The sequence below is a fragment of the Pristiophorus japonicus genome, chromosome 19, assembly GCF_044704955.1.
Source record: "Pristiophorus japonicus isolate sPriJap1 chromosome 19, sPriJap1.hap1, whole genome shotgun sequence".
Taxonomy (NCBI): domain Eukaryota; kingdom Metazoa; phylum Chordata; class Chondrichthyes; family Pristiophoridae; genus Pristiophorus; species Pristiophorus japonicus.
In genome coordinates, this window is record NC_091995.1 from 93100324 (window position 1) to 93167736 (window position 67413).

Consider the following 67413-nt stretch of genomic DNA (forward strand, 5'->3'; position numbering starts at 1 on the left):
GTTTATTAATGTATAACAATAAACCGAAGTGAATCATGAAGCAATGCCTGGAGGACTTCGATCTCTCAGGCAGACTAATCTTCTCAAAGGTTCTGCTCATGAAGACTGGCATCAATTCCCGCTTCACTTTGGTTCACTCTTGTATATTGCTAGATTTTGTTGTGCAATGGGCTAAACGGCTCATTAATCATCTCTGGAAAGACTGCTCCTACATGCAGATCGATTGCCGATTGCATTATCTGTTGGGTTGATTAGATCTAGAACTATAGACTCGCACAGCACAGCAGGCATTTGGCCCATCGTGCCTGTCCACGAATCTAAGATTATCATATTCAAGCTTGGCCCTTCTGGCAGCTCTTTAACGGCTGCTGGTGCCCGATGAGGTGATTTCTTTTCCCTGAACAGGTAGTAGGGGCATCAGGTATAGGTGACACAGGGCACTGGTACATGGGAAAAGGAAGAAAGACTTGCATTTATATAGCGCCTTTCATGACCATCGGACGTCTCAAAACGCTTTACAGCCAATGAAGTATTTTTGGAGTGTAATCACGGTTGTAATATGAGAAAAATGGCAGCCAATTTGTGCACAGCAAGCTCCCACAAACAGCAATGTGATAATGACCAGATAACCTGTTTTTGTTATGTTGATTGAGGGATAAATATTGGCCCCAGGACATTGCGGCTAACTCCCCTGCTCTTCTTCAAAATAGTGCCTTTTACACCCACCTGAGACAGCAGACGGGGCCTCTGTTTAACGTCTCGTCTGAAAGACAGCACCTCCAACAGTGCGACACTCCCTCACCGACAGTGCGGCGCTCCCTCAGTACCGCCCCTCCGACAGTGCGGCGCTCCATCAGTACCGCCCCTCCGACAGTGCAGCACTCCCTCAGTACCATCCCTCCGACAGTGCAGCACTCCCTCAGTACCGCCCCTCCGACAGTGCGGCACTCCCTCAGTACCACCCCTCCGACAGTGCAGCACTCCCTCAGTACTGCCCCTCCGACAGTGCAGCACTCCCTCAGTACTGCCCCTCCGACAGTGCGGCGCTCCCTCAGCACTGCCCCTCCGACAGTGCGGCGCTCCCTCAGCACTACACTGGGAGTGCCAGTCTAGATTTATGTGCTCAAGTTCCTGGAGTGGGACTTGAACGCACAACATTTTGATTCCGAGGCGAGGGTGCTGCCCACTGAGCCACAGCTGACACAGGGCACCAGGCAGTGAAGTTAGTGGATTTTTTTTGTTGTAATGAGCGACATGCCCTGAGTGCCAGAAAACAATTGACATGAGCACGCCTTACATTATCCATCGTGCTAAGTTCACTTGAGTACAAGGAGTGCAAATGGTATGTTAGCTTTTATTACAAAGGGATTATAGTACAAGAGTGAAGAATCCTTGCTACAATTATACAGGGCCCTGGGGAGACCACACCTGGAGTATTGTGTACAGTTTTGGTCTCCTTACCTAAGGAAAGACATACTTACCATAGAGGGAGTGCAACGAAGGTTCACCAGACTGATTCCTGGGATGGGGGGATTATCCTATGAGGAGAGATTGAGTAGACTAGGCTGATATTCCCTCGAGTTTAGAAGAATGAGAGGTGATCTCATTGAAACATACACAATTCTTACAGGGTTAATGCTGAGAAAATGTTTACCCTAACTGGGGAGTCTAGAACCAGGGCTCACAGTCTCAGGATAAGGGGTCGGCCATTTTGGATTGAGATGAGGGGAAATTTCTTCACTCAGAGGGTGGTGAATCTTTGGAATTCTCTGCCCCGGAGGGGTGTAGAGGCTCAGTCTTTGAGTATATTCAAGACACAGGTCGATAAATTTGGGGGAATTAAGGGATATAAGGAAAATGCGTGAAGGTGGAGTTGAGGCAGAAAATCAGCCATGATCTTATTGAATGGCGGAGCAGGCTCGAGGGGCTGAATGGCCCTTTATCGTCTGTTCTTGTGAGTGACCACAGTGCCTGACCAACACTCGCACAGAAACACGAGCGACACTGTACAGAGGGGCCAGCTCTGGCAGCATGGCATGGTGGCACCAATAATACATATTCCATCTTCTGCCCAAGAGTTGACCAGAATTGGGTACCTCTACACCAGATGCTTTGCTAGATTGCGCAATCTGTTCCAACTTGTTTGCCCTTGGGAGCGCTCCTTCACACAACAATTATTCTGTTGCATAATATTGGTGTCACAATTAGCCCTGCATCAGCGGACTGCTATATCCTGTCTAATTATTTAAAACTTAGATCAAGAATGGTCACGCCCTGCAAAACCCAATCTGCAAATCGTCAAATACGTTGCCTTCCATTCACCAAGAGATCATCCATCACAACTGGAGGACAATTGATTTGACAAGCTTATCTGTGGGGGATGGGAATATCAGGTGGTTTGTTGAGGAATCTGCACGAGATGTTCATTTATTAATAAGCTGCCCCTATCTCTTTCTCCATTGCCTCTATTTTCCTGACCGGTATTTTTCTTGACTCTTTCTATCTCAGTTTATTTCCTCTGGTAAGTGGGCTTAGACTATATAACCACTTGTTGGCTGGTGCAGATACGATACTAAGTACTGCAGGGACTAGAATACGGCCAGGGTGATCCCCTGGACTAGTGTCGATCGCCTGGATGGGTCGGAGAGGAATTTTCCCAGATTTCTTTTCCCCAATTGGCCTGGGTTTTTATTGGGTTTTTGCCTCTCCCAGGAGATCACATGGCTCCGGTTGGGGTGGAGTCTAGAATGTTTCAGTATAAGGGGTGTCGCAGTTGTGTGAGGCGGACTGGTTGGGCTGGGTGCTCTTTGCCTTTCCGTCATTGTTCAAAGATTTATATGTAACCTTCAGGGCTGCTGACCGAGGGCCGTGTGGCTCTTTGTCGGCCAGCGCGGACACGATGGGCTGGAATGGCCTCCTTCTGCGCTGGAAATTTCTCTGTTTCTCTTTCTTTCTTTTGAATTTTTTGTCTGCCTCCGTTGCTTTGGTAGTCTCTCTATCTCTGTCTCCAGTTGAGGCTAATAGCATTTAAAGGGAAGCACGTAAATTGGAGGTGATCCAAAAGTAGTCCGTGTCCTAACTCGCACCAAGTCCCGCTCGCCCATCACCCCCTGTGCTTGCTGCCCCGTGTCCTAACTTGCACCGTGTCCCGCTCACCCATCACCCCCTGTGCTCGCTGCTCCGTGTCCTAACTCGCACTGAATCCCGCTCACCCATCACCCCCTGTGCTCGCTGACCCGTGTCCTAACTCGCACCGATTCCCGCTCACCCATCACCCCTGTGCTCGCTGCTCCGTGTCCTAACTCGCACTGAGTCCCGCTCATCCATCACCTCCTGTGCTCGCTGCTCCATGTCCTAACTCGCACCAAGTCCTGCTCACCCATCACCCCCTGTGCTCGCTGACCTACATTGGCTCCCGGTTAAGCAACGCCTCGATTTCAAAATTCTCAACCTTGTTTTCAAATCCCTCCATGGCCCTCGCCCCCTCCCTATCTCTGTAATCTCCTCCAGCCCCACAATCCCCCGAGATGTCTGCGCTCCTCTAATTCTGCCCTCTTGAGCATCCCTGATTATAATCGCTCCACCATCGGTGGCCGTGCTTTCTGTTGCCTGGGCCCCAAGCTCTGGAACTCCCTCCCTAAACCTCTCCGCCTCTCTACCTCTATTTCCTCCTTCAAGACGCTCCTTAAAATCGACCTCTTTGACCAAACTTTTGGCCACCTGCGCTAATTTCTACTTATGTGGCTCAGTGTCAGATTTTTGGTTTCATAATACTGGTACAAGGTCTGAAATTGGGCAACCACGGATATCGAGACGGTGCCGGTTTTTGGATTTTGCCGGATTTCGCACCTCGCTGTTGGCGGTCCTCGCCTCCTGCCGATCCACCGATCCTCGCCACCCACGGCCCTATGGCACTGCGTTTTTTTACCATTTTTTACCAGTTTCCTCGTCCCTCGCCGCCTGATGTCGCCAGATTGGCTGCCTCAAAAAATGCCCGGTTTTTGGACAATTCCAGTTTTCGGACAGCCGGATGCGGGACGTTGTACCTATATGCCTGTGAAGCACCTTGGGACGTTTCACTACGTCAAAGGCACTATATAAATACAAGTTATTGTTGTTGAGGGAGAATGAAATGGAAGGATGTGCTGATGGGGTGAGACGAAGAGGGATGGGAGGAGGCTGGAGTGGAGCATAAACCCCGGCACGGACCAGTTGGACCGAATGGCCTGTTTCTGTGCCGTAGCCTATGTAATTCTATTTAATTCTTGCTGCTTGGCTCTATCCGGGGCCTGTGCAAGAAGTATTTTTATAATGACCGTTAAGAATACAGTGAGTGGGATACTCACCACATACAGCCTTTTCATAGCTTGTTTGAAACTGGGCTTGGAAAAGTGAGATGTTCAAAATGGATAAGAACCAATCTGTTGCATGATGTTGGTGTCAGTGCATTGAGTTCCACAAATCTTGCTCAGTTAAATACCCTTAGCTACCCAATTAGCCAAACCCGCCAAATTCCAACCTTCAAACCTTATGGGTGGATCAGGAACAGACTACTGTGATATGTGCGCGCACAAGGTCCGTGCAGCAGAGCTGGTCTCCAGTCGTCTTGGTTAACCCTTGCCACTGGATAAAGACCTACCTCTGTCAAGCCCGTGTGGTGGCTGGTGTGCAACGGCCACCCCACGTTAAAAAAATCCACCCACAGGCATCTTCCACCCTTGAGGATGGGTCCTTCATTGAAACACCTGTGAACTCATCCTTTTTTGGCGTGGAAGCCAAGTCATCCTCGTTTCGAGGGACTGCCTGTGATGACTCTAACTGAAAACCCAACTATCAGAGTCATGGCGATAACTGACTTGACATCCAATGAGCCACAGCAGGAGATTAACCATGTGATGCCACAAGAACTTTGGAAATTTGACTTGACTAAGATGAATGAAAATGGATCTCAGAAGAAGGGTACCGTTAACAAAAAACAGATGGTCCGCGTAAAATAAAACTGGCAATAATTTCAATAACTAGGCCCCAGCTGCAGTCATACGTCCCATTCTGGGCACTGCACTTTAGGAAGGATGTGAAGGCCTGCGAGAGGGGTCAGAGGTGATTTACGACAACGTTACAAGGGATGGGGAACTTCAGTTATGTGGCGAGACTGGAGAAGCTGGGATTGTTCTCTTTAGAGCAGAGAAGGTTAAGGATAGATTTAATAGGAGAGTTCAAAATCATTAAACAGTAAATAAGGAGAAACTCTTTCCAGGGGCAGGAGGGTCGGTAACCAGAGGGACACAGATTTAAGATAATCGGCAAAAGAACCAGAGGGGGAGATGGGGAGAATGTCTTTTACGCAGCGAGTTGTTGTGATCGGGAACGCGCTGCCTGAAAGGGCGGTGGGAGCAGATTCAATAGTGGCTTTCAAACAGGAATTAATACTTTAAAAGGAAAAATCTGCAGGGCGATGAGGAAAGAGCAGGGGGGAGTGGGACTGATTTCATAGCTCTTTCAGAGGAACGATGGGCTGTACAATTCTATGAATTTGAAAATGCAGCCCAGTTCAATAGGCACAGTCCCAGGGGTGAAAGGACACTATGCTGACCCACTGGTGCCAACCAACTTCCTGACTGTGTGCCTACCCTTCGGAGCTCAAATCTTTCCTGTCCAATTTTAAGAAGATAATGTCAGGGATTGTGGAACAGTGAACTCTATACCCGTCAGTTAATTGCATATTACTGAAGGACAATTGGTTGAGCTTGGATCATAAACTGAAACTATTTTCATCCTGTGCAAGTCCGGCTCTTAAATTAGGAAAAGAAACGGGCGTGCGTGATATTTTTAATTGCCCGCGCAGCCCCTTTAAAGGAGCCGCACCCAAAAAAGAAATTAAAGGGAAAGTTGCTTGGGGGAAATTCTCCGTTCCAGCTGCGAACGTGTGTGGCATCTCAGAAATAGATGAGCAAAGTAAAACAAACGGCCAAATAAAAATAAAGTGATGGTGTAGAATTAATGTTGAGTACCGGAGGGAGGGGAGTGCATCATTTCAACAGGGAACAACATTTTAATTAAAGGTTCCCTTTAATATTTAATTGTTAATTTGTGGGTTTTGGTGCCCTTAAAAAAGGGGGCATTTGATTTAAAGGTTTTACCAAAATAGTTGTAGAGCTGTTGAGTTGTGAGTGGCTTAGCCCGTCACATGATGTTCACAAGACTCAATAAAACCCCAGCCAGTTGGGTTCGGGGGATCCACGATGGGGCAGGTGGTTGTGAGCCTGGTGAATGAACCGGTAATGTGTAGTGTGATTGTTAAATGTTTTGCTAATAAACCAACTAGTTCTTAATAGCAATGTGTTGCTGTGAATTCTTAACCCACGAAGCAAATACATTTCACAGCCAATGAAGTACTTTGTGAGTGTAGTCACTGTTGTAATGTACAAAATATTTGAGTGTGATTGTATTCGTGTGTGAGCTTCGCCGGGCTGGAGTTCGACGCTATCAAGTCACCAGCAGGCGATGAAGGTGTTTACAGCAACTGGCCCTGTTTACAGAAAATCAGAACGCCACAACAAATTTTCCATAGTTTGCTTTTATTGATAAATTCCTTGAATCACACATGATGGCCCTTTACGGCCTTCTGGACTCAACATCGAGTACAAACATTTCAGAGCGTAACCTCTGCCGATCTTTGACTCCCTCCCCCTCCCCCCCTCCCCAGAGCCTCTTTCTTTCATTCTTTGTCACTCCGTGTCTCTAATGGCAGTCGGTCATTATCCTGCCATTCACACCCTATCTTGACTAATGTTTTTCTAACTCCTGGCATTACCATTTGAATTTGGGCCATCATCCCGTTTGTCTCTCTAATCTCTCCTGCCTTCCCCCCCATCACCGACCTTCCCCGTTGTTCGTTCTTCCCCTTCCCCGTTCAGTGCTTGTTAAGAATCCGTTCTTTCCGAACACTCTCCAGTTCTGACGAAGGGTCATCGACCCGAAACGTTAACTCTGCTCCCTCCCGTCACGGATGCTGCCCTGACCCGCCGAGCATTTCCGGCATTTTCTGCTTTTTATTCCCGATTCCAGCGTCCGCAGTGTTTTGCTTTTGAACTGTCGGCAATAAGGGTTTCGTTCGCTGTTTGCAAGGCTGGTGATCTCTCACAGCGTGACAGCCCACGGTGTTTACACTGCGCCCGAGCAGCCTTGCCTTTCAAAAACATACACATCGTGCTACAGCTGGGCAAAAGCAGGAGGGAGGGAACCTTTCCGACTTCTGAGTTGGAGGCCCAGCAGCCGACTGTGGGGTGCGCGCTCTCACTCTGATCAGGTAAGCGGCTTGTCATTGACGCTTTGCTTTTCCACCTTTAAGCTTTTCGGTTTAGAAATGCAGGGTGTTCCAGAGCCCAGGAATTGAGCCGGAAGGAAGTCAAGGAGGATCCGGAGAGTCCGGGTGCCCCCCTGTCCCGAAGGCATGAAGGGTGGTAAACACCAACAAGGACGGGATGGCGTGTTGTATTTTCGATGTAATTCTACGGATGGGCACGAGGCCCAAAGTGAGGTGGGGCATCAAATGGGTGCAGTCATGTCCACGGCTTCCGGTCAGGTTACGAGTGAGCAGCAAGACCATAAGAAATAGGAGCAGGAGTCGGCCATTCGGCCCCTCGAGCCTGCTCCGCCATTCAATAAGATCATGGCTGATCTGATCCTGGCCTCAACTCCACTTGCCCGCCCGCTCCCCATAACCCTTCACTCCCTTATCATTCAAAAACCTGTCTGTCTCCGCCTTGAATATATTCAATGACCCAGCCCCCACAGCTCTCTGGGGCAGAGAATTCCACAGATTCACCACCCTCTGAGAGAAGAAATTCCTCCTCCTCTCAGGTTTAAATGGGCGACCCCTTATTCTGAAACGCTGTCCCCCAGTTCTAGATTCCCCCACGAGGGGAAACATCCTCTCAGCAGCTACCCTGTCCAGCCCCCTCAGAATCTCATACGTCTCATGACGCATGCATCTCCCGGTTTGACCCATGCCCGTGGGCTGTGGAAGCTCGGTTGTTGAGTATATTCAAGACCGAGAGCGATTAATTTCTGGACACTAAGCGGAATCGATTATTACGGAAAGGACAAGAAAGTGTAGTTGGGTTCGAAGATCAGCCATGATCTTATTCGGTGGGCAGAGTGGCCTACTCCTGCTCCTATTTCTTATATGTTCTTAATCTTTGGCAAAATTTCTTCTAATGAATCACTAGCCTCAACTATTCACTCAGTCCGATTTTAGGAATTTGTACGCTCTGCTGCTAAATTCTAAAAATGAGTCAATGAAAGCATTTATATAGTGGTGACGACCCAGCAATGGTCACTGCAAACTAAACCTGGGTGAGACCACACTTGCAGCACTGCGTACAGTTCTGGTCGCCATGTTATAAAAAGGATATCGAGGCACTGGCGAGGGTGCAGAGAAGATTTACAAGGATGATACCAGAAATGCGAGGGTGTACATATCAGGAAAGGATGAACAGGCTGGGTCTCTTTTCTCTTGAGAACAGAAGGCTGAGGGGTGACCTAATAGAGGTCTTTAAAATGATGAAAGGTTTTGATAGAGTGGATACAGAGAGAGTGTTTCCACTTGTGGGGAAGAGCATAACTAGAGGCCATCAATATAAGATAGTCACCGAGAAATCCAATGGGGAATTCAGGAGAAACTTCTTTACCCAGAGAGCGGTGAGAATGTGGAACTCGCTGCCACAGGGAGGGGTTGAGGCGAATAGTATCGATGTATTTAAGGGGAGGCTAGACAAGGATGTGAGGGAGAAGGGAATAGAGGGTTATGCGTGAAAGAGTTAGATGGGGAAAGACGGGAGGGGGCTCGAGTGGAGCATAAACACCGGCATGAACTGGTTGGGCCGAATGGACAGTTTCTGTGCCGTATATCCCGTGTAAATCGTGGTAAAGATTGTGAAGTTTTCTAACAGACACCAAACGTGAGAGAATTCTAAAGCTAGTCAATATTTGTTGAGGGGGCTGGTGAATTTTGGGTGAGAAAAGGTCAGAGGTGAAGTGCCGGTGTTGCCGAGACTACTCCATGCCCAAGGAGTGCTTGTTGAACATGTACTCGGCAATGCCATTCTGGGGGGCACCGAGGCGCTCCAGGTTGGTGATGTGGTCTCCAAGTTTCTTGATGCTCTTGACTTGCTTTTCCAAAAAGTGAGTCTCCAGAAAGCCACACAACTGGAGGGAAATGAAATCAGACGCTGTTTACTGTGAATAAACATAAGAAACATAAGCAGGAGTCGGCCATTTTGCCCCTCGAGCCTGCTCCGCCATTTAATAAGATCACGGCTGATCTGATCTTAGCTACTTTGAAACTGAGATATAAAGAAGGACTTGCATTTATATAGCACCTTTCGCGACCACCAGACGCCTCAAAGTGCAGTCACTGTTGTATTGTGGGAAACGCGGCAGCTGATTTGCGCACAGCAAGCTCCCACAAACAGCAATGAGATCATCTGTTTTTGTTATGTTGATTGAGGGATAAATATTGGCCCCAGGACACCGGGGATAACTCCCCTGCTCTTCTTCCAAATAGTGCCGCGGGATCTTTTACGTCCACCTGAGAGGGCAGACAGGGCCTCGGTTTAACGTCTCTTCTGAAAGACGGCACCTCCGACAGTGCGGCGCTCCCTCAGCACTGCACTGGGAGTGTCAGCCTAGATTTTTGTGCTCAAGTCCCTGGAGTGGGGACTTGAACCCACGACCTTCTGGCCCAGAGGCGAGAGTGCTGCCCACTGAGCCACGGCTGCCACATATAGTCGAGTTGTACAACACTGTTCATGGCTCCTATTGCGAGGACGAAAGAACAAAAGAAATAGGAGCAGGAGTGGGCCATTCGGCCCCTCGAGCCTCCGCCATTCATGGCTGATCTTCGACCTCAACTCCGCTTTCCCGCTTATCCCTTGATTCCCCGAGAGTCCAAAAATCTATCGATCTCGGCCTGGAATATACTCAACGACTGAGCCTCCACAGCCCTCTGGGGCAGAGAATTCCAAAGATTCACCACCCTCTGAGTGAAGAAATTCCTCCTCATCTCAGTCCTAAATGGCCGACCCCTTATCCTGAGACTGTGTGACCCCCTGGTTCTAGACTCCCCCAGCCCGGGGGAAACATCCACCCTGCATCTACCCTGTCAAGCCCCGTAAGAAGACTTCGGTGAGATCATCTCTCATTCTTCGAAGCTACATTCTTCTTTCTTACTGGGGTTTTATTTTCCTTTTCCTCCACCCATTCGCCCCCCCCAGGCGTCTCTGGGAGCGCTCCCGGCCCGGCTCTTTAGCTCGAGTGTTTCCCACCACAGCGCCCTAAGAGAGGAGTACAACGCCTCCCTTAGCGCTGTGCACCACCCCCCCCCCTTGACCCAGGGACCCAGCTGCCCAAACTTACCCACTTGAGGCGCAAATTGTTCCCGGGCGCTAACCTTTACCGCCCCGACGCCATTACCGCCCCGAAATCATCAAAGCCGAAAATCCCGCCCTCTGAGTTTCCCCCCCCGCCCCCCACCCCCGGATACTTACATGTGGGTCAGTTCTATCCTTGGACTGTTTGTACAGCTCCAGCAGGCTTTGGTTGATGTTCTTCTCCAATTGCAGAGCACACAGCATTGCCTGCAGACCATTGTCCCAGTCGTCTTGCTCTGGTTTCTAGAGGGAATAGCGTCGCCCGGTTAGTTCGGGTCAGGATCACATACAAAGGAAGCGTGACATTCAGAGGATTCCGTGGGATCTTGCTGCACTGCCATTATTAGATCGGTCTCTCATCCCATTTTTCCAGCTATGTTTTTTTTTGGGAGGGAGGAGGGGGGGGGGGGGACAGAGGTTGAGGCGATGGGCTGCAACGCTGAGCGAATGAAGACTTTTCCACTTTGCTCATAACTGGAGACAAACATCTCAAGTTACTGTCCAATGGGAATCAGAGAGAGCACAGAGCTCAACGACAACCTGTATTTATATAGCAGCTTTAACGTAGTGAAACGTCCCAACGCGTGTGTATTATAAGACAAAGCATTTGACACTGAGCCACACAAAGAGAAATTAGGGCAGGTAACCAAAAGCTTGGACAAAGACGTAGGTTTTAAGGAGCGTTTTAAGCGAGGAAAGAGAGGTGGAGAGGTTTAGAGAGGGAGTTCCAGAGCTTGGGGCCCAGGCAACAGAAGGCACGGCCACCGATGGTGGAGCGATTATAATCAGGGATAATCAGGAGGGCAGAATTAGAGGAGCGCAGACATCTTGGGGGGGGCATTGTGGGGCTGGAGGAGATTACAGAGATAGGGAGGGGCGAGGGCCATGGAGGGATTTTAAAATAAGGATGAGAATTTTGCAATGGAGGCGTTGCTTAACCGGAAGCTAATGTTGGTCAGTGAGCACAGGGGGTGATGGGTGAGCGGGACTTGGTGCGAGTTAGGACACTGGACAGCCGAGTTTTGGATCACCTCTACTTTACGTAGGGTAGAATGTGGGAGGCCAGCCAGGAGTGCGTTGGAATAGTCAAGTTTAGAGGTAACAAAGGCATGGATGAGGGTTTCAGCAGTGGATGAGCTGAGGCAAGGGCGGAGACGGGCGATGTTGCGGAGGTGGAAATAGGCGGTCTTAGTTATGCTTAGTGGATATGAGGTCGGAAGCTCATTTCAGGGTCAAATATGACACCAAGGTTGTGAACAGTCTGGTTCAGCCTCAGACAGGAGTTGGGGAGAGGAATGGAGTCAGTGGCTGGGAAAGGGAGTTTGTGGCGGGGACCGAAAACAATGGCTTCGGTCTTCCCAGTATTCAATAGGAGAAAATTGCTGCTCATCCAGAACTGGATGTCGGACAAGCAGTCTGACAATTTAAAGACCGTGGAGAGGTCGAGAGAAGGGATAATAGAAACATAAAAACATAGAAAATAGGTTCAGGAGTAGGCCATTCGGCCCTTTGAGCCTGCACCGCCATTCAATAAGATCATGGCTGATCATTCCCTCGGTACCCCTTTCCTGCTTTCTCTCCATACCCCTTGATCTCTTTAACCGTAAGGGCCATATCTAACTCCCTCTTGAATATATCCAATGAACCGGCATCAACAACTCTCTGCAGCAGGGAATTCCACAGGTTAACAACTCTCTGAGTAAAGAAGTTTCTCCTCATCTCAGTCCTAAATGGTCTACCCCTTATCCTAAGACTATGTCCTCTGGTTCTGGACTTCCCCAACATTGGGAACATTCTTTCCGCATCTAACCTGTCCAGTCCCGTCAGAATCTTATACGTTTATGAGATCCCCTCTCATCCTTCTAAACTCCAGTGAATAAATGCCCAGTTGATGCAGTCTCTCCTCATATGTCAGTCCAGCCATCCCTGGAATCAGTCTGGTGAACCTTCGCTGCACTCCCTCAATAGCAAGAATGTCCTTCCTCAGATTAGGGGACCAAAACTGAGCACAATATTCCAGGTGAGGCTTCACCAAGGCCCTGTACAACAGCAGTAAGACCTCCCTGCTCCTATACTCAAATTCCCTCGCTATGAAAGGCCAACATGCCATTTGCCTTCTTCACCGCCTGCTGTACCTGCATGCCGACTTTCAATGACTGATGAACCATGACACCCAGGTCTCGTTGCATCTTCCCTTTTCCTAATCTGCCGCCATTCAGATAATATTCTGCCTTCGTGTTTTTGCCCCCAATGAGGCAAGCGAGTCCCAGGAGGGCAGATAAAATGCTTCAAGGACACTCTCAAAGTCTCCTTGATAAAATGCAACATCCCTGCCGACTCTCTTGGGAATCCCTGGCCCAAGACCTGCTCAAAGTGGCAGAAAAGCATCAGGGAAGGCCCCGAACATCTCGAGTCTTGTCGCCGGGGAGCACGCGGAAGCCAAGAGCAAACAGCGGAAGGAGCGCACGGCAACCCAGGCACCCCCACCCACCCGTCCCTCCAACCACTGACTGCCCCACCCTGTGACCGAGACTGTAGGTCCCGCATTGGGCTCATCAGTCACCTGAGAACTCATTATTGGTGTGGAAGCAACTCATCCCCGACTCCGAGGGACTGGCTAACGAGAAGAGTGAGGGAGAGCTGGGTGTCGTCAGCGTACGTGTGGAGACTGACGCTGTGTTTCCGGATGATACATAAGAACATAAGAATTAGGAACAGGAGTAGGCCATCTAGCCCCTCGAGCCTGCTCCGCCATTCAACAAGATCATGGCTGATCTGGCCCTGGACTCAGCTCCACTTACCCGCCCGCTCCCCGTAACCCTTAATTCCCTTACTGGTTAAAAATCTATCGATCTGTGACTTGAATACATTCAATGAGCTAGCCTCAACTGCTTCCTTGGGCAGAGAATTCCACAGATTCACAACCCTCTGGGAGAAGAAATTCCTTCTCAACTCGGTTTTAAATTGGCTCCCCCGTATTTTGAGGCTGTGCCCCCTAGTTCTAGTCTCCCCGACCAGTGGAAACAACCTCTCTGCCTCTATCTTGTCTATCCCTTTCATGATTTTAAATGTTTCTATAAGATCACCCCTCATCCTTCTGAACTCCAACGAGTAAAGACCCAGTCTACTCAATCTATCATCATAAGGTAACCCCCTCATCTCCGGAATCAGCCTCGTGAATCGTCTCTGTACCCCCTCCAAGGCTAGTATATCCTTCCTTAAGTAAGGTGACCAAAACTGCACGCAGTACTCCAGGTGCGGCCTCACCAATACCCTGTACAGTTGCAGCAGGACCTCCCTGCTTTTGTACTCCATCCCTCTCGCAATGAAGGGGCAGCATGTGACTCCGGTAATGAGACACATCAGAGACAAGGCAAAGGCAAAACAGACAGAGCGCAGGAGTTGTGTTGTATCAACATGCTTATACCCCAAACTCAGAACGGCATTCCTTCTTGTTCTGGTGCGACATTTCCTTTATCAAACTTTAATCAGATTCAGTATCGAGTACTGGCTAGAGAGCAGTTTTGTTCGAGGAGTCTCCAAAAACTGGGTATAAGACAGCGTGAGTTAATAACTAATACAAACGCAAAATACCGCGGATGCTGGAATCTGAAATAAAAACAGAAAGAGCTGGAAATCTCAGCGGGTCAGGCAGCATCTGTGGAGAGAGAAACAGAGTTAATGTTTCGGGTCGGTGACCCTGCGTCAGAGCTGGAAAAGTTTGCAATGTAACCGATTCTAGAATCAGATGTAGAACCTGTTACATCTCAAACTTTTTCCAGTTCTGACGAAGGGTCAACGACCCGAAACGTTAAACATAGAAACATAGAAATTTACAGCGTAGAAGGAGGCCATTCCGGCCCATCGTGTCCACGCCGGCTGAAAAAGAGCCGCACGGCCCTCGGTCAGCAGCCCTAAAGGTTACATATAAAACTATGAACAATGACGGAAAGGCAAAGAGCACCCAGCCCAACCAGTCCGCCTCACACAACTGCGACACCCCTTATACTGAAACATTCTACACTCCACCCCAACTGGAGCCATGGCCTACTCCTGCTCCAAATTCTTATGTTCTTATCACAGGGTAACTGGTGCCTCCCCTCAGTGTCAGCCCACTCAGGGACCGTCCCTCAATCACAACCCACTCAGGGACCGTGCCTCAATCACAGCCCACTCAGGCACCGTGCCTCAATCACAGCCCACTCAGGGACCGTGCCTCAATCACAACCCACTCAGGGACCGTGCTTCAATCACAGCCCACTCAGGGACCGTCCCTCAATCACAGCCCACTCAGGGACTGTCCCCTCAATCACAACCCACTCAGGGACCGTCCCTCAATCACAACCCACTCAGGGACCGTGCCTCAATCACAGCCCACTCAGGCACCGTGCCTCAATCACAGCCCACTCAGGGACCGTGCCTCAATCACAACACACTCAGGGACCGTGCCTCAATCACAACACACTCAGGGACCGTGCCTCAATCACAACCCACTCAGGGACCGTGCTTCAATCACAGCCCACTCAGGGACCGTCCCTCAATCACAACCCACTCAGGGACCGTGCCTCAATCACAGCCCACTCAGGCACCGTGCCTCAATCACAACCCACTCAGGGACCGTGCTTCAATCACAGCCCACTCAGGGACCGTGCCTCAATCACAACCCACTCAGGGACCGTGCCTCAATCACAACCCACTCAGGGACCGTGCCTTAATCACAACCCACTCAGGGACCGTGCCTCAATCACAGCCCACTCAGGGACCGTCCCTCAATCACAACCCACTCAGGGACCGTGCTTCAATCACAGCCCACTCAGGGACCGTCCCTCAATCACAGCCCACTCAGGGACTGTCCCCTCAATCACAGCCCACTCAGGGACCGTCCCTCAATCACAGCCCACTCAGGGACTGTCCGCTCAATCACAACCCACTCAGGGACCGTGCCTCAATCACTCTGTTTCTCTCTCTGCAGATGCTGCCTGACCCGCTGAGGTGTCCAGTATTTTCTGACTAATAAGTATTTTGCTTTCGGCAATTCTGAAACACGTAGGTGGACTCTGGAGACGACATTCGTGCTGTAACAAAAGCACATTTCCACACACTAACCTTGATATCTTGCAGCGTGATGTTGCCGCCGCGCTGATTCTGGAAATCCATCAGATTCTCAGCTTGCTCACGCTCCTTGTACGACAGCTTCTTGAAGAACTTCACAAAGTTATCCAGGGCAACATCTCCTCGGTCAAAGTAATATGACTGCAAAATAGGGAGTAGGGGGTGGGGGGGGGGGGAATTAATGGAAAATTAACGTAGTGCGTTCCCTCAGTGGGATAACCTGCTTCCCAGAATAGAAAGACATGGAGAGAGCTGTAAAGATTCATATGGTACGGGCCGTGATAGAATCCTTGTAATCTCTATGCTTGTTCAAATTCTTTCTTTTAATAATAACTAATCATAATAACAATAACTTTTATTTATATTGCACCTTTAACGTAGCAAAACGTCTCAAGGCGCTTCACAGCAGTGTTACAAGACAAACCAGACAAATTTAACCCCCAAGCCACAAAAGAAGAAATTAAGGCAGTTTTGGATGACCTCAAGTTTACGTAGAATGTGGGAGGCCAGCCAGGAGTGTGTTGGAATAGTTAAGTCTAGAGGTAACAAAGGCACGGATGAGGGTTTCAGCAGCACATAAGATGAACTGACTTAGTAAAAAAATGTTAGGTTCCCTCAGACAGCTACAAAAAAAAATTGCATTTATATAGCGCCTTTCATGATCACCGGAAGTCTCAAGGCGCTTTACAGCCAATGAAGTACTTTTGGAGTGTAGTCACTGTTGTAATGTGGGAAACGCACTATGGCGGGTAAGTGGAACTGAGTCCACGGCCAGATCAGCCATGATCTTGTTGAATGGCGGAGCAGGCTCGAGGGGCTAGATGGCCTACTCCTGCTCCTAATTCTTATGTTCTTATGTAACGCGGCAGCCAATTTGCGCACAGCAAGCTCCCACAAACAGCAATGTGATAATGACCAGATAATCTGTTTTTGCTATGTTGATTGAGGGACAGACACTAGGGAGAACTCCCCTGCTCTTCTTCGAAATAGTGCCATGGGATCTTTTACATCTCATCGAAAGACGGCACCTCCGACAGTGCAGCACTCCCTCAGCTGGGAGTGTCAGCCCAAGAAAAAGTGCTATTTTCGATCGGGAATATTTCAGTAATGTCTTGGTTTGATGGCCAGCTAATGAATAAAACATCGAATCACAGAACGGTTACAGCACAGAAGGAGGCCATTTGGCCCGTCGAGCCCGTGCCGGCTCTCTGCAAGAGCACCTCAGCCAGTCCCACTCCCCCCGCTCTTTCCCCGTAGCCCTGCAATTGGGCTCTTGTCCAATTCTCTTAGATTGAAACAGCAATGATTATCGAGCTTTTGGAGTGGGTAATGAAACAGAAATGTTTCTGCTGCCACTGGTCGAGAGACGCTCCCCCCGTCAGATTCAATCAATTGTTCCCATCTTACAAACGCACACCCATCCCGAATCATTTCATATGAAAAGCAGTCAACCAAAAAGAGTTTGACATCCATTTCATTACTGGCAAGGCATTCTCCTTCAGGTGTGACAGGATGAACATGAGTGGAATTTAAAACAATGTAAAGACATGGTCCTAAGTGCACAACTAATCACCTGAAACTTTGGCGATAGTTTCGACTACTTTAGGAGTGAGCTGCGGAGACAGTGATAAAGGAGAAAAGTTTGTTCGTAAAGTAAAGTTGCTGTAAGCAGAAGAAGATGTGGGTTGATTATTTCAGGCAGTGTTTAATGTCTCATCCAAAAGACGGCACCTCTGACAGTGCGGCGCTCCCTCAACTATTTTGTTGCAAAGTTTCATACAAGTGCCCCCTGATTAAAGGGGGGAGGGGGGCACTAAAACTCTACAGACTTAAACAAATTGAACTTGAGACAGTAAACTTAAATCAAATTAACATTTGGTTGCCGGGGGTGATGATGCACTCCAGTCCCTCCGGCGCCCACCTCTCGCGGAAGGCCGCGAGCGTACCGGTGGACACCGCGTGCTCCATCTCCAGGGACACCCCTGGCCCGGATGTAACTGCGGAAGAGAGGCAGGCACGGCGGTCCCTCAGCACTGCACCGGGAGCGTCCGCCTAGACTTATGTGCTCAAGCCTCTAGGGTGGGGTCTCGCACCCACAACCTTCTGACTCGGAGGCTACGGCTGGCACTGATAAAAAGTTTCTTCCGAAAATAAAGTTGTTACAAGCAGAACAAGATTATCTCAGGCAGTGTTGCCTTGCGGAGCTGCAGGTGGGCTCAGCCTTTGGGTTGCTTGGAAACGTCTCGACGACCCAACGGCCCCCCTCGCTGAGGGAGGGGTAGGTCCCAGAACTTGCCGTCTCTCTTGAATTCGGTGCGGGTGAAGGGTGCGACTCTGTGGGAAATTGAAGATTTTTCCCCAAGAATTTGGTGCTTTCCGGCTATGGCTAGTGTAATAGGAAGCACTCAACAGACCGTGGATAATGATCGTGAAGGGAATAAGACAGTGTTCTAAATCGCAGTTTATTTCAATTAAATAAGTTAGGCAGGACCAAGGGGCACAAATGTAAGTTGTACAGGGGGCGAGATCGAGGTTAGATGTGAGGAGGTGGTTCTATCCCCAGAGAACAGTAGACCTCGGGAACAAGTTGCCGTTTCATGTGGGTGGATGCAGTCACTGAAGCCCTTCAAGTGAAAACTGGATTTGTTTCCGGCTGTGGGGAAGATCGTCTCTTACAGAAGGTGGGTACTGCAGGGAATTTAATGGCCAGCGTGACCTCCTGGACTAGTTTCGATCGCCCAGATGAGTCGGAGAGAAATATCCCAGACTTTTTATCCCCAAATTGGCCTGGGTTTATTCATCTGTTTTTCCCCCTCCCTGCGGGAGATGACATGGTTTGAGGTGGGGTGGAGTGTCTATGTTGTAGTGCGCGGGGGAATCGCGATTGTGTCACAGGCTCGAATGACCAGACGGGCTTTCCCTGTCCGCCACTGTTCGTATGTTCAGATGTATTTCGATGACCCCCCTCGGCACACTGAATCCCTGGCTATGCGCCGATCAAATCACAGGCAGGGAAACGGCATACAGAGGCTTAGAAATGGCAGCTGACTCCACTGACGCAGCATGAAGCCCCCCCAGCAGTTTCGAGCACCATGGAGGAAGACTTGCTCTGATCGTTATGTTTGGCGACAACAGCAAGAAGTCCCGTGTGTCGGTATTTACACTCAGAAATACAGGTGCAGCGTCAAGAAATCTGGAGTTCCGGAATCCGTAACTCGATCGGCGGCAGGGTCGTCCGGAATCCGTAAAATGTTCCGGGATCCGGACCCGACGAGCCTGCCGAACTCTGGGCCACGCCTGGCTGCCGCTGCCCTTGCCTCGGGGCCTCCTCGCCTGCCCGCCCGACGCCTCCCTTGGCGGGGACCCCGCCCGATGACCACCTCCTTGGCGGGCCGGCCGACATTCCGAAATCCGGAAATACCCAAACCTGGGCTGGGGTTTTTCCGGATTCGTGACGCCAGAAAGCAAATGAAAAGTCCGGAAAAGCTCGGAATCCTGTTCCGGCCTCGGTCCCAAGGGTTCCAGATTTTAGGCGCTGCACCTTAGAACCAGCAGATTTTCATTGATTTTACCAGTTCTTCTTAGGCAGTCCCTCGGAGTCGAGGAGAACTTCCCGGTTACTGCGCATAATAACTAGATCATTCTTCCCCCCCCCCCCACCTGTTTACGAACTGACACGATTTGCTCACAACATTACACGACCTGCTAACAGATGACGTTTTGCTCACTGCTCAGTCATTCTTTTGGGAAAATTAATCTATAAACATTTTCTGACAACAGAGGGTGGCTTGAGATTGATTACACAATGCGGAAATTTATCGACGGAATAATCAGATTGGCTTTGAGGTGGATATCGGTCATCAGAGAGACATTTTTTTCAGTGTACCATTGTAGCGAAAAATAAAATTTGTAGGTATACGCCCCCAGTGTCAACTGAGGCTCAGTGGACAGCACCCTCGCCTCGGAGTCAGAAGGTCGTGGGTTCAAGTCCCACTCCAGGGACTTAAGCACAAAATAAATCTAGGCTGACACTCCCAGTGCAGTGCTGAGGGAGCGCCGCACTGTTGGAGGTGCCGTCTTTCGGATGAGACGTTAAACTGAGACCCCATCTGCTCTCTCAGGTGGATGTAAAAGATCCCATGGCACTATTGTGAAGAAGAGCAGGAGAGTTATCCCCGGTGTCCTGGGGCCAATATTTATCCCTCAATCAACATAACAAAAAAACGATTATCTAATCATTGTCACATTGCTGTTTGTGGGAGCTTGCTGTACGCACATTGGCTGCTGTGTTTCCCACATTACAACAGTGATTCCACTCCAAAAGTACTTCATTGGCTGTAAAGCGCTTTGAGATGTCCGGTGGCTGTGAAAGGCGCTATATAAATGCAAGTCTTTCTTTCTTTATAAATCGGTATGCTGCACTTTATAATCGCATTTACTTTTTTTGCTGAAAATGCAGAGATAAAATGTACCCCATGTTTTGTGGCTTCACATAAACACCAAAGGGGAGAACTTCTAACCAGCAAAACTCATGTGTGACCATTTAACACACTCATACCATATTCCCTATGTACCATTTTTACACAGGCGATGTCTGACATTAGCCACCGTGTAAAACAGTGCACACAAGAATATAGTCCGAGAACATTAAACAGCTTTACGTGAACTTTGACGATCAGAAGTGCTACTCCCAGATATTATTAATCCCAGAACTAGTCAATCTGGTCGATAACCACAGTCACCACATGAAAAGGACTGGGAAATCATTATTTCTCATACTTACCTAAATTTAATCTAGTCAGTAACAAAAATGTTTTCCTGCAAGACATCAAAAAAGAAAATGACCTTTTGACAAGACCTACAAGAATTCATTAGTACTCAGGTTCCTGGCTACAAGACATTGGCTTCAGGTATGACACAGGCCATAAAAAATAAGCAAACCAAGCACTAGGGTTTATTTCTAGAGGGATAGAATTGAATAGTAGGGAAGTTATGCTAAACCTGTATCAAACCTTGGTTAGACCACACTTGCAGCACTGCGTACAGTTCTGGTCGCCATATTATAAAAAGGATATAGAGGCACTGGAGGGGGTGCAGAGAAGATTTACAAGGATGATACCAGAAATGCGAGGGTATACATATCAGGAAAGGATGAACAGGCTGGGTCTCTTTTCTCTTGAAAAAAGAAGGTTGAGGGGTGACCTAATAGAGGTATTTAAAATGATGAAGGGTTTTGATAGAGTGGATACAGAGAGAGTGTTTCCACTTGTGGGGACGAGCATAACTAGAGGCCATCAATATAAGATAGTCACCGAGAAATCCAATGGGGAATTCAGGAGAAACTTCTTTACCCAGAGAGCGGTGAGAATGTGGAACTCGCTGCCACAGGGAGGGGTTGAGGCGAATAGTATCGATGCATTTAAGGGGAGGCTGGACAAGGATATGAGGGAGAAGGGAATAGAGGGTTATGCTGATAGATTTAGATGAGGAAAGACGGGAGGAGGCTCGAGTGGAGTATAAACGCCGGCACGGACTGGTTGGGCCGGATGGCCTGTTTCTGGGCCGTATATCCTGGGTAAAACTCACCATGGAGAGGTAAACGTAGGAGGCATAGAGCTCCATGTTGATCATGCGGTTGACGGCAGTCTCGTTGTCCTTGTGGTAGTTCAAACGCAGATTATGGTCCATCCTGAGTGGGTTTTTGACGGGCAGTAAAATAACTGATGGTTAAAAAAACAACTTCTGACGGCAGAAGATCTGAGCAAGGGTTGCTGGTGAGAGGCAGCAACAGGCAGCAGTCTGAAACACGTATCACAGGTGCACCTGTATTTATACTGCTCAGGCACAGCCTGGCTCTAACCAAGTTGCAGCGTGCTCTGTGAGTGGCAGCTCTCTCGACGGATGGGGCAGCTGCTTTGCCTCGGCTGATGACAGATGCACGAGATGGGGTGATGGCGCCAGAGTTTGGAAAGATTGACAAGTCTGGTTGGCTGCTCGCTGGACTGTCGATGCTGTCGAATATCATCAGCACACCTTCCGAGTGAAGAATCTCATTTCCTTCTTATCTCAGTCGGATATTAGGCAGGAAATGAATTTTCTGGTGAAGTCAGCAGAAATAACACCTAGGAATCTTGTGCTGCCTATCTTAACAGAGCTACCGACCTGTTTATTTTAACGGGTAGACGCCGCCACTAAAATAGTGGGCAGAGGAACTTCATGCCAGGGTACTCGGCCATCGTCCATTTGTATCACAAGATGAGGAAGGCCATTTGGCCCATGAGACCTTAAACCGAGGCCCCGTCTGCTCTCTCAGGTGGACGTAAAAGATCCCGTGGTGCTATTTTGAAGAAGAGCAGGGGGCGTTCTCCCCGGTGTCCTGGGGCCAATATTTATCCCTCAATCAACATCACTAAAAACAGATTATCTGGGTCATTATCACATTGCTGTGTGTGGGAGCTTGCTGTGCGCAAATTGGCTGCCGCGTTTCCCACATTACAACAGTGACTGCACTATAAAAGTACTTCATTGGCTGTGAAGCGCTTTGAGACGTCCAGCGGTCGTGAAAGGCGCTATATAAATGTAAGTCTTTCTCTTACTTCGCCCATCCAGTAAGACCTTAAATTCCGCCATTGCAGCCTATCCTTAAATAAGTTTGGGATTTTTGCCCCGATGACTCTATCTGGGAATCCATTCCGTATGAGCGGACATCCTAAATTTGCCTTTTACAAGTTTGAGCCTATGGTCCCCTTGTCCTGCTCGTACACTTTGAATACAAGACATTTTCTGCTTTTACCTTTTCCAGACTGTTAATTAGCTTATTTACCTCTACAAGAGGGAAAACTTTTTTTATGCAACGAGTGGTTAGGATTTGGAATGCTAAATACTTGGAGGAGGAAATAATTGCAGAGATATGGAGAAAGTGCGAGGGTAGTCGGACTAACAGTTGCTCTTTGGAATAGCCGGTGCAGACTCGATGGGCCGAATGGCCTCCTTCTGTGCTGTACGATTCTATGATTCTACAAGATCACCTCGCCGGAGTCTCCTTTGAAGGGTGAAACACACAAGTTTCTTCAATCTTTCCTCAAAACCTGGTTGCCTGATAGTATGTTACTGCCCCTTAGCTCCTCTCTGCACTGCCACCAGTGTCTTGTATATCTATCTGCCTTGTGTCTCAGCAATCAGTACTGGAGCCGGTACACAAGGTGTGTTATAAGCAGGAGAACATTAAACGATAGCACGGGCCCAGCCCACACTGTGCGATATGTGCGCACGCTAGCTCCGTGCAGCAGAGCAGGTCTCCAGCTGTCCTGGTTAACCCTTGCCGCTGGACCAAGACCTCGCTCTGTCAAGCCCGTGTGGTGGCTGGTGTGCAACGGTCACCCCACGTTAAAAACATCCACGCACAGGCATCTTCCACCCCCTCAATTGGAGTTCAGGACTGGAACATCAGGTCCTTCATCGAAACACCTGTTAACACGTGGAAGCAAGTCATCCTCGTTCAAGGGACCGCCTATGATGTTGATAAGCAGATCACTGTACAATTTGATCATGCCATGTAGTGGAGTATTTAAAATAAACACTAACACCAGGTCTGGGTTCGAAGATTCAAGTAGTCTTTATTTTGCACCAGTGGGGAGCCTGCCTGCTGGTTGTCAGTAGCTAGGCCGCTCCTATGATACAAAGTTCTAAGCAACCTTTTATACGCTTAATGATGCATGTCAGCATCCTGCATGGCCCCCTTATGCTGTTTAATTGGCCCAAAGCCTGCGTGCACAATTGCTGATTGACCAATTCCCTGTCGTGTCACACAATCATTGGCCTATGTCTCACACCAGATGGAGTTTTTCCAACGTGCTACCTCTGACCCCTTGCCCTGTTTAGCTGCCTCTCTGGGCCTCCTGTGGTTCAACAGTTTGTCCTCAGTGGTTACACAGCTTGTAAAGCTGACCACCACAAAAGCCCTTTTTAGTTCCGAGACCCATTCATAACCCTTTAATTATAACAGAGCTCGACAGCCCCACTTCACCATGAGTAGCATTGTTTTGGCGATATAATTCAACATTCTGTTAGCATGAGCCCAGGAATGTCCAATCTGCGGGAAGATACTGGGCCTGAAATTCCGGTGTCACTGGGTGCGGACAGAGTGCGTATGGACCCGGCGAGGCCTCGCAAAAGCCCGTTCTTGGGGAGGCGCGATGCACATACGCCGAAAACCGGATTTTCCGATCTGTCATGATTTCTCCGTACAGATCCTGCACAGCCCCGGGAGAGAGACATCCATGTTGGAGAGATTGGGCTATTTGCTCAACTCATGCCCAGTGAATGTCCTTCAAACTCTTATGTCTGGTAAAAGCAGGCGCGTAGCTTACTTTTACCAGCGTAACACTTTAAAAACATATAAAAATAAAATTTTAAAACTGATTTTTATATTAAAATCCCTGTCCATTAAGGTAAGTTTATTTTTAACCCTATTAAAAAACATTTTTTTTTAAAATCAAAAATATATCTTTTTTCTGAAAACATTTAATTATAATTAATTTCAAATATGTGAGGTGTTTTTATTTATTTATTATGCTATGTTTCGGTGTTTTAGGGGGTTATTCTCATTGATAATAATGGGAGTCCATACAAACGGAGTTCCCATTTTTATCAATGAGAATGTTGCATAGTGATTGGTGCTCCAGGCCCATGTGACTCCAGCATGTCCGTACGTACCTGAAAGGCATCTCCCCATGCGCTGCGCGGCGAATCTCGGCCTCCGACCAGAATCCTACGTTCCTCCGGGACCACCAGGTTTTTCTCGGGTCGGAGGCGTTGGTACGAAGGAAGCCTCCGACCTCAATTTTCCCCCTCGCTGAGTTAGAAAGGGAGAATCCGGAGAATACAGCATGAGGAAGGAGAAACACACAGCAGAATGCAAATCTATTTAATATACATTTTACACAGGATTACACGGGATATACGGCCCAGAAACAGGCCATTCGGCCCAACCAGTCCGTGCCGGCGTTTATGTTCCACTCGAGCCTCTTCCCGTCTTTCCTCATCTAAATCTATCAGCATAACCCTCTATTCCCTTCTCCCCCATATGCTTGTCTCCCCTTAAATACATCGATACTATTCGCCTCAACTCCACCCTGTGGCAGCGAGTTCCACATTCTCACCGCTCTCTGGGTAAAGAAGTTTCTTCTGAATTCCCCATTGGATTTCTTGGTGACTATCTTATATTGATGGCCTCTAGTTATGCTCTTCCCCACAAGTGGAAACATTATCTCTGCATCCACTCTATCAAAACCTTTCAGAATTTTAAAGACCTTTATTAGGTCACCTCCTCAGCCTTCTCTTATCAAGAGAAAAGAGACCCAGCCTGTTCATCCTATCACTGATATGTGTACCCTCGCATTTCTGGTATCATCCTTGTCAATCTTCAGTGCCTCTATATCCTTTTTGACTTTGGGGCTCAGCGGAGGGCCCAGGGGCAGCACGGGCCCAGCCCACACTGTGCGATATGTGAGCACACTAGGTCTGTGCAGCAGAGCAGGTCTCCAGTCGTCCTGGTTAACCCTTGCCACTGGACCAAGACCTCGCTCTGTCAAGCCCCGTGTGGTGGCTGGTGTGCAACGGCCACCCCACGTTAAAAAAATCCACCCACAGGCATCTTCCACCCTTCAGGATGTAATTCGGGACCTGGAATATTAGTTCAGGATCTGGAACATTGGAACACCTGTGAACTCGTCCCTTTTTGTCGTGGGAGCAAGTCATCCTCGATACCAGGGACCGCCTATCATGATGATGATCATCATTTTTATATTATGGCGACCAGAACTGTACTCAGTGCTCCGAGTGTGGTCTAACCAAGGTTCGATACAGGGTTAGCATAACTTCCCGACTTTTCAACTCAATCCATCTGGAAATAAACCCGAGTGCTTGGTTTGCTTTTTTAAGGCCTTGTTAACCTGTGTCACTACTCTCTCAATTTAAAAAAAAATTGAGTTCAAAACTTTAATATCTAAACATTATCGAACCATAATAATCAAGAAAAGCTATTAATCTGCACGAGCTTTGCATTCGACTTTTTAAGATTTTTTTCAACCTAAAGTAAGTCGGAGGAAGTTAAAAAAAACAAGTAATGGTGCAACCAGTGATTAGTCAATCAAATTTAGCTCCGAGCTATCAGCCTGCCCGTTTCCTTCTCATCGAATGATTTGATGCTTTTAGATGGAGCTTTTATCTGACTAATTAATTTTTTTAAAGTCAGCATTATCGCATGTTCCAACACAGCCTACAGCACAGCGGTACAATTTAATCTCGTGACATCCTGCCCCGCCCATTAAAACAGCCAGTTCCTCCCCCTTTCCCCGTAGCCCTTCAATTTACGGGTATTTACTTTCAGACACTTATCCAACTCCCTTTTGAAAGGCAAGATTGAGTCTGCCTCCACCACCCTCTCAGGCAGCGCACTCCAGATCCTAACCACTCGCTGCGTAAACATTTCTTTTCCCTCATGTCGCCTTTGGAGCTTCTGCCAATCGCCTTAAATCTGTGTCCACTGGTTCTCGACCCTTCCCCCAATGGGAACAGTTTCTCTCCATCTACCCTGTCTGGAGCCCTCGTGATTTTGCATTTATATAGCCCCTTTCAAGGCGTCCCAAAGTGCTTTACAGCCAATGAAGTACTTTTCGAAGTGCAGTCACTGTTGTTATTTGGGGAACGCGGCAGCCAAATTGCACACACAGCAAGCTCCCACAAATAGCAATGTGATAATTAATCTGTCCTTACTACACAGTACAAATGCACACAAGGCCCATACTTGAGAGAAAGTCACTCTGTGACCAGTAACCTTTATTAGCCAACACTGAAGTGATGAAGGTGGGTGGAGTTTCCCCTTTTATACCTGAAAGACCAGGTTAGGAGTGTCTCCCACAAGTTCACCACCTAGTGGTCAGTGTTCTCACAGTGTACAACTTAGGTCAGTTTATACATGGGTTACAATGACAGTTAAATACATGACAATAATGACCCAGATAATCTGTTTTCTTGTGATGTTGGTTGAGAGATAAATATTGGCCACAGGATACCGGGGAGAATTTCCCTGCTCGTCTTCGAAATAATGACCCTGGGAATTTTTACATCCACCTGAGAGAGCAGGCGGGGCCTCGGTTTAACGTCTCACCCGAAAGACAGCACCTCTGACAGTGCAGCACTCCCTCAGCGCTGCACTGCGAGTGTCAGCTTAGATTTTATGTGCTCGAGTGCCTGGAGTGGGACTTGAACCCACAACCTTCTGACTCATAGAGACGAGAGTGTTGCCCACTGAGCCACTGGGTTTTATGCGGTTGTCATTCTTATTTTCAAATCTCCTCCAGCCTTGCAAGCCCCCAGAGATGTCTGTGCTCCTCTAATTCTGCCCTCTTGAGCATTCCTGGCTATAATTGCTCAACCATCGGTGGCCGTGCCTTCTGTTGCCTAGGCCCCAAGCTCTGGGTTGTGGGTTCGAGTCCTGAGCGAGATGTTAAACCGAGGCCCCATCTGACCTCTCAAGTGGATGTAAAAGATTCCGCGGCCACTATTTCAAAGAAGAGCATGGGAGGTGTCCTGGGGCCAATATTTATCCCTCAACCAACATAACTAAAAGAAGATTATCTGGGTCATTATCAGATTGCTGTTTGTGGGAGCTTGCTGTGCGCAAATTGGCTGCCGCATTTCCCACAACAGCGACTACACTCCAAAAAAAGTGCTTCATTGGCTGTAAAGCGCTTTGGGACGTGTGGTGGCCGTGAAAGGTGCTATTTAAAGACAAGCAAGTCTTTCTTTCAGTTGCTAGGCCCCAAGCTCTGAAACTCGCTCCTTAAACCTCGCCGCCTTTTTCTCAGAATTCCAGAACCAGGGGTCACAGTCTGAGGATAAGGGGTAAAGCCATTTAGGACCGAGATGAGGAGAAACTTCTTCACTCAGAGAATTGTGAACCTGTGGAATTCTCTACCGCAGAGAGTTGTTGAGGTCAGTTCGGTAGATATATTCAAAAGGGAGTTAGATGTGGCCCTTGCGGTTAAAGGGATCAAGGGGTATGGCGAGAAAGCAGGAATGGGGTACTGAGGTTGCATGTTCAGCCATGATCATATTGAATGGCGGTGCAGGCTCGAAGGGCCGAATGGCCTACTCCTGCACCTACTTTCTATGTTTCTATATTTCTCCTCCTTCAAGACGCTCCTTAAAACCTATCTCTTTGACCAAGCTCATTTCTACTTATGTGGCTCGGTGTCAAATATTTTGTATCGCATAATTAATACTCCTGTGAAGCACCTTGGGATGTTTTACTGCGGTAAAGGCGCTATCCAAAGACAAGTTGTTGTTGTTGTTTCCAGCAGGCCCTACCTAAAATGGCGGCCATGGGGCCGGAGCGCGGGATGGTGGCGGGCAGCGCGCCACACCCAACATGGCGGCCGCGCGGTCCCGCCGCCACACCCAACATGGCGACCGATGGGCCGGAGCGCGGGATGGTGGCGGGCAGCGCGCCACACCCAACATGGCGGCCGCGCGCTGCCCGCCGCCGCACCCAACACGGCCAATCAGCGCGGCCCGGCGGTGGTGTCGGGGCCGGCGCCGTGCGCGCTCCTCGCAGTGGCCGTGCGCGCGCCCCCCTCCCCCGCCAGCCCATGGGGAGCCTGCGGGGCGTGTGGCCGGCGGCGCTGCTCCTGGGCCGCGGCCTGCGGGGTCCGGCGCTCGGCCTAGCGGCCCGGCGGCGGCGGCTCCAGAGTCAGGGCCGCCAGAACTACCCGGCGGGCTGCGAGGCCGCGATCAACGTGCAGATCAACCGGGAGCTCGCCGCATCGTACGTCTACCTGTCCATGGTGAGAGAGAGAGGCCCCACACCCTGTACACCCCCACACAGAGAGAGAGAGAGGCCCCACACCCTGTACACCCCCCACACACAGAGAGGCCCCACACCCTGTACACCCCCCACACAGAGAGAGAGAGAGGCCCCACACCCTGTACACCCCCCACACCCTGTACACCCCCCACACACAGAGAGAGGCCCAACACCCTGTACACCCCCCACACACAGAGAGAGAGAGGCCCCACACCCTGTACACCCCCCACACACAGAGAGAGAGGCCCCACACCCTGTACACCCCCACACAGAGAGAGAGAGAGGCCCCACACCCTGTACACCCCCCACACAGAGAGAGAGAGAGGCCCCACACCCTGTACACCCCCCACACACAGAGAGAGAGAGGCCCCACACCCTGTACACCCCCCACACACAGAGAGAGAGGCCCCACACCCTGTACACCCCCACACAGAGAGAGAGAGAGGCCCCACACCCTGTACACCCCCCACACACAGAGAGAGAGGCCCCACACCCTGTACACCCCCACACACAGAGAGAGAGGCCCCACACCCTGTACACCCCCCACACAGAGAGAGAGAGAGGCCCAACACCCTGTACACCCCCACACACAGAGAGAGAGGCCCACACCCTGTACACCCCCCACACACAGAGAGAGAGGCCCAATACCCTGTACACCCACACAGAGAGAGAGAGGCCCAACACCCTGTACACCCCCACACAGAGAGAGAGGCCCAACACCCTGTACACCCCCACACACAGAGAGAGAGGCCCAACACCCTGTACACCCCCACACACAGAGAGAGAGGCCCAACACCCTGTACACCCCCACACCCTGTACACCCCCACATAGAGAGAGAGAGACCCCACACCCTGTACACCCCCACACAGAGAGAGAGGCCCAACACCCTGTACACCCCCACACACAGAGAGCGAGGCCCAACACCCTGTACACCCCCACACACAGAGAGAGAGGCCCGGCCCACACCCTGTACACCCCCACAAACAGAGAGAGAGAACCACACCCTGTACACCCCCACACACAGAGAGAGAGGCCCACACCCTGTACACCCCCCACACCCTGTACACCCCCACACACAGAGAGAGAGGCCTAACACCCTGTACACCCCCCACACACAGAGAGAGAGGCCCCACACCCTGTACACCCCCACACCCTGTACACCCCCACACACAGAGAGAGAGGCCCAACACCCTGTACACCCCCTCACAGAGAGAGAGAGAGGCCCAACATCCTGTACACTCCCACACACAGAGAGAGAGAGGCCCAACACCCTGTACATCCCCACACCCTGTACACCCCCACACAGAGAGAGAGAGGCCCAACATCCTGTACACCCCCACACACAGAGAGAGAGGCCCAACACCCTGTACACCCCCACACACAGAGAGAGAGGCCCAACACATCCCAAATACCCCACACAGCCCCTCCACCTGTCCTGGTGAGAGAGAGAGGCCCGGCCCACACACTCTGTACACCCCCACACAACTCCCTGTCCATGGTGAGAGAGAGAGGCCCAACACATCCCAAATACCCCACACAGCCCCTCCACCTGTCCTGGTGAGAGAGAGAGGCCCGGCCCACACACTCTGTACACCCCCACACAACTCCCTGTCCTGGTGAGAGAGAGAGGCCCGGCTCACACCCCCACACAGAGGGAGAGGCCCAACACATCCCAAATACCCCACACTGCTCGTCTACCTGTCCATGGTGAGAGAGAGAGGTCCGGCTCATCCCACAGGGAGAGAGAGAGAGAGGCTCAAACACCCCCACACACACAGGGCCAAGCACCCTGTACACCCCCACACAGCTCATCCACCTGTCCATGGTGAGAGAGAGAGAGGCTCAAACACCCTGTACACCCCACACAACTCCCTGTCCATGGTGAGAGAGAGGGACCCCACACCCTGTATACCCACACCCCCACACAACACAGCCCACATCCTATATAACCCCACACAGCTCATCTACCTGTCCATGGTGAGAGGCCCGGCTCATCCCACACAGAGAGAGAGAGAGGCCCAACACATCCCAAATACCCCACACTGCTCGTCTACCTGTCCATGATAAGAGAGGGGGGCTCAAACACCCCCACACACAGAGAGAGGGCCACACAACCCCTCCACCTGTCCGTGGTGAGAGAGGGGCCCGGCTCATCTCACACACCCCCACACAGAGGGAGAGAGGCCCAAACACCCCACACTGCTTTTCTACCTGTCCATGGTGAGAGAGGGGGGGCCCGGCTCATCCCACAGAGAGAGAGAGGCCCAACACATCCCAAATACCCCACACAGCCCCTCCAACTGTCCATGGTGAGAGAGAGAGAGGCTCAAACACCCCCACACACAGAGAGAGGGCCACACACCCCACACAACTCACTGTCCATGGTGAGAGGCCCGGCCCACACTCCCACACAGCTCATCTACCTGTCCATGATGAGAGAGAGAGAGGCCCGGCCCACACCCACACACACACAGAGGGCCAAATACCCTGTACACCCCACACAGCTCATCTACCTGTCCATGATGAGAGAGAGAGAGGCCCGGCCCACACCCACACAGAGGGCCAAATACCCTGTACACCCCACACAGCTCATCCACCTGTCCATGGTGAGAGAGAGAGGCTCAAACACCCCACACAGAGAGAGAGGCCCAACACATCTCAAATATCCCACACTGCTTGTCTACCTGTCCATGGTGAGAGAGAGAGGCTCAAACACCCCCACACAACTCCCTGTCCGTGGTGAGAAAGAGGCCCGGCTCATCCCACACAGAGGGAGGCCCACACAGCTCACACACACTGCCCATGGTGAGAGGCCCGGCTCACACACCCACACCCCCACACAGCTCATCTACCTGTCTATGGTGAGAGAGAGAGGCCCGGCTCATCCCACACAGAGAGAGGGCCACACACCCTGTACACCCCACACAGCTCATCCACCTGTCCATGGTGAGAGAGAGAGAGAGGGCCACACACCCTGTACACCCCACACAGCTCATCCACCTGTCCATGGTGAGAGAGAGAGAGAGGCCCATACACCCTGTACACCCCACACAGCTCATCCACCTGTCCATGGTGAGAGAGAGAGAGAGGCCCACACATCCTGTACATCCCCACACAGCTCATCCCACACACTGTCAGTGGTGAGAGAGAGAGAGGCTCAAACACCCCCACACAACTCCCTGTCCGTGGTGAGAGAGGCCCGGCCCACACCCCACACAGAGGGAGGCTCACACACACTGCCCATGGTGAGAGGCCCGGCCCACACCCCCACACCCACACCCCCCTCACAACTCACTGTCCGTGGTGAGAGAGAGAGGCCCGGCTCATCCCACACAGAGAGAGGGGCCCATACACTCCCACACAATCCATCTATCTACCTGTGAGAGGCCCAAACACCCCACACAGCTCATCTACTTGTCCATGGTGCGAGGCCCGGCCCATACCCCTACACAGAGAGAGGGCCAAGCACCCCTGCACAACCCATCCCACACAGCCCAGCTCATCCACCTCTCCATGGTGAGAGAGAGGGACCCCACACCCTGTATACCCACACCCCCACACAACACAGCCCACATCCTATATACCCCCACACAGCTCATCTACCTGTCCATGGTGAGAGAGAGAGACCCACCCCCACACATCCTATACACCCCCAGCTCATCCACCTGTCCATGGTGATTGAGGCCTGGCCCAACACAGCCCACACACCCTGTATACCCCCACACAGCTCGCCTACCTGTCCATGGTGAGAGAGAGAGAGGCTCAAACACCCCCACACAACCCACTGTCCATGGTGAGAGAGGCCCACACACCCTGTACACCCCACACAGCCCATCCACCTATCCGTGGTGAGAGAGAGGGAGAGGCCCAACACAGCCCACACAACCTATACACTCATAGCTCATCTACCTGTCCATGGTGAGAGAGAGGGAGGACCAGCCATACACAGTTCATCCCACATCCTCACTGCCCAGCCCACTGTCTATGGTGAACGAGCGAGAGGGAGGCCCAGCTCATCCTATACACCCAGCTCTGCCCCCCACCCCCACTCCAGCTCATCTCACACACCCCAGCTCATCTACCTGTCCATGGTGAGAGACAAAGGCCTATACACCCCACCTCATCCACAATGTCCACGGTGAGCGAGAGAGGCTCTACACATACGATACATCCCGGCCGCTCACTGTCCATGATGAGAGAGAGGCAAGGCCCGGCCCAATGCAGCCCAGCCCCAACCCAGCACATCTACCTGTCCATGGTGAGAGAGGGACCCACACATCCTATACACTCAGCTCATCTACCTGTCCATAGTGAGTGAGAGCGAGAGGCCCAACCCAACCCTACACATCCCGCACAACCCCAGCACGCCCTCACTGTCCATACTGAGAAGGGCCTGGCCCAGAGCAGCAGATAAGTTCAACACAACCCAGCAGGCAAAAACAACCCCAGCCCAGACATCCCATACACCCCAGCACATCTCGCTGTCCATGTTGAGAGAGGGGCCCCACACAACACAGCTCAGCTCAGCCTAGCAGGGAAATCCCAGCTCAGCTCAGTCCATACAATCTAGCACATTATCCCCATCCACCACAGCCCGGGCACATCATAAGAAATGAAAAAAAACACCCAGCAGACAAGCCCAGCACATCCTCATTGTCTAGCACATACCCTCACAGTCCCAGCAGGGAAACCCAGTAGATAAGTCCAACAGACTGGCCCAGACAACGCAGGATAGCACGGACACAACCTAAGAAAAGGAAAGTCCATCCTAGCAGACAAACCCAACAGAGCCCAGTACAGCCCATACAACCCAGCTCAACACAACCCAGCCCAGCAAGGAAAACTCAGCAAAGCCCAACAGACAAGCCCAGCACATCCCATACAATCCCCCACACAGCCCGGCAGACAGAGCCCAGCAGAGAAAACCAAGTACAACCCAGCACATCCTCACTATCCAGCACATACTCCCACAGCCCAGCAGACACCCCAGCACAGCCCAGCAGGGAAACCAACACAGCCCGAGCACATGCTGGAATACTGCGTGCAGTTTTGGTTTCCATATTTGCGAAAGGATATACTTGCTTTGGAGGCAGTTCAGAGAAGGTTCACTCGGTTGATTCCGGGGATGAGGGGGTTGACCTATGAGGAAAGGTTGAGTAGGTTGGGCCTTTACTCATTGGAATTCAGAAGAATGAGAGGTGATTTTATCGAAACGTATAAGATTATGAGGGGGCTTGACAAGGTGGATGCAGAGAGGATGTTTCCACTGATGGGGGAGACTAGAACTAGGGGGCATGATCTTAGAATAAGGGGCCGCCCATTTTAAACTGAGATGAGGAGGAATTTCTTCTCAGAGGGTTGTAAATCTGTGGAATTCGCTGCCTCAGAGAGCTGTGGAAGCTGGGACATTGAATAAATTTAAGACACAGATAGACAGTTTCTTAACCGATAAGGGAATAAGGGGTTATGGGGAGTGGGTGGGAAGTGGAGCTGAGTCCATGATCGGATCAGCCATGATCGTATTGAATGGCGGAGCAGACTTGAAGGGCCGTATGGCCTACTCCTGCTCCTATTTCTTATGCTAAGGAAGAACCCACCCAGCAGGGAAACCACATCACCTACAATCCAACACATACCCCCCACAGTCCCAGCAGAGAAACCCAGCACAGCCCCATACAATCCAGCACATACCCCCTACACAGTGCCAGCTGAGACGCCAACAAACCCGCTCACGCAATTCCCAGTACGTCGCACCACAAGCCAGCACATTGTTTCACAATCCCGTCAGAAACCCAACACATCTCCGTACGGTACCAGCAGAGAAGCACATCACATCCGCTCACGCAGTCCAGCACATCCTCCCCCCCCCCCACCTCCCATACAACCCCAGTATCCTTGCACCTCACACCCCCCAACAACCCAGCACATCTGACAATCACCAGAAGCAAAATGTAAGCCGATTGATTTAGAGTAAGCACAGAATGGGACATGGTTTTCAAATTAAACAGCCTTAAATGAGGCTGAAGATGAGAAGTCGCTGCAAAATATATACAGAACAGTCTCTCCTCACATGGTAGAGCTTCAAAAAAAACCAGGATAAATATAAAACAAAGCCACAATACTGCGGTTGCTGGAAATCTGAAATAAAACCAGAAAAAACTGGGTAACACTCAGCGGGTCAGGCAGCATCTGTGGAGAGAGAAACAGTTAGCGTTTCCAGTCGCTGACCCTTCGTCAGAACTGGAAGATGTTTGAGATTATCAGTTTTAAAGCACGTACAGAGCGTAACTATAGTTGGGATTGGATGTAAACTGAACAGATTTATATTGGAAACCTTACATGAACTCACGTTTCTTTATAGCTTCCTATGCCTTGTTTATAATGGAAACTACGTCCGTTAATTTGTCGTACTGTAATTACACCCTCCCACCAGTGGAGGTGCTGCAGTGCCTCCTGTGGCGGGAAAGTGCAACTGCAGCGTGACGAGTTTACATAGGAAATTCCACTGTAAATGTGGACATTGGCCACATTTATTAAAGAAAGAACTTACATTTAAAAAGCTCCTTTCACAGCCTCAGGATGTCCCAAAGTGCTTTACAACCAATGAATTACTTTTTTGGAAATTTAGTCACTTGCAATGTAGGAAATACGGCAGCCATTTTACGCACAGCAAGCTCCCGCAACCAGACAATCTGGGTTTGTTTTAGTGATGCTGGTTGAGGGATAAATATTGGCCAGGACACCAGGGAGAATTCCCCTGACCACCTTCGAAATAGTGGCCGTGGGATTTTTTTTTTACATCCACCTGAGAGAGCAGACGGGGTCTCGGTTTTAACGTCTCATCCGAAAGACGGCACCTCCGACAGTGCGGCGCTCCCTCAGCACTGCACTGGGAGTGTCAGCCTCTCTGGAGTGGGAAACGAACCCACAACCTTCTGACTCCGAGGTGAGAGTGCTACCATTGAGCCACAGCTGACACCGGTCCATTCTTAGTTGCCCTGAGAAGATGGCGGTGAGCCGCTGCCATTTTGAAGCGCTGAAGTCCTCGTGGTGGCGGTGTGCCCTCGTGGTGGCGGTGTGCCCACAGTGGCGTTGGGTAGGGAATTCTAGGATGTTGACACAGCGACGGTGAAATGAGGGTGCGTTATATCCACGTCGGGTTAGTGTGTGCATTGGAAGTGACCGGGGGGGCTGGATATTTTGGGTCTCTCTGCGTCCGTTTTTCGCCCGGGAGCGGCAGCAATGGTAGCGGTGAGGTCTCCTGGCCGGGCGGTCAGCCTCCAGCGCCCCGCAGCAATCCTCGGTTCTGGTTTCGTGGCGGGAGAGCTGCACCTGGTGTGCAATCCCCCTGGTCGCGACTCTGGCGCGTGTTTGAACTCCGACCCGACCTGTACACCCCGCGGCGCACCCCTCACTGACCACCTGGGAAATCAGGGCGGTCCAACCAACTTCTCGGCGAAAAGGTAAGTAATGGACTGCTAAGGGGGTACTTGTGCATGAAACACAAAAGGATAGTGTGCAGGTACAGCAAGTGATCAGGGAGGCCAATAGTATCTTGGCCTTTATTGCAAAGGGGATGGAGTATAAAAGCAGGGAAGTCTTGCTACAGCTATACAGGGTATTGGTGAGGCCACACCTGGAGTACTGCGTGCAGTTTTGGTTTCCATATTTACGAAAGGATATACTTGCTTTGGAGGCAGTTCAGAGAAGGTTCACTCGGTTGATTCCGAGGATGAGGAGGTTGACTTATGAGGAAAGGTTGAGGAGGTTGGGCCTCTACTTATTGGAGTTCAGAAGAATGAGAGGTGATTTTACCGAAACGTATAAGATTATGAGGGGGCTTGACAAGGTGGATGCAGAGAGGATGTTTCCACTGATGGGGGAGACTAGAACTAGGGGGCATGATCTTAGAATAAGGGGCCGCCCATTTAAAACACAGATGAGGAGGAATTTCTTCTCTGAGGGTTGTAAATCTGTGGAATTCGCTGCCTCAGAGAGAGCTGTGGAAGCCGGGACATTGAATAAATTTAAGACAGAAATAGATAGTTTCTTAAACGATAAGGGGTTATGGGGAGCGGGCAGGGAAGCGGAGCTGAGTCCATGATCGGATCAGCCATGATCTTATTGAATGGCGGAGCAGGCTCGAGGGGCCGTATGGCCGACTCCTGCTCCTATTTCTTATGTTCTTATGTAAGTGTGATTGTTTTTTCTTTTAAATGTTTTTGTATTGTGGCGTGGGCAATGTTTTGGGAATGTTTTTGTGGTTTCTCCCCCCCACCCCCCGCACCCCCAGGCGTCTCTGGGAGCGCTCCCGGCCCAGCTCTCTAGCCCGAGTGTTTCCCATGCGAGCGCCCAACGCTTCCCTTAGCGCTGCGCCCCCTGACTTAGGCCCCAGCTGCCCAAACTTACAAAAACTGAGGCGCAAAACTGTTCTCTGGCGCTAACCTTCCTGCCCCACTGCCATTGTCGCCCCCCCCCCAAAACATCAAAGCCCATAATCCAGCCCTTAGTTCTGCGTGATACAGCAGTCACGCCACTGCCCTGTTCCGTTTCAGGCGTACTACTTTGACCGGGATGACATTGCGTTGAGAAACTTTGCCAAGTTCTACATGGAGCAGTCGGACGAGGAACAGGAACACGCAACGATGCTGATGAAGTTTCAGAATCAGCGTGGAGGCCGTATCATCCTGCGGGATATCAAGGTCAGCGGGAGGGAAATGTCTCCGTCCTCTTTTTGTTCTCCCGCCCCCCCCCCCCATTGAGAAAGTTCCTGCAACTCCAATGTCTGTATTTTTAGAAACCTGACCAGGACGAATGGGGCAATGGTCTGGAGGCTATGGAGCGAGCTCTGCAGCTGGAGAAGGATGTTAACCAATGCCTACTGGACCTGCATAAACTGGCTTCCGAGCAGAACGATCCCAATGTGAGTGTGGCCAATCGCGCCCAACCTGAATTGGTGCCCAAATGTAATTGTCCTCCGAGCGACGAAGGTTATGATCAGAGGTCAGTGAAGGTCAGATCAGCCGTGATCTTACTGAATGGCGGAGCAGGCTCGAGGGGCCAAATGGCCAACTCCTGCTCCTGTTTCTTATGGAGAGACTTACATAAGAGCATAAGAAATAGGTGCAGGCCATCCGGCCCCTCGAGCCTGCTCCGCCATTCAATAAGATCACGGCTGATCTGACCTTGGCCTCAACTCCACTTCCCCGCCCGCTCCCCATAACCCTCGACTCCCAAATTCACAGATAGCAAGTGCTCAAAATTATGAGGGTTTTTGATGAGAGTAAAGAAGGAGAAATGTTTCCACTGGCGAGAGGGTTGTCGATCAAAGGACACGGATATAAGATAATTGAGGGTCGTTCAGCCCGACTGCCTGCCTCTCTTCCGCGGTTACATCCGAGCCAGGGTGTCCCTGGAGATGGAGCACGCGGTGTCCACCGGTACGCTCGCGGCCTTCCGCGAGAGGTGGGCGCCGGAGGGACTGGAGTGTATCATCACCCCCGGCAACCAAATTATAATTTGACCGTAGTTTTTCAAAAAGTATAATTTGTTAATTTGTCAGTTCTAGTGCCTCTTTGGCGGGGTGGGGGGCGGGCACGTGATTTAAAATAGTTGTAAGATAATTGACAAAAAAAATACAAGGGTGGGGAAAATGAAAATTAAAAAAAATTACACAGCGAGTTGTTGTGATGTGGAGTGCGCTGCCTGAAAGAATGGTGGAAGCAGATTCAATAATAACTTGAGTATATACTTGAAAAGGAAAGGTTTGTAGTGCTGTGGGGAAAGAGCGGGGAGTGGGACTAATTGGACAGCCCTTTAAAAGAGCCGACACAGTTACAATGGGCCGAGCGGTCTCCTGCTGTGTTGTATGCTTCTATGATTAAGCTTAGAAGGCGGAGAATCTAACGAGAAGCATAGTTTGTGACTCGATCCGGTTTTGCCCATCTTGGGAGGGTAAAGGTTAACTGAGCGACGGTGGATCAGGAAGGGGTGCTCATGGAACCTGCCCGCCTTTTGCCTTGTAATTGGAGGGCAGAAGTAATGCTCAGAAACAGCAGTACCCCACCCCCTGCACAACCCCCCCCCACCCCCTGCACACCCCCCCCTCCCCCCGCACACACCCCCCCCCTCACCCCCTACACACCCCCCCCTCACCCCCTGCACACCCCCCCCTCACCCCCTGCACACCCCCCCCTCCCCCCGCACACACCCCCCACCCTCCCCCCGCACACCCCCCCCCCCACCCCCTGCACACCCCCCCCCCCCACCCCCTGCACACCCCCCCATCACCCTGCACACACCCCCCCCTCACCCCCTGCACACCCCCCCCACCCCCTGCACACCCCCCCCACCCTCTGCACACCCCCCCTCACCCCCTGCACACCCCCCCCTCACCCCCTGCACACCCCCCCCCCACCCCCTGCACACCCCCCCTCACCCTGCACACACCCCCCCCACCCCCTGCACACACCCCCCCCCCACCCCCTGCACACCCCCCCCACCCCCTGCACAACCCCCCCCTCACCCTGCACACCCCCCCCCCCACCCCCTGCACACACCCCCCCCCACCCCCTGCACACCCCCCCCCCACCCCCTGCACACCCCCCCCCCACCCCCTGCACACCCCCCCCCCACCCCCTGCACACCCCCCCCCACCCCCTGCACACACCCCCCCCCCACCCCCTGCACACACCCCCCCCCCACCCCCTGCACACACCCCCCCCCACCCCCTGCACACACCCCCCCCCACCCCCTGCACACACCCCCCCCCCACCCCCTGCACACCCCCCCCCACCCCCTGCACACACCCCCCCCACCCCCTGCACACACCCCCCCCCACCCCCTGCACACACCCCCCCCACCCCCTGCACACACCCCCCCCACCCCCTGCACACCCCCCCCCACCCCCTGCACACCCCCCCCTCACCCCCTGCACACCCCCCCCCTCACCCTGCACACCCCCCCCCCACCCCCTGCACACACCCCTGCACACCCCCCCCACCCCCTGCACACCCCCCCCCTCACCCCCTGCACAACCCACCCCCCACCCCCTGCACACCCCTCCCTCACCCCCTGCACAACCCCCCCCCACCCCCTGCACAACCCCCCCCCACCCCCTGCACAACCCCCCCCCCCACCCCCTGCACACCCCCCCCCTCCCCCCACGCAATTTCGTCCCTGCGATTTAAAAAAAGGCTAGTGCCACATTTGTGACCCTGCATTAAACACTGGGCAGTGAATGTCATAAATCCGTACTCCTCACACCAGCTTGTAGCCCTCAGGAAATCCCTCTCCGGCCGGTTAACTGGGCGCTGACGCACGTGTTTATAGCCCTGCTGCAGAAGAGAAACAGCTCTAAAATGTGGAAATTTGATTCCTGTATGATCAAACTGCAACAACTTACATTTATATAGCGCTTTTAAAGTAGTAATACGTCGCAAGGCACTTCACAGCAGCGGTTGGAAACATAGAAAATAGGTGCAGGAGTAAGCCATTCGGCCCTTCGAACCTGCACCACCGTTCGATATGATCATGGCTGATCATGCAACTTCAGTACCCCTTTCCTGCCTTCTCTCCATAGCCCTTCATCCCTTTAGCCATTAGGGCCACATCTAACTCCCTTTTGAATATATCTAACGAACTGGCCCCAACAACTTTCTGTGGTAGAGAATTCCACAGGTTCACAACTCTCTGAGTGAAGAAGTTTCTCCTCATCTCGGTCCTAAATGGCTTACCCCTTATCCTTAGACTTTGACCCCTGGTTCTGGACTTCCCCAACATCGGGAACATTCTTCCTGCATCTAACCTGTCCAATCCCGTCAGATTTTACATGTTTCTATGAGATCCCCTCTCATTCTTCTAAATTCCAGTGGATATAAGCCTAGTCGATTTAGTCTTTCTTCATATGTCAGTCCTGCCATCCTGGGAATCAGTTTGGTGAACCTTCGCTGCACTCCCTCAATAGCAAGAATGTCCTTCCTCAGATTAGGAGACCAAAACTGTACACAATATTCAAGTTGTGGTCTCACCAAGGCCCTGTACACCTGCAGTAAGACCTCCCTGCTCCTATATTCAAATCTTTTCACTACGACGGCCAACATGCCATTTGCCTTCTTCACCGCCTGCTGTACCTGCATGCCAACTTTCAATGACTGATGTACCATGACACCCAGGTCTCGTTGCACCTCCCCTTTAGCCTAATCTGTCACCATTCAGATAATATTCTGCCTTCCTGTTTTTGCCACCAAAGTGGATAACCTCACATTTATCTACATTATACCACATCTGCCATGCATTTGCCTACTCACCTAACCTGTCCAAGTCACCCTGCAGACTCTTGGCATTCAAGCAGGACAGGTGACCAAAAGCTTGGTCAAAGAGGTAGGTTTTAAAGAGCGTCTTAAAGGAGGAGAGAGAGGTAGAGAGGTTTAGGGAGGGAATTCCCGAGCTTGGGGCCCAAGCAGCTGGGAGCACAAACACCCAACGATGGAATGATAAATTCAGGGATACGCAAGTGGTCAGAATTGGAGGAGCGCAGAAATCTCAGACGCTCTTTATACTCGGGAGGCTCGGAAACATGATCTGGTGACCGAGAACTATCTGACTGACACGTGGAAAATTTCTCACTTGTAATTTGATTGACTAATCGACAGGATAATATTGGAGGTGGTTACTCTCAACGTCGGGGAGAGGGGACAAGGGGGGGGGTGGTAACACTCTGATTCTATCAGCGGGATCTGCAAGTAGTTTCAGAGCGAGACCTTGAATGTCTGCCTGTTGGATGGAGTAAGCCGCACTACGGAGAGACTCTTCAACGCTGCGTTCTCTTCCTATTTTAGCTGTGCGAATTCCTGGAGTCAAAATTCTTGAACGAGCAAGTTGAGGCCATTAATAAGCTTGGAGAGCACATCACCAACCTGAAGAGGCTGGGAGCCCCTGAGAATGGCATGGGGGAGTACCTGTTCGACAAGCACACCCTGGGGGAGAGCAGTTAACGACACGTGAGGTTTGGCCGACCTGCCCTGTGGCGTGCATCCGTTAAATGTCTTCGTTTGATGCCCGAGTCTGCCTTTTTCTTTTTCCGTTTTCCGCAAGTTCATCGGCTTGTAAGCATTCCGACTCTCCAGAAAGGATTCCATTGTCCAACTGAGCAAATGGGGCTGTGTGTCTTGCTGGCCCAAGTGTTGAGTTATAACACTGTATTATTAGTAAAATACTAGTGCGACGTTAAAGTGAACCCCTTGTGGTGACAATGATCCATTGGGCAGGCACTCTGCAAAGAATGCACACTTGGCAATCTGTTTCTAAATAAAAGCTGTTAAACCTTTACCGTTTGTGCCTCAGTTTTTCTTGGAGCCACAAGGCACGACTAGGAACAACAACAACCTGCATTTATATAGCGCCTTTAATATAGTGAGACGTCCCAAGGCCCTTCACCGGAGTATTATGAGATAAAACAATTTGGCACTGAGCAGCATAAGTAGAAATTAGCGCAGGTGACCAAAAGCTTAGTCAAAGAGGTCGGTTTTAAGGAGCGTCTTGAAGGAGGAAAGAGAGGTGGAGAGGTTTAGGGAGGGAGTTCCAGAGCTTGGGGCCCAGGCAACAGAAGGCACGGCCACCGATGGTGGAGCGATTATAATCAGGGATGGTCAGGAGGGCAGAATTAGAGGAGCGCAGACATCTCGGGGGGTTGTGGGGCTGGAGGAGATTGCAGAAATAGGGAGGGGGCGAGGGCCATGAAGCGATTTGAAAATAAGGAGGAGAGTTATGAAATAGAGGCCGATGTGAGTCAGCGAGCACAGAGGATGATGGGTGAGCGGGACTTGGTGTGATTTAGGACACGGGCAGCCGAGTTTTGGAGTTTACGTAGGGTAGAATGCGGGAGGCCAGCGTTGGAATAGTCAAGTCTGGAGGTAACAAAGGCATGGATGAGCTGAGGCAGGGGCGGAGACAGGCAATGTAATAGGCGGTCTTAGTTATGCTGCAGATATCTGGCAGAAAGCTCATTTCAGGGTCAAACAAGAGGGAAACATGCACTAGGCCAGTGTATGAGAATGGGAAAGGCCCCCTTCCCTGCCCTTTCTCAGGAAGCGGAGAGATGCAGGATGTACTCGCCCTAAAGATGCTTGGCTGGGTAGCTGGTTGTCCTGTAATTTCCCAAGTGACAGCCCCCTAGATAATGAGTGTGAGGCTTTTTAGAGGGAAGAGACGAGGGGAAATTGCAGCTAAATTCGATCTGTGCGCACATAGAAATTTACAGCACGGAAGGAGGCCATTTCGGCCCATCGTGTCCATGTCGGCCGACAAAGAGCCACCCAGCCTAATCCCACTTTCCAGCTCTCGGTCGTAGCCCTGTAGGTTACGGCACTTCAAGTGCACATCCAAATACTTCTTAAATGTGGTGAGGGTTTCTGCCTCTACCACCCTTTCAGGCAGTGAGTTCCAGACCCCCACCACCCTCTGGGTGAAAACAATCTCCTGCCAATTACTTTAAATCTATGCCCCCTGGTTGTTGACCACTCTGCTAAGGGGAATAGGTCCTTCCTATCCACTCTATCTCAGCCCCTCATAATTTTATACACCTCAATAAGGTCTCCCCTCAGCCTCTTTTGTCCCAAAGTAAACAACACCAGCCTCCCCAATCTTTCCTCGTTGCTAAAATTCTCCAGTCCTAGCAACATCCTCGTAAATAATCTCTGTACCCTCTCTAGTTCTGGTCACCCTTTCCTGTAATGTGATGACCGGAACTGTACACAGTACCCTAGTTGTGGCCTAACCAGTGTTTTATACAGTTCAAGCATAACTTCCCTCAGCACAGCACTGGGAGTGTCAGCCTTGGTGTTTGTGCTCAAGTCTCTGGCGTGGAGTCTTAAAGCCACCTTGTGACTCAGGCGAGAGTGCTACCCACTGAGCCACAACTGACATCACTTAGTTACTGAATAGTGCACTACACGGAGCTCCTTCACGGCAAACGAGCCAAAGGTGGACAACGGAAACGCTACAAGCACGACATCCCCACCGACACCTGGGAGTCCCTGGCCAAAGACCGCCCTAAGTGGAGGAAGTGCATCCGGGAGGGCGCTGAGCACCTCGAGTCTCATTGTCGAGAGCATGCAGAAATCAAGCGCAGGCAGCGGAAGGAGCGTGCGGCAAACCTGTCCCACCCTCCCTTACCCTCAACCACTGTCTGTCCCACCTGTGGTTCTCATATTAGACTGTTCAGCCACCTAAGGACTCACTTCAGGAGTGGAAGCAAGTCTTCCTTGATTCTGAGGGACTGCCTATGAGGATGATGACTGAATGGTGGTAGATTGTACATTTATCTGTATTTATAAAGGTGCAAGTGGCTTAGTACCACCACAGACAACCAGCAATTCCAATTATTCTGCAGCAGTGCCACAGGAGTGAAATTAGGAAACATTTCTACATGCAAGTAAGTTTGGAACTCTTCCGCTAACGGCAATTGATGCAATAGTTTAATTTTAAAATCGGGAAGTTGATACCTTTGGTTAACAGAAAGCAATTAAAGGGACATGGGCCAAAGGCAACTTTATAGAGTTGGATCACACATCAGTCATGATCTCACAGGCTCAAGGTGCTGAATGGTTCTGTACTCCTCTGCAGGCATTTGTCCTGTGTTGATGAGGTTATATTCAGGACAGAGATGGATAGATTTTTGGAGTCGGGAGGAGGGGGAAAAACGAGGGATTAGAGATCGAGCGAGAAGGAGTCAAGGTCTTATTGAATGGCAGAGTAGGCTCGAAGGACCCAAGGTCTTATTGAATGGCAGAGTAGGCTCGAAGGACCCTATATCTTATGTTCTTAAAAAGGAATCCTTATGCACAAAGCCATCTTAGTGGGTACTTTTCTACAAGGGAAGGGACCAGTATAGTTGGTGCATGTGTTGTAAAGGGTTAATATTTCAAAACAAAAAAAAAAGGAACTTCATGATAACACGTCAACTTTTATTTAGTACCTTTAACAGGAAATCAGCAGCTTGTGCCGTGCCATACAGTTTACAATCATTTTCCCTTCAATTAGAAACTTTATCACAACAGGTACAAAGTCAGAAACAATGCCACTGTAGAACATGCCTCTTCACCCTTTCCATTTACAATACTCAATTCACAACCAAGTTAATTCCCCATTTAAAAAAAAACAAAATCAAAAAAAAGGCAGACACTGTCCCAACAAGTGAAAAGCATCAATTAGCACAGAAGGTGGTGGAAATGGATAGGCACACTGCTGATCGCCAGGCGGCGTTTGGTTTTTTTAGCTGCTGTCTCCCAGGGTGTGCTTGTCAAACAGGTACTCGGCCATGCCATTCTGGGGCGCCCCCATGCGGACCAGGTTGGTAATGATGTCGCCAAGTTTCTTGATCGCCTCGACTTGCTCGTCCAAATAGTGAGTCTCCAGGAAGTCGCACATCTAGGAATAGAAAAAATAAAGGTGGCCGTTAGCCTTCACTGAACCTCCCGGGCACCAAAGTGCTTACTGTCGAAGCCTAGCCGGGGGTTTTAATTTACAAAAAAAAAATCTCTCAGCATGCAACCAAAGATGGCAATTATGTTGACTTGATTCAATGCACAAGATCAGAACAAGTTATTGCAACATATAAAAAGTTTACTCCCACTCAAAAAAACTCAAGTTTCTAGACTACACCCAGGATATTTCCTGATCTGCCACAAGAAAGGCTAGGTTCCCTTGGTGGGATGAGCAGAGGCTAGAGTGCAGCTTGAACACCAGCGTGGAGCCATTGGGCTTGAATGGCCTGTGCTGTAAATACTCAATCGTAGGCAGTCCCTCGGAATCGAGGAAGACTTGCTTCCACTCGAGTTTTTAAGGTGGCGGTACAGTCCAATACGAGAACCAGTCTGTCACAGGTGGGACAGATAGTCATTGAGGGTAAGGGTAGGTGGGACAGCTTTGCCACACACTCCTTCCGCTGCCTGCGCTTGATTTCTGCATGCTCTCGGCAGAGAGATCACAGGACAAGACAGGACCGCCCAGACTTAAAAAAGTCTGCAGTTGCCATGGTTGTAATCAAATGCCTTGGGTGGTGGGAGGGTTGTGTTGAAACCCGATAGGATTAGCCTCGGGTTGGACAATGGAAGGAGAGAGGTCGGTCGGTACTTACATGAGGGTCGACCTTGTCAGAAGCGAGCTTATGCAGCTCCAGGAGAGATTGATTAACTGTCTTCTCCAAGTGCAGGGCGCACCTCATCGCTTCCAGACCATTGGTCCATTCGTCTCGGTCAGGTTTCTAGGGGGAGGGAGAGGAGATTATTGGGTTAGACCACATCTTTAGGGGGAAAAAAAACACACACACACTGAACAAAAGAGGCAGGAAGAGGGGCTGGGAGGCAGGGAAGCCATTTCTTGACACTCACCGACACATCCTGGAGAATGACACGGCCCCCGCGCTTGTTCTGAAACTTCATCAGTTTCTCGGCGTGTTCCCGCTCCTCGTGGGACTGATCGTGGAAAAACTTGGCAAAGTTCTTCAGGGCAACATCATCTCGGTCAAAGAAGGCAGACTGGAGAGAGAGAGAAAAAAAAAATATAGAAGTCAAGGGGGGTGAAAAAAAAATGTAGAAGGAGATTCAGTCTCCCCTGTGCAATAAGGAGATGGTGGGATGGAGATTTAGTCTATCTGTGCAATATGAGGTTCTGGGATGGAAGGGTAGAGAGCTGGAATCAAAGTAATCTCAAGGGTCACACTGGACCTCGACTGCTTGCAGATTACCCAAGGCAGAATCGGTCGCGTCGTGGTCCACAATAGACCTCGCCTGCTTACAAGATGTCTAAAGGCAGCCCACGCTAGAATGGGGAGTCCTGCAAGACTGGGTCACAGACACCCGCGAGGTTTTTTTTTTCCTGTGTGTCTTACGGTCAAGATGGAAGTTCCCTTTGTGCTGGGCAAAGTCTCAAGGCAGCAGCTAGTGGTGGGAGGGACAGAGCTAAACAAAGGGCTCGACTGCACGCCCTGCATCTTCAGAAAAAGCCCCCCCCCCCCCAAAAAAAAAAGTGTTTCTCACAAAAATTTCCCCTCCACTTGATACAGGAAATTAAAGATAGAATGTCGAGTGAGGCCACCAACCCTGAATGCACAAGCCCCGACAAACACACACAATGAGGATAGCTACCCCGCCTTACCATGGACATATAGACATATGAGGCATACAGCTCCATGTTGATTTGGCGATTAATGCCCGCCTCGCATTCCTGGTGATAGTTCTGGCGCACTTGGGAAGACATCCTGATATTCTGCTGGTGGTAGTCTCCAAAAAGGTAACTTGGTACAAAAAGTGTTTAGGTTAAAATAAAAATGCAATTCTTTTGTTGCACGAAAGTATGAAGCTGGGCGGTCTATTCCGTTCAAACACTGTTGAAGCAAGAATACAGCCCTGATTCTGAGCTATGGCTCCTCAAGCGCCTCTATTTATTGGACAAGCCACCTCCCACAATCTGCTGCCTTGTTAACGCCCCCCTGGTATGATTCAGCAAAAACAAATCCTGCCGCCTCGTTAACTCTTCAAGCCCTGGGTTGGTGCTCCAGGAGTGCGCCTCTACTTATGTTCTGTGACCATTTCTTGTCCATCATGCCATGTATTTTAGAACAGTTCCACCACTGGGTTCTATCGTCCAGCGGCGTAGCTTGTTGAGTGTGAGATGGAGCCTTGCAGCGAGGAAGATCGAAAAAGAGGGTTGGGGCGATGAAGCAGCCCTGCTTGACCCCAGTCCGGACGTGGATTGGGTCTGTGGTGGATCCTGCAAATCCCCTGGGAGGACAGACACACCAATGTCAGTGTCCTCAATCAGGCCAATATCCCCGGCATCGAAGCACTGACCAGCTCCGCTGGGCGGGCCACATTGTCCGCATGCCCGACACGAAACTCCCAAAGCAAGCTCTCTACTCAGAACTCCTACGCGGCAAACGAGCCCCAGGTGGGCAGAGGAAACGTTACAGGGACACCCTCAAAGCTCACCACCACCTTCTCAAGGTGCGATTAGGGATGGCCAATAAATGCCGGCCTTGCCAACAATGGTGACAGCCTGAGAATTATTTTTTAAAAACCACTGGTCGCGGTAAAGTTTCGGATTGGCTCAGTGGTAGCAAGTTTAAATCTGAGTCAGAAGGTTATATATTCAAGCCCCACACCTTCTTGAACCGCTGCAGTCCGTGTGGTGAAGGTGCTCCCACAGTGCTGTTAGGGAGGGAGTTCCAGGATTGTGACCCAGCGACGATGAAGGAACGGCCGATATATTTCCCAGTCGGGATGGTGTGTGACTGGGAGGGGAACGTGGAGGTGGTGGTGTTCCCATGCGCCTGCTGCCCTTGTCCTTCTAGGGAGTAGAGGTTGCGGGTTTGGGAGGTGCTGCCGAAGGAGCCTTGGCGAGTTGCTGCAGTGCATCTTATAATGGCAGAGTTGAAATTTAAAACTTGGATGTAAAAGAGACCATGGAACGATTAGAAAAAGCACGTGGAGATCTCCCACTGTCCGGGATAAACATTTATCCCTTAACCAACACCATTTAAGACGGAGATGAGGAGGAATTTCTTCTCTCTGAGGGTGGTGAATCTGTGGAATTCTCTGCCCCAGAGAGCTGTGGAGGCTGGGTCATTGAATATATTTAAGGTGGAAATAGACAGATTTTTGAGCGATAAGGGAATGAAGGATTATGGGGAGTGGGCAGGGAAGTGGAGTTGAGGCCAAGATCAGAGCAGCCATGATCGTATTGAATGGTGGAGCAGGCTCGAGGGGCCGAATGGCCGACTCCTGCTCCTATTTCTTAAGTTCTTATCAACTGGTCATTCATCTTATTGCTGTTTGTGGGGCTTTGATCGACTGCGTTATTCTACAAAACAACCGTGACTGCACTTCAAAAAAGTAATTCATTGGGCGAAGAAGCACTTTGGGACGTCCTGAAGTGCTGAAGGTTCTGGGCTGGGCTTTACGGGTCCTTTGCGCTCGGGGTTTGGCCCCGGAGCGGCGGTGAAAGGCGGTGTTCAGGTCTCCGGCGTCCCGCCGCGATCCTCCGGTCGGGCGTTTGTGGCGGCGGGGAGCAGAACCGCCGGGGAGTGCCGCACACCGGCCGAAATGTGACTGGAACCCGACCCGTCAGCCCGGAATGGCGCCTCGCAATCACCGCCTGGGACACCGGAGACGTCCCGCCACGCTGGCGGTGGTGAGGACGGTAACGGTAAAGCGCGAGTGTTGGTTCTCCTAACTTTTTTTTAGCGATTTGCGATGTGGTGGGGTGGGCAATGTTGTAGGAATGTTTTGGTGTGTTTTTTAAGGTTTGTCGCCCCTTCCCTCAGGCCCGTCTCACCCGGCACATTAGTTCGCGAGTTTCCCATTTTTGCCCCTGGAAAGTTGTACACTGCCTCCCTTCCCATTGCGCCCCCTGACGCAGGGCCCGGATGCCGAAAATTCCTTATTAAAGCGCAACCGATTCCCACCCCGCCTCCATTTTTTCGCCCCGCAAACAGTAAAAGCCTACAAATCCCCTGGGAGGACACACGCACCAACATTAGCGTCCTCGACCAGGCCAACATCCCCAGCATCGAAGCACTGATCACACTCGGATCATCTCCGCTGGGCAGGGCCACATTGTCCGCAGGCCAGACATGAGACTCCCAAAGCAAGCGCTCTACTCGGAACTCCTTCACGGCAAACGCGCCAAAGGTGGGCAGAGGAAACGTTACAGGGACACCCTCAAAGCCTCCCCGATAAAGTGCAACATCCCCCACCGACACCTGGGAGTCCCTGGCCAAAGACCAGTCCGCCCTAAGTGGAGGAAGTGCATCCGGGAGGGCGCTGAGCACCTCGAGTCTCGTCGCCGAGAGCATGCAGAGGAAGGAGCGTGCGGCAAACCTGTCCCACCCTCCCCTTCCCTCAACTACTGTCTGTCCCACCTGTGACAGGGAGTGTGGCTCTCGTATTGGACTGTACAGCCACCTAAGGACTCATTTTTAGAGTGGAAGCAAGTCTTCCTCGATTCCGAGGGACTGCCTATGATGATGATAAAAATCCAGCCCTCTTTCATTAACGATCGTTGACATATGAATGTGTCAGCAGCTAAAACAGATATGCAAAAGTGCAGAGCCGATTAATGGATTGTAAATATTTATGACAGATGGAGGTATGTGACTGTAAACATGTTTAACTGGCTGGTGCTTGCCTGCACGTCTCAACCCAGTAAGCAGCGACTTAATATGCTCAATCTTATTGAGTGAAGTCTGTAAGTTTCAGGGTTGAAGATAAAGAATATCAGCTGCTGTATGACTACTGTCCAGTCAGCATTGAGAAATCAAGGGATGTCAGCCTGACACAGCAGTAACATTCTTGCCATTGAGTCATAAGATCACGGGTTAACATTCCCCCCCCCCCCCCCACCCACTCCAGGAGGTGAACACAAAATCCAGGCTGACACTCCGGTACAGCGCTGAGGGAGCGCCGCACTGTCGGAGGTGCCGTCTTTTGGGTGAGCACCATGGGAGCAGGCCGGGGAGTGGAAGGAGCAGTGTGGCGGTGTACCACTCCAGGGGAGCAGCACGTGCTGGTGCAGGAGAGCGACGGCAGCGAAGAGGGACGTCACCAAGGTCCAGGTCGGTGATTGGAGCGTTGGGGCAGACACAGCAGGAGCAGCGAGGTCGGGGGCGAGAGATTGTAGAGGGACGTGATCGGGGCCCAGAAGGGGCGTGAGTTCAAGGCCCAGAGGAGGCGAGGGCCCAGGGGCGGCACGGGCCCAGCCCCACACTGTGCGATACGTGTGCGCTGGCCCGTGCTGGTCTCCAGTCGTCCTGGTCAACCCTTGCCACTGGACCGAGACCTCGCTCTGTCAAGCCCCGTGTGGTGGCTGGTGTGCAACGGTCACCCCACGTTAAATAAATCCACCGACAGGCATCTTCCACCCTTCAGGATGTAATTCGGGATCTGGAATATTAGGTCCTTCATTGAAACACCTGTGAACTTTTTGACGTGGAAGTCATCCTCGACTCGAGGGACTGTCTATGATAGGAAACCCAAGGTCCCTGTCGGCCTGTTCAGGTGGATGTCCCATGGCACTATTGAAAGAAAGAGTTAGTGAACTCTTCCGGAGTGATGGGCCAAAATTCATCCGTCAGCCAACATCACCCGAAACAGATGATCTGGTCATTCAGCTAATTCCAAAAAGAGATGTTAAGCTGAGGCCCAGTAATATCTCTTTGTTGTACAGTAAGGTGAACATACAGAACAGATGTTATGGCCAGACTCTGTACTGTTTATCTTCACGTGATACAAAAATAAAGACTATGTCATGCTAGTCCACATCAGTGGGTCTTCTTACATGAGTTAAAATGGCTTCTAACTATCCTCCAGCATTTCTAACCTCGTCGACCCAACAAAAGCCCACGGAGGCAGTACCTCGGTTTAACATCTCACCCAAAGGACAGTACTTCTGGCAATCCCTCAGTGCTGAGATAAAAATAGATAGTACTGGGACCATTCAGCAGCTCAGGCATCCTCTGTGGAGAGAGGAAGGTCGGGTTAACATTTCAGGTCGATGACCTTTCGTCACAACCCTAAGGTCATCACCCAAAGGTCAGTGTCAACTGTGGCTCAGTGGTCAGCACACTCACCTCAGAGTCAGCAGGTTGTGGGTTCAAGTCCCACTCCAGAGGGAGCGCCGCACTGTCGGAGGGGCAGTACTGAGGGAGCGCCGCACTGTCGGAGGGGCAGTGCTGAGGGAGCGCCGCACTGTCGGAGGGGCAGTGCTGAGGGAGCGCCGCACTGTCGGAGGGGCAGTGCTGAGGGAGTGCCGCACTGTCGGAGGGGCAGTACTGAGGGTGCGCCGCACTGTCGGAGGGGCAGTGCTGAGGGAGCGCCGCACTGTCAGGGGCAGTACTGAGGGAGCGCCGCACTGTCGGAGGGGCAGTACTGAGGGAGCGCCGCACTGTCGGAGGGGCAGTGCTGAGGGAGCGCCGCACTGTCGGAGGGGCAGTGCTGAGGGAGCGCCGCACTGTCGGAGGGGCAGTGCTGAGGGAGTGCCGCACTGTCGGAAGGGCAGTGATGAGGGAGTGCCACACTGTCGGAGGGGCAATGCTGAGGGAGTGCTACACTGTCGGACGGCAGTACTGAGGGAGTGCTACACTGTCGGAGGAGCAGTACTGAGAGAGTGCCACACTGTCGGAGGGGCAGTGATGAGGGAGTGCCACACTGTCGGAGGGGCAATGCTGAGGGAGTGCTACACTGTCGGAGGTGCCGTCTTTCAGAGGAGACATTAAACCGAGGCTTCGTCTGCCCTCTCAGGTGGACGTAAAAGATCCCATGGCACTATTTCGAAGAAGAGTAGGGGAGTTATCCCCGGTGTCCTGGGGCCAATATTTATCCCTCAATCAACATCACAAACAGATTATCTGGGTCATTATCACATTGCTATTTGTGGGAGCTTGCTGTGTGCAAATTGGCTGCCGCGTTTCCCACATTACAACAGTGACTACACTCCAAAAGTACTTCATTGGCTGTAAAGCGCTTTGAGACGTCCGTTGGTTGTGAAAGGCGCTATATAAATGCAAGTCTTTCTTTTCTTCTCTCCTCAGATGCTGCCTGACCCGCTGAGTGCTTCCAGCATTTTCTGCTCTTATTTGAGATTCCCGACATCCGCAGCATTTTGTATTTTTGTTGTCCCGGAGTTACCACACTGCAGTATCAGCTGATGTTATGTGTGCATGTCCTGGAGTAGGTCATGGACCCATGACCTTCTGACTGAATCACGCTGACATCCCTTCATTCATTTCCCAATGCATATTGGACTGTAGTCTTGCCTCGACTGATATTATTTACCTTGCATTCCGGAACTTTTAGATTAGTGAAGACAAACGTAGGTCCCTTGCAGTCAGAATCAGGTGAATGGGGAACAAAGAAATGGCAGACCAATTGAATAAATACTTTGGTTCTGTCTTCACTAAGGAAGACACAAATAACCTTCCGGAAATACTCGGGGACCGAGGGTCTAGCGAGAAGGAGGAACTGAAGGAAATCCTTATTAGTCAGGAAATTGATGGGATTGTAGGCCAATAAATCCCCAGGGCCTGATAGTCTGCATCCCAGAGTACTTAAGGAAGTGGCCTTAGAAATAGTGGATGCATTGGTGGTCATTTTCCAACATTCTCTAGGCTCTGGATCAGTTCCTATGGACTGGAGGGTAGCTAATGTAACCCCACTTTTTAAAAAAGGAGGGAGAGAGAAAATAGGGAATTATAGACCGGTTAGCCTGACATCAGTAGTGGGGAAAATGTTGGAATCAATTATTAAAGATGTAATAGCAGCGCATTTGGAAAGCAGTGACAAAACTGGTCCAAGTCAGCATGGATTTATGAAAGGGAAATCATGCTTGACAAATCTTCTAGAATTTTTTGAGCTTGTAACTAGTAGAGTGGACAAGGGAGAACCAGTGGATGTGGTGTATTTGGACTTTCAAAAAGCTTTTGACAAGTTCCCACACAAGAGATTAGTGTGCAAAATTAAAGCACATGATATTGGGGGTAATGTATTGACATGGATAGAGAACTGGAAGCAAAGAGTAGGAATAAACGGATCCTTTTCAGAATAGCAGGCAGTGACTAGTGGGGTATCACAAGGTTCAGTGCTAGGACCCCAGCTATTTACAATATACATTAATGATTTAGACGAAGGAATTGAATGTAATATCTCCAAGTTTGCAGATGACACTAAGCTGGGTGGCGGTGTGAGCTGTGAGGAGGATGCTAAGAGGCTGCAGGGTGACTTGGACAGGTTAGGTGAGTGGGCAAATGCTTGGCAGATGCAGTATAATGTAGATAAATGTGAGGTTATCCACTTTGGTGGCAAAAACAGGAAGGCAGAATATTATCTGAATGGTGACAGATTAGGAAAAGGGGAGATGCAACGAGACCTGGGTGTCATGGTACATCAGTTATTGAAAGTTGGCATACAGGTACAGCAGGCGGTGAAGAAGACAAATGGCATATTGGCTTTCATAGCGAGAGGATTTGAGTATCGGAGCAGGGAGGTCTTACTGCAGTTGTACAGGGCCTTGGTGAGGCCACACCTTGAATATTGTGTACAGTTTTGGTCTCCTAATCTGAGGAAGGACATTCTTGCTATTGAGGGAGTGCAGCGAAGGTTCACCAGACTGACTCCTGGGATGGCAAGACTGACATATGAAGAAAGACTGGATCGACTAGGCTTATATTCACTGGAGTTTAGAAGAATGAGAGGGGATCTCATAGAAACATATAAAATTCTAACGGGATTGGACAGGTTAGATGCAGGAAGAATTTTCACAATGTTGGGGAAGTCCAGAACCACGGGTCACAGTCTGAGGATAAGGGGTAAGCCATTTAGGACCGAGATGAGGAGAAACTTCTTCACTCAGAGAATTGTGAACCTGTGGAATTCTCTACCACAGAAAGTTGTTGAGGCCAGTTCGTTAGATATATTCAAAAGGGAGTTAGATGTGGCCCTTACAGCGAAAGGGATCAAGGGGTATGGAGAGAAAGCAGGAGTGGGGTACTGAAGTTGCATGATCAGCCATGATCATATTGAATAGTGGTGCAGACTTGAAGGGCCGAATGGCCTGCTCCTGCACCTATTTTCTATGTTTATATGTTACCTCAACGGGAGAGGCCATGTTACGTAGCTGTTTATTGGGGTGGGTAATGCTGGCCAAACTGACCTGTTTGTGGGACCTTTCTTGGCGCTAGATTGGCCTCTGCATTTGCCTTCAAAATCACAGTGGCAAGACTTCAAAAGCAATTCATTGGCCGTGAATGTGAAAGGCGCTATATAAATGCAAGTCCTCATATAATAAACCTGGAATAAAAAGCCAGTCTCAGTAATGGTGACCATGAAACTACCAGATTGTCGTAAAAACCCATCTGGTTCACTAATGTCCTTTTTAGGGAGGGAAATCTGCCGCCCTTACCCGGTCTGGCCGATATGTGACTCCAGACCCACAGCAATGTGGTTGACTCTTAACTGCCCCTCTGAAATGGCCCAGCGAGACACTCAGTTGTACCCAACCGCTATCGCTAAAAACAGCACCGTCACCACACGGACTGTCAACAGGCGATTAGGGATGGGCAATAAATGCTGGCCTTGCCAGCGACACTCATATCCTGTCAACAAATAAGTAAAAAAAAAGCTCTGGAACTCCCTCCCTAAACCTCTCCGCCTCTTTCTTCTCCATTAAGATGCTCCTTAAAACCTACCTTTAAATAAAATTATGAGGGGCCTAGATAGAGTGGATAGGAAGGACCTGTTTCCCTTAGCAGTGGGGCCATAGATTTAAAGTAATTGGGGGGAGGTTTAGAGGGGATATGAGGGGAAATATCTTCACCCAGAGGGTGGTGGGGGTCTGGAACTCACTGCCTGAAAGGGTGGTAGAGGCAGAAACCCTCATTACATTTAAAAAGTAATTGGATGTGCACCTGAAGTGCTGTAACCTGCAGAGCTACGGACCCAGAGCTGGAAAGTGGGATTAGGCTGGGTAACTGTTTGTCGGCCGACGCAGACACAATGGGCTGAAATGGCCTCCTTCCGTGCTGTAAATTTCTATAGAAAGAAAGCAAGGACTTGCATTTATATAGCGCCTTTCACCACCTCAGGATGTCCCAAAGCGCTTTACAACCAATGAAGTATTTTTGGAGTGTAGTCACTGTTGTAATGTGGGAAACGCGGCAGACAATTTGCGCACAGCAAGCTCCCACACACAGCAATGTGATAATGACCAGATAATCTGTTTTAGTGATGTTGATTGAGGGATAAATACTGGCCCCAGGACACCGCGGATAACTCCCCTGCTCTTCTTCGAAATAGTGCCATGGAATCTTTTACATCCACCTCAGAGGGCAGACGGGGCCTCGGTTTAACGTATCATCTGAAAGATGGTACCTCTGACAGTGCGACACTCCCTCAGTATTGCCCCGCTGACAGTGCAGCGCTCCCTCAGTACTGCCCCTCCGATAGTGCGGTGTTTCCTCAGTACTGCCCCTCCGACAGTGCGGTTCTCCCTCAGTACTGCCCCTCTGACAGTGCGGTGCTCCCTCAGTACTGCCCCTCCGATAGTGCGGTGTTTCCTCAGTACTGCCCCTCCGACAGTGCGGTGCTCCCTCAGTACTGCCCCTCTGACAGTGCGGTGCTCCCTCAGTACTGCCCCTCCGACAGTGCGGCGCTCCCTCAGCACTGCACTGGGAATGTCTACCTAGATTTTTGTGCTCAAGTCCTTTAAGTGGGAATTGAACCCACAACATAAGAACATAAGAAATAGGAGCAGAAATAGGCCATACAACCCCTCGAGCCTGCTCCGCCATTCAATAAGTTCATGGATGATCTGATCACGGACTCAGCTCCACTTCCCTGCCCGCTCCCCATAACCCCTTATCCCCTTATCACTCAAGAAGCTGTCTATTTCTGTCTTAAACTTATTCAATGTCCCAGCTTCCACAGCTCTCCGAGGCAGAAAATTCCACAGATTTACAACCCTCTGAGAGAAGAAATTCCTCCTCATCTCTGTTTTAAATGGACGGCCCCTTATTCTAAGATCATGCCCTCTAGTTCTAGTCTCCCCCATCAGTGGAAACATCCTCTCTGCATCCACCTTGTCAAGCCCCCTCATAATCTTATACGTTTCGATTCTGCTGAACTCCAATGAGTAGAGGCCCAACCTACTCAACCTTTCCTCATAAGTCAACCCCCTCATCCCCGGAATCAACCGAGTGAACCTTTTCTGAACTGCCTCCACAGCAAGTATATCCTTTTGTAAATATGGAAACCAAAACTGCACGCAGTATTCCAGGTGTGGCCTCACCAATACCCTGCGTAGCTGTAGCAAGACTTCCCTGCTTTTATACTCCCTCCCCTTTGCAATAAAGGCCAAGATTCCATTGGCCTTCCTGATCACTTGCTGTACCTGCATACTATCCTTTTGTGTTTCATGTACAAGTACCCCCCAGGTCCCGCTGTACTGCGGCACTTTGCAATCTTTCTCCATTTAAATAATAACAACCTTCTGACTCAGGCGAGAGTACAACCCACTGAGCCAGTGCTGACACAGCGGGAAGTGGGACTAATTGGACAGCTCTACCAAAAGAGCCAGCACGGGCACGATGGGCCGAATGGCCTCCTTCTATGCTGTATCGTTGTATGATGCTTGCACAGTGGAAGGAGCTGACACAGACACACAGCAACTACACAGTCACTGTTGACAGTGAGTGACTCATGTCCACCTCTCATGACTCACTCCCAACATTGCTTTTCGCTGCCAGTCAGTCTGTGATGATTTTGGTTGATGCAATCGCGCAAAAAAAAACTGTTGTGCAAGTGTGGAGTGTTTTTCTCAGAGGCTGCTCACGGCTGACTTGCTGTGCTGCCAATGCACCATCAGCCCCAGCACCTAAACCCGAGGTGGCTTTTGGGGTTCATCGTGGCTTCAGACGCCGATGGCAACAGGACACGGCACACTGGGCGGTGAAGAAAATTGGCCGCTTTGCGTCGTGTGTGCCCGACAGTGTGAGGGAACGGATATAACAGCAGTAGAGACACAATTGTAAACGCAATCCCCTCTGACACCTGGGAGTCCCTGGCCAAAGACCGCCCTAAGTGGAGGGGAGTGCATCCGGGAGGGCGCTGAGCACCTCGAGTCTCGTCGCCGAGAGCGTGCAGAAACCAAGCGCAGGCAGCGGAAGGAGCGTGCGGCAAACCAGTCCCACCCTCCCTTTCCCTCAACCACTGTCTGTCCCACCTGTGACAGGGACTGTGGTTCTCGTATTGGACTGTTCAGCCACCTAAGGACTCATGTTTGGAGTGGAAGCAAGTCTTCCTCGATTCCGAGGGACTGCCTGCGATGAAACACTATTGTAATGACATTCCTTCTATTACAACTGTGCGAGTTAATTCAACAGGTCACTGGGCGACAGTGTCAGTGCAAACACGGTTCGGTGTCGAAAAAGAATTGCAAGGTCACTTTAAGAGAATTGCGCTGGTGGCATTCCCAGAATTGACAAGTGTTAGGAAACCTTGTCACTACGTTCACAATGTGATACAGCGATTCACAAGACGTGTTACTCAGAGTGACTCAACACTGTGAAGGAACTGAATTAGCATCATTGCAGCTAAAGTCAGTAACACATAGTCCTTGCTGAGAACAGGGGGTCAATGGTGCAAGATTGATTCCCGCACCGCATGCCTCCTGACTCGATGTTTCCAGACAATTTTATTTTTCCGGGTGCGCGGCCCGTTCAAATTATCGCGTGGTGCACGCGGTTTCGTTCCACTTAAAAGCCAGCTAGCGGCCTGCGCGGGACCTCTAGACCACCGCACGGCCTCACAGCTCAATGGCAATGCTGCTCCTGACCCTTCCTGTAACACGTCAGTAATGTGTGCACCTGTGAGTATGCTCATAGGTGTTGCAGAGCTGTGATGGAGCACGTGGTGTCCACCGGTACGCTTGCGGCCTTCTGCGAGAGGTGGGTGCCGGAGGGACTGGAGTGCATCGTTACCCCCGGCAAACAAATTTTAATTTGATTTTATATGTTTTAAAGTTGAATTTGTTTTATTGCTGGTTTTAGTGTCCCCTCCCCTTTTTATAGGGGGCACTTGTATATATTTATGTTTTTAGTGCCCAAAAAAACCCCTCCACAAAAAACACAAAAAAACAAACAAAAAAAGGGCATTGATCAGTGGTTGGAGTGTCCCCCAGAGCAGGGGGCACTTGATTTAACTGGTTAATTTTGTTTGACAACCAAAAGAGTTGTAGAGCTGTTGGAGGTAGGGGGCACTTGTATAATTTGCCTCTTGGTGTCCCCCAAAAAAACACAAAAAACCCCCACAAAAAAAACAAAAGAGGAAAAAAACAAAAAAAAAGGGCACTTGTAAAACATTTGGCGTTTTAATCAGGGGGGACACTTGATTTAATTGGTTACTTGCAACCAACCAACCAAAAGAGTTGTAGAGCTATGATGGAGCACGCGGTGTCCACCGGTACGCTCGCGGCCTTCCGCGAGAGGTGGGCGCCGGAGGGACTGGAGTGCATCATCGCCCCCGGCAACCACATTTTAATTTGATCGTAGTTTTTCAAAAGTTTAATTTGTTAATTTGTGGGTCCGAGTTGCCCTTTAATAAGGTGGCACTTGATTTAAAGTTTTATATTAAAATAGTTGTAGAGCTGTTGAGTTGGGAGTGGCTTAGCCAGTCATGTGATGTTCACAAGACTCAATAAAACCCCAGCCAGTTGGGTTCGGGGGATCCACGATGGGGCAGGTGGTTGTGAGCCTGGTGGATGAACTGGTAATGTGTAGTGTGATTGTTAAACCTTTTGCTAATCAACCAACTAGTTCTCAATAGCAATGTGTTGCTATGAATTCTTAAGCAAAGAACCCTTGAAGCGAATACATTACAATATCCCTCTTTGTTAAATGGAGTGCAGGCCTGCACCTATTTTCTATGTTTCTATGTTTCTATGTCCCTCGCTATAACACTACAATTTGCCTATCAATTGGAAAAGAAAGAAAGACTTGCATTCATATAGCGCCTTTGCCAACCTCAGGATGTCCCAAAGTGCTTTACAGCCAATGAAGTACTTTTTGGAGTGTGGTCACTGTTGTAATGTGGGAAACGCAGCAGCCAATTTGCAGACAGCAAGCTCCCACACACAGCAATGAGATAATCTATTTTTGTTTTTGTTATGTTGATTGAGGGATAAATATTGGGGTCAGGAGTGAACTTTCCTGCTCTTCTTTGAAATAGTGGCCATGGGATCTTTTATGTCCACCTGAGAGGGCAGACAGGGCCTTGGTGTAACGTCTCATCTGAAAGACAGCACTTCTGACCAGTGCAGCGCTCCCTCAGTACTGCCCCTCCGACAGTGCGGCGTTCCCTCAGTACTGCCCCTCCAACAGTGCGGCGCTCCCTTAGTACTGCCCCTCCGACAATGCGGCGCTCCCTCAGTACTGCCCCTCCGACAGTGCGCCGCTCCCTCAGTACTGCCCCTCCGACAGTGCGGCGCTCCCTCAGTACTGCCCCTCCGACAGTGCGGCGCTCCCTCAGTACTGCCCCTCCGACAGTGCGGCGCTCCCTCAGTAATGCAGGAAACGCGGCAGCCCATTGTGCACAGCATGCTCCCACAAATAGCTCCATAATCCTGACTGAAAGTGCTCTACATTCTAATGGCCTTGTTCTAAATATGTAAATTGTATAAAATAGCCTGACTGTGGCACGCCTCTCATATCTGACATTTGACAAGGTGCCACATAAAAGGTTACTGCAGAAGATAAAAGTTCACGGGGTTGGGGGTAATATATTAGCATGGATAGAGGATTGGCTAACTAACAGAGAACAGAGAGTCGGGATAAATGGTTCATTCTCGGGTTGGCAACCAGTAACTAGTGGGGTGCCGCAGGGATCAGTGCTGGGACCCCAACTATTTACAATCTATATTAACGACTTGGAAGAAGGGACTGAGTGTAACGTAGCCAAGTTTGCTGACGATACAAAGCAATGTGTGAGGAGGACACAAAAAATCTGCAAAAGGACATAGTGACACAAGCTAAGTGAGTGGGCAAAAATTTGGCAGATGGAGTATAATGTTGGAAAGTGTGAGGTCATGCACTTTGGTAGAAAAAAATCCAAGAGCAAGTTATTATTTAAATGGAGAAAGATTGCAAAGTGCCGCAGTACAGCGGGACCTGGGGGTACTTGTGCATGACACACAAAAGGATAGTATGCAGGTACAGCAAGTGATCAGGAAGGCCAATGGAATCTTGGCCTTTATTGCAAAGGGGATGGAGTATAAAAGCAGGCGACTCTTGCTGCAGCTATACAAGGTATTGGTGAGGCCACACCTGGAATACTGCGTGCAGTTTTGGTTTCCATATTTGCGAAAGGATATACTTGCTTTGGAGGCAGTTCAGAGAAGGTTCACTCGGTTGATTCCGGGGATGAGGGGGTTGACTTATGAGGAAAGATTGAGTAGGTTGGGCCTCTACTCTTTGGAATTCAGAAGAATGAAAGGTGATCTTATCGAAACGTATAAGATTATGAGGGGGCTTGACAAGGTGGATGCAGAGAGGATGTTTCCACTGATGGGGGAGACTAGAACTAGAGGGCATGATCTTAGAATAAGGGGCCGCCCATTTTAAACTGAGATGAGGAGAAATTTCTTCTCTCAGAGGGTTGTAAATCTGTGGAATTCGCTGCCTCAGAGAGCTGTGGAAGCTGGGACATTGAATAAATTTGAATAAATGATAAGGGGTTATGGGGAGCGGGCAGGGAAGTGGAGCTGAGTCCATGATCGGATCAGCCATGATCTTATTGAATGGCGACCAGGCTCGAGGGCCATATGGCCTACTCCTGCTCCTATTTCTTATGTCCTTATGTTCTTATCTGTGACTCATATTTTACCTCTATTTGCGAAAGCAAGCACTTAACCCTATTACAGTTGAATGCTAATAAACGCAGAACTAGTTTGCCAAGTTAGGTAATGACTGAAGCAGCATTCCTGTAGATTAAAAACAGCCATGTCGTCAATCTCTGCTCCCTTCCACCCTCCACCCTGCCCATTAGTGGTTGGAAAAACAGAGACATTCAACACGACTGTAAAGTTTGTACCAAAGACACTGGATTTAAAAAATACACTGTCAGTGAACTTATGACATCCAACAAAGGACAAATACTTCAATAACCTGGACTGCTTGAAGCAGGAATTTACAATTCCTAACCCTCGATCCACTGGGATTCTATGTTCTCTCATTGCTTCTCCCTTATTCATTGTCAGCCGTGGCTCAGTGGGCAGCACTCTTGCCTCTAAGTCAGAAGGTTGTGGGCTCAAGTCACACACCAGGGTCTTGAGAACATAAATCTAGGCTGGCACTCCCAGTGCAGTACTGAGGGAGCACCGCACTGTCGGAGGGGCAGTACTGAGGGAGTGCCGCACTGTCGGAGGGGCAGTACTGAGGGAGTGCCGCACTGTCGGAGGAGCAGTACTGAGGGAGCGCTGCACTGTCGGAGGGGCAGTACTGAGGGAGCGCCGCACTGTCGGAGGTGCTGTCTTTCAGGTGAGATGTTAAACCGAGGCCCTGTCCGCCCTCTCAGGTGGATGTAAAAAATCCCACGGCACTATTTCGAAGAAGAGCAGGGGAGTTATCCCTGGTGCCAGGTGTCCTGGGGCCAATATTTATCCCTCAATTATCTGGGTCATTATCACATTGCTGTGTGTGGGAGCTTGCTGTGTGCATATTGGCTGCCGCGTTTCCCACATTACAACAGTGACTACATGTGGAAGTATAGGCCATTATGCACTGTCAATTTTCTGCCTCACCAGCTGGACCATGCCTGTCCACCTGTCCTTCGTGGAAAAGTTTTTCACAAAAAACCCCTTTGACCACAAGGCCATAAAACAGTGGTCAGCACGTAAGGTCCTGGACGCCCTACGAAAGAAGGAGAGGGTGGACCCTGTCGGGTAGTTCCGTGAGCAGACTGTCGAACTCGTTTGGCAGAACGTCTCATCGCCAGAGCTTTCACACAAGCACCAAGATGTAGCTTGGTTGGCGGTGAGGAGGGCCCTACCCGTAGGAGCGTTCATGCACAGCCGGCGTCTCAGCAGCACGGCACGGTGCCCCCGAGTCGGCTGTGGGGCGGACGAGACTGTCGCCCATCTCCTTCAGGATTGCCCCTTCGCAAGGCAGGTCTGGAAAGAGATGCAGTGGTTGCTGTCGCGGTTCATCCCGAGCAGTTCCGTAACACAGGACTCTGTGCTCTACAGGCTGTTCCCAGGGACACACACCGAGACTGACATCACCTGCTGCTGGAGGGCCATCAACTCGGTCAAAGACGCTCTTTGGTCTTGCCGAAACTTGCTGGTCTTCCAGAGCAAGGAGATGTCCACGTCTGCGTGTTGCAGACTGACGCAATCCAAGATCCAGAATTACGTGCTGAGGGACGCACTTAAAATTGGTGCAGTCACCGCAAAGGCACGGTGGGGAAGGGCCACAGTTTAAAGCCCTTCCACCACGGTAAACCCGGGGGCTGGAATCAGTCCAAAACCCCCCTCGGGCCATACTTGCAACTTCTTTTTTGTGTACATAGAGCACCATGATCAGTAAACACCTATGTAGTGCCATGTACAATGCAAGGTCTGTTTCGTAATGCACGTTGAAAAGAAAAAATGTAAATGTACCGTCACCCATTCCGTGTACTGTATAGTGACACATGTAATGTAATTTGTTGAATGTACTACAATGTATCCCGTATTGTACCGAATTGTACTTGAACTGGAAAACAAGGAAATGTATTGAACGGAACTGCCGTCAGCACCCAAATGTAGTGTATGGGATTGCTGACCGCAGCTAAATGTACGGAACTGCTTTCGAATGTACTGTACAGATTTTTATATGAATAAAGTATATTTTGAAATTAAAAAAAAAAATTTCTGCAGGAAAGAAGCTAGTCACCCCAATTGTGTTACACTAGGCCAGGTGCAGGCTACACTAGTGAATCGGCCAGACAGTAGCAAAACAACGGGCATCGAATTTAGCTGATTACATCAGACTTACCGGAGCCAACTCGACAGTTTAGGTTAGAACAGAACAGGCAGAAGAAAGGTATAAAGGTTCGGACCGTCCATAGCGAGAACCTAGGAGCAACACTCGGCAGAAGCAGGTGCCAGGGAAGAGACCCTTGACGGAATAATGTCAGTACGGACCGGACCTATTGGGTAACTATAAAGTATAAGTCATGAGTCTTGTACTTCTGTATTCAACAAACATTAACGGTATCGCCATTGTCATTTGGTATTGAACTGAAGAACCATCGCAGGCAACTACTGGTCACACGACTAGCGAAATTGCCGTTTGAGCAACACTACACTTCAAAAGTACTTCATTGGCTGTAAAGCGCTTTGAGACGTCCGGTGGTCGTGAAAGGCACTATATAAATGCAATTCTTTCTTTCTTGCTCTCTTGTCCTGCTCGTTGGCTGCCTCTCCCCATTGCCACTCTGCTGTCTACCATTATCTCTCTTCTCCCTCTCAGTGCCCGCCTCTGTCTCTCTCTCGTAGCCTGGTCCCGGTTTTGCTCAGAGAGGAAGTTCGGGTCAGAGACAGTTCCATTGCAGCCTAAGATTGAGAGCCACTATTGGCAGGCTGTTCTCAAACAACTGCAAGTGGCAGAAACACAGTAGGAAACATCTCCTTGAGCTGTAATCGCGCGGGTTGGCACTGTGAGTACTGAACTGATAAACATGCACAAATGAACCCAACGGCAGCAACAGCTTGGACTAACAAGTAACATATTTTTGAGTTGAATTCTTTCAAAAGATTGAAAGAGTAATGAACAATTTACAACGGATTAAAAAGAAAGACTTGCATTTATATAGCGCCTTTCATGATCACAGGACGTCTCAAAGCGCTTTACAGCCAATGAAGTACTTTTTGGAGTGTGGTCACTGTTGTAATGTGGGAAACGCAGCAGCCAATCTATGCACAGCAAGCTCCCACATCAGCAACGTGATAATGACCAGATAATCTGTTTTTTTGTAATGTTGATTGAGGGATAAATATTGGCCCCAGGACACCGGGGATAACTCCCCTGCTCTTCTTCGAAATAGTGGCCATGGGATCTTTCACGTCCACCTGAGAGAGCAGACGGGGCCTCGGTTTAATGTCTCATCCAAAAGACGGCACCTCCGACAGTGTAGCACTCCCTCAGTACTGCCCCTCCGACGGTGCAGCGCTCCCTCAGTACTGCCCCTCCGACAGTGCAGCGCTCTCTTAGTACTGCCCCTCCGACAGTGCGGCACTCCCTCAGTACTGCCCCTCCGACAGTGCAGCGCTCCCTCAGTACTGCCCCTCCGACAGTGCAGCGCTCTCTTAGTACTGCCCCTCCGACAGTGCAGCACTCTCTTAGTACTGCCCCTCTGACAGTGCAGCACTCCCTCAGTACTGCCCCTCCGACTGTGCGGCGCTCCCTCAGTACTGCCCCTCCGACAGTGCGGCGCTCCCTCAGTACTGCCCCTCCGACAGTGCGGCGCTCCCTCAGTACTGCCCCTCCGACAGTGCGGCGCTCCCTCAGTACTGCCCCTCCGACAGTGCGGCGCTCCCTCAGTACTGCCCCTCCGACATTGCGGCGCTCCCTCAGTACTGCCCGTCCGACAGTGCGGCACTCCCCCAGCACTGCACTGGGAGTGTCAGCCTAGATTTTTGTGCTCAAGTCCCTGGAGTGGGACTTGAACCACGACCTTCTGACTCAGAGGCAAGAGTGCTGCCCACTGAGCCATTGGGGCTGACAAGTTAAAATGAATGGCCAAGGCCAACAAGTAAGGTTCGAAGGTCGGGCCCCGAAGGTTATTCTGCTCAGTAAATCTGCAATGATTAATTCATTGGTCTGTGATTTACAACAGGACTTCAATCACACTGCCAACCAGGGGCAATTCCAGCGGTCCCAAGATTACTGCCACTGAGACTGACAGACTCAGCAGTCTTTCTCCCAGATACTTAATCATCAGAAAATACTGTCATTAAGGCCGAGTGTGTTCATCTGTGTCTATAGTCTGTGTGTGCCCATGTCTACAGGTGTAGGTCTATGTGTGTGTACACGCATGTTGTATACGTGTGTGCTCGGGTGCACGTTACATGTTTATATATTTGCGCATTGATATTAAAATTCTCATCCTTGTTTTCAAATCCCTCCATGGCCCTCGCCCCTCCCTATCTCTCTAATCTCCTCCAGCCCCACAATCCCCCGAGATGTCTGCGCTCCTCTAATTCTGCCCTCCTGACCATCCCCGATTATAATCGCTCCACCATCGGTGGCCGTGCCTTCTGTTGCCTTGTCCCCAAGCTCTGGAACTCCCTCCCTAAACCTCTCCTCCTTTAAGACGCTCCTTAAAACCTCCCTCTTTGACCAAGCTTTTGGTCATCTGTCCTAATTTCTCCTTATGTGGCTCGGTGTTAAATTTTGTGTTGTGACTCTCCTGTGAAGCGCCTTGGGACTTTTTAACTACCTTAAAGGCGCTAAAATAGAAGTTCATAGAGTCAAAAAATCACAGACATTTACAGCACGGAAGGAGGCCATTCGGCCCATCGTGTCCGCGCCGGCCGACAAAGAGCTACCCAGCCTAATCCCACTTTCCCGCTCTCGGTCCGTAGCCCTGTAGGTTACGGCACTTCAGGTGCACATCCAGGTACTTTTTAAATGTGGTGAGGGTTTCTGCCTCTACCACCCTTTCAGGCAGTGAGTTCCGGACCCCCACCACCCTCTGGGTGAAGACATTTGTTATTGTTGTTTTTATAGATTCGATACTAATTGCTGACTGACCCAGGAATGAATCAGTCCCTGTTAGCTGAACAAACACTGACACACAGACACACAGGATCCAGTGCTTCAATGCTGGGGATGTTGGCCTGGTCGAGGACGCTAACGTTGGTGCATCTGTCCTCCCAGGGGATTTGTAGGATCTTGAGGAGACATCGTTGGTGGTATTTCTCCAGCGACTTGACCACACTCGACCAGCTCCACTGGGCAGGGCCACATTGTCCGCATGCCAGACACGAGACTCTCAAAGCAAACGCTCTACTCGGAACTCCTTCACGGCAACAAGCGAGCCACAGGTGGGCAAAGGAAACGTTACGAGGACACCCTCAAAGCCTCCCCGATAAAATGCAACATCCCCACCGACATCTGGGAGTCCCTGGCCAAAGACCAGTCCGCCCTAAGTGGAGGAAGTGCATCCGGGAGGGCGCTGAGCACCTCGAGTCTCATCGCCGAGAGCATGCAGAAACCAAGCGCAGACAGCGGAAGGAGCGTGCGGCAAACCAGTCCCACCCTCCCCTTCCCTCAACCACTGTCTGTCCCACCTGTGACAGGGACTGTGGCTCTCGTATTGGACTGTTCAGCCACCGAAGGACTCATTTTTAGAGTGGAAGCAAGTCTTCCTCGATTCCGAGGGACTGCCTGTGATGATGACTGTATACATCAAGGGGTTGAAACACACACAAGCCACATAGTCCTAATAGGTTGTGGGTTCAAGCCCCACTCCAGAGACTCGCACACATAATCTAGGGGGATTGGGACGTCTTTCGGATGAGCCATTAAACCGAGGCCCCGTCTGCCCTCTCAGGTGGATGTAAAAGATCCCACGGCACTATTTTGAAGAAGAGCAGGGGAGTTCTCCCCAGTGTCCTGGGGCCAATATTTATCCCTCAATCAACATAACAAAAAACAGATTATCTGGGTCATTATCACATTGCTGTGTGTGGGAGCTTGCTGTGCGCAAATTGGCTGCCGCGTTTCCCACATTACAACAGTGACTACACTCCAGAAGTACTTCATTGGCTGTAAAGCGCTTTGGGACATCCGGTGGTCGTGAAAGGCGCTATATAAATGCAATTTATTTTTTACATATATAAAAGCTGACAAAGAAAGAAAGACTTGCATTTATATAGCGCCTTTCATGACCACCAGATGCTTTACAGCCAATGAAGTACTTTTAGAGTGCAGTCACTGTTGTAATGTGGGAAACGCGGCAGCCAATCTGCGCACAGCAAGCTCCCACACACAGCAATGTGATAATGACCAGATAATCTGTTTTAGTGATGTTGATTGAGGGATAAATATTGGCCCCAGGACACCAGGGATAACTCCCCTGCTCTTCTTCGAAATAGTGCCATGGGATCTTTTACGTCCACCTGAGAGACTGGGCCTCAGTTTAATGTCTCATCCGAAAGACGGCACCTCCGACAGTGCGGCGCTCCCTCAGTACTGCCCCTCCGACAGTGCGGCGCTCCCTCAGTACTGCCCCTCCGACAGCGCGGCGCTCCCTCAGTACTTCCCCTCCGACAGTGCGGCACTCCCTCAGTACTGCCCCTCCGACAGTGCGACACTCCCTCAGTATTGCCCCTCCGACAGTACGGCGCTCCCTCTGTACTGCCCCTGCGACAGTGCGGCTCTCCCTCAGTACTGCCCCTCCGACAGTGCGGCT

At 50.5% G+C, this 67413-nt stretch overlaps 3 protein-coding genes across 4 annotated transcripts; 1 reads left to right on the plus strand and 2 right to left on the minus strand.

Annotated features, from left to right (window-relative positions):
* Window positions 1–6570: 6570 nt before the first annotated feature.
* LOC139230052 (ferritin heavy chain-like) lies at window positions 6571–21388 on the minus strand. Of its 2 annotated transcripts, none has more exons than XM_070861821.1 (4): window positions 21132–21374; window positions 15540–15686; window positions 10551–10676; window positions 6571–9210 (listed from the first exon to the last, which is right to left on the minus strand). In XM_070861821.1, exons 1-4 carry the CDS (start codon window positions 21231–21233, stop codon window positions 9058–9060), a joined length of 528 nt encoding a protein of 175 aa, XP_070717922.1. In that variant the 5' UTR covers window positions 21234–21374; the 3' UTR covers window positions 6571–9057. The 2 variants fall into 2 exon arrangements, with proteins under 2 accessions (XP_070717922.1, XP_070717923.1); XM_070861822.1 differs by having other exon boundaries at window positions 9123–9240; window positions 21132–21388.
* A 6808-nt stretch (window positions 21389–28196) lies between these two features.
* LOC139230051 (ferritin heavy chain B-like) lies at window positions 28197–41743 on the plus strand. Its single transcript, XM_070861820.1, has 4 exons — window positions 28197–28393; window positions 36970–37116; window positions 37212–37337; window positions 41254–41743. Exons 1-4 carry the CDS (start codon window positions 28199–28201, stop codon window positions 41407–41409), a joined length of 624 nt encoding a protein of 207 aa, XP_070717921.1. The 5' UTR covers window positions 28197–28198; the 3' UTR covers window positions 41410–41743.
* A 2615-nt stretch (window positions 41744–44358) lies between these two features.
* Window positions 44359–46834, minus strand: LOC139230054 (ferritin heavy chain-like). The gene is made up of 4 exons (XM_070861826.1): window positions 46571–46834; window positions 45805–45951; window positions 45552–45677; window positions 44359–44842 (listed from the first exon to the last, which is right to left on the minus strand). The coding sequence occupies exons 1-4, from the start codon at window positions 46670–46672 to the stop codon at window positions 44687–44689; spliced, it is 531 nt and encodes a 176-aa protein (XP_070717927.1). The 5' UTR covers window positions 46673–46834; the 3' UTR covers window positions 44359–44686.
* Between the last annotated feature and the right edge of the window lie 20579 nt (window positions 46835–67413).

Bases quoted from the DNA above. Each gene is read 5' to 3' on its own strand.
- LOC139230051 (XM_070861820.1), top strand. From the start codon at position 28,199: ATGGGGAGCCTGCGGGGCGTGTGGCCGGCGGCGCTGCTCCTGGGCCGC. The intron at 37,117-37,211 runs GTCAGCGGGAGG...CTGTATTTTTAG, and splicing joins TCATCCTGCGGGATATCAAG to AAACCTGACCAGGACGAATG. The intron at 37,338-41,253 runs GTGAGTGTGGCC...TTCCTATTTTAG, and splicing joins CCGAGCAGAACGATCCCAAT to CTGTGCGAATTCCTGGAGTC.
- LOC139230054 (XM_070861826.1), bottom strand. From the start codon at position 46,672: ATGTCTTCCCAAGTGCGCCAGAACTATCACCAGGAATGCGAGGCGGGC. The intron at 45,952-46,570 runs GTAAGGCGGGGT...CTCTCTCTCCAG, and splicing joins CATATGTCTATATGTCCATG to TCTGCCTTCTTTGACCGAGA. The intron at 44,843-45,551 runs GTAAGTACCGAC...TTCTATTCCTAG, and splicing joins CTGACAAGGTCGACCCTCAT to ATGTGCGACTTCCTGGAGAC.
- LOC139230052 (XM_070861821.1), bottom strand. From the start codon at position 21,233: ATGGACCATAATCTGCGTTTGAACTACCACAAGGACAACGAGACTGCC. The intron at 15,687-21,131 runs GTGAGTTTTACC...CCTATTTTGCAG, and splicing joins CCTACGTTTACCTCTCCATG to TCATATTACTTTGACCGAGG. The intron at 9,211-10,550 runs GTAAGTATCCGG...ATTTCCCTCCAG, and splicing joins AGGATAGAACTGACCCACAT to TTGTGTGGCTTTCTGGAGAC.